The following is a 72,089-nucleotide window of genomic DNA, read 5'->3' on the forward strand; positions in this document are numbered from 1 at the left end:
ATCATTCCAGTGTCTCACTTACCATCGCTGTTGCTTTGATAACAGTCTCTTTCTTATAGCCACAAATATCTTCTTGCTCTTCGAAAGTTGATATCATAACGTCCATGAAGTCTCTTTCGCATTCACCATCTCTCATTCTCTCTCTCAGATGTTCTTGCAGCCACTTCTCAAGAATAAGGTCTGTTTGTTGAGCTGTTCTTTTCATGAAACTGACGTAACCTTGGAAATCGAACCAACTAAGAGAAGGAATCGCATCAGCCACCACAAAAACACCAAACAGATATGTGGCATCTTTTATGGCTTTTCTCAGCTTCCATGCTTCATTATCTTCTTCGTTGGCGGTGTCCCCTCCAAATCTCTTCCCAGCAATCATCCTAACAATTATGTTGAAGGTCATGTGCTCTAACAGATTGCTTATAGCCACTTCATTTGAGTCCTTCACGTGCTTTTCAGAGGACACTGTCATTGATGAGTACAAGTCCTTCACAAGAGACAGTGTTTCACTGTCTCTGACATGCTTCAGCTTCTCAAGCCTGTGGCTTGACAAAATCTCGAGAACAGACATTTTTCTGATCTCACGCCAGTAATTTCCGTAAGGAGCAAGGCCAAAGATTGCATTGTTGTAACCCATGAGTCTACCACCAGAAGTGTTTGGTCTTGAGGCAAAAGCTCTGTCATTTATGGTGAGGCACTCTTTGGCAATTTCCCTGTTGTTCACCACTATGGTGGGGTGGCAACCCAGTTTGACACAGAAGACTGGACCATATTTCTGAGCCATGGCTGAGAAGGTCCTGAAATAGGGTATTCTACCATTGAGAAGGTGGAGGTGCCCTATCAAAGGTAAAGCACCGTGAGGTTCGGGAACATTGGTTCCTTTTCTTTGTTTAGGAGATCTGATGAACCTAAACACTTTGTATGCAATTAGCAACACTAAGAATCCTGCAACAGAAGCTTGGAAATTCGAAGCAGGATCCATTTTTGAGGATTGCGTAGCCACACTCTAAGGACCTTTATTTATAGGATCTGAATGCTCTTGCATTATTGAATGAATTAAGACGTGTTCTTTTGTTTTTTATGAACGTGGTCTAGTGTGTCAAAATCGACCACAGAAGATTATTATGTTCTTGTGGTCAGGAATTTCTGCATTATTTTCGAATGTTATTTTGAAGGAAGCGTAATCAAATTTAAAATATATAGACGTAAAAGCATTGGCTATAATAATTTTGAAAGGCACCATTTGTTTGAAATATATATAACTTGTCATGTAAGTAGGCCCCTCTTTATTTAAAAGTAAATATTCTTTTTGACAAATTGAACACGTATATATATAGTTGAGGAAAATTTGTCTAAAAACTACTACCGACGCTCTAGTGTTTCTATACACACATCAACATATGTTAGATTGTTCTATAAGTAAAAGTGATACTAAATAGGCTAAATAAATAGTTGAACTTAAATTAAAATACACAACATAGAAAGTAAAATTCATTTATTATTTAATTGGATATTATTAAGGTTTTTCTATTTTATTTTGTAAATCCATTTTCTACCTTATCTTCACAATAGCTAACAAATTTCTCATCAAATCATTTCAAACCTTTCTTTTATTTCTACTTATAAACCTATTTTCCTTTGTTTAATCTAAACTTATTTTTAAAATTAAAAACATTCGATAGTTAAAAATGATTTAATAAGTACTTTAAGTCATTCAAGAGCGTAAATATATGTTTGGATGAATAAACTATGGTGAGAAAATTTATTAAAGGTTTTTTCTTATACCAATAGTATAGTCACAAGACAAATAATATTAGAAAAATTGTTGATGAATTTTATCGATGCATTAGAAAATTCATTAGTAATTACTGATGAGAATTTTGTCATTAATGACAAAAGTCAATTAGTAATTATATGTAATAAATATCAATTGGTAATTACTAAAGGATTTTTTTTTTCTGTCAGTAAAATATATCTATAAATATCGCGATTTGGTCTTCTTCTTTCTCCTACTCCTTTTCTTCCTTTTCTTTTTTTTCTTCTTTCGTTTCTCTTTGTCTTCTTTTTCTTCTTCTTCCTCTTCCTCTATTGTCACCATCTGTTGTCATCGCAATCTACCGTCATTATTGTCACCACCATCATCGTTATGTCAACCACATTTGGCTTATCTTCCCTTGCCTTCAATGTCGTCATCATCGTTGTTATTGCCAATGCAAACGCTGCAACCTCGACTAGAGATAAGGCCAATTCATAGTATATAAGTGGGTTCAAACCTCACCTTACAAGCCGATTTTGAGGGGTTGAGTTAGGCTTAAAGTCCACTTCTTAACATGATATCAAAGCCTTCACTGTTTGGATTTCCTAGATGTCGTCACCTGCCAAGACTATATCATTTACATAAACAAGTAAGATGGTGATATGAGCATAATCACTTTTGATAAAAAGTGAATAATCTGATTTTGATTGTATGTAGCCCAAAGAAAGTAAAGTAGTTGTCAACTTGTAATTCCATTGCCTAAAGGCTTGCTTGAGTCCATATAAGGACTTCAACAACTTGCAAACTTGCATTGGTTTTTCTGTTTTGTAGCCAAGAGGAAGAGACATGTATACTTCTTCATCTAGATCCCCATGTAGAAAAGCATTATTTACATCTAGTTGATGTAAATACCAATGTTTGGAAGTTGCTAAAGCTAAAACCAATCTTACTGTTGTGAGTTTGACAACAGGTAAAAAAAATCTCAAAGTAATTTAAGTCTTGTTGTTGTGTGTAGTCTTTGGCTACTAACCTTGCCTCGTATCCTTCAATACTCCTATCAACATGCCTCTTTATTTTGTATACTCATTTACATCCAATAGGTTACTTTCCATAAGGTAGATCAGTCAAAACTCAAGTTTTGGTATTTTCTAAAGTTGCAATTTCTTGATCATGGCATTTCTCCAACAATCATGATTGATGGCTTGGTTATAAGTTTTAGGTTCACTAACTTGGAAAAGATTAAGGAAATATGATTTATGAAGGAATAATAATGCATAATATGAGAGATGCGATGAGATAGGATATAAGATACATGTGGATGATTGAGTGAAGGAAGAAGTAGATAACATGTTGCAATGTAGTCCTACAGATAAGATGGTTTATGTTTTGGCCTGGTTGATTTCCTTTGGGGAGTAGTAGTGACAGGTTCAACAGAAACAGACTGAGAAGAAAAAATAACAAGGTCTGGAACAATAGAAGGAGGAGATGCAAGTGGCAAAGAGGGTTGTTAAGTAACTTCTAAGAAAAGAGGTGATGGAGATGAAATGATTTTGGTGACAAAATCCAAGGAATTTTGTGTATCAATAGGTGAGTGTTTGTCACTAGTAAGAAAAGGAAATATGTTTTCATAAAATACTACATTCCTTGATAAAAAAATTTCCCTAGAGTTGAAATCTAACAAAAGGTAGCCTTTCACTTGTTTTAAATCCAAGTAAAACACATTTTTCTGCACGAGGTTGAAATTTTGTTCTATGAGCTTGAAGAGTTGAAGCATAACAAAGTGAGCTAAAAACTTGTAAGTAATGTGTAATAGTTGAGATGGAGAAAAATATGCCAAAACTTTGGAAGGTAAAATATTAATGAGTTGTACAGCATAACGAACAACAAAATACTAGAAAATTATGGGCAAATGGGATTGAAACAATAAAGATCTAGCAACATTGAGAATGCCTTGATGTTTTCTCTCAACAACTCCATTTTGTTTAGGTGTTTCAACACAAGATAATTGATTTTGTATCTCTTTTTGTCTATAAAAATTTGTCATTGCAAACTCATTACCATTATCTGATCTAACAGCTTTTACATCAATGCCAAAAATTGTGTTTTGATATAAGAAACAAAGCCAATAAGTTGTGATCTTATATCTGAGTTACTTGCCATCAATTTAATCCAAGTGTATCTAGACATATCATCCACTATAGTTAAGAAATATTTGAAACCATCAATAGAAGAAGTATTATAGGGTCCCCAAATATCAAATGAATTAAATCAAAAGGAGCTTTTGAAACAGTAATACTTAATTGAAAAGGCAATTTTCTTTGCTTATAATAGTGACAAGTATCACAATGAATTTTTTTGGATCAGGTAAAGTGGCATACATGTTGTGTAATTTGATATAATAAGAAGAAGAAGGATGTCTTAGTCTAGAGTGCCAAATATCCATAGAGTTAGGTCTTATTGTAGAACAAGCAATAGAATTCTCAAGAGTAATAGTAGCTGGTGAACCAATTCACACGAAGATTCATAAATGGTAATTTTACAAGATAGAGATTTAGTTAACTTTGTGACCGAAATAAGATTGATTGAAAAATTAGGAACAAACAAGACATTATGTAAAGTAAGGTGTGTGCTAAGAGAAATTATGCCAGAAAAATGAGCAAATGAAGAGTTCTTGTTAGGTAGTGATACTGTAATTGGTGAGATTCTGTGATAAGAAATAAAATGAGACAAAGAACTGGATATATGATTAGTAGCACCTATGTCTAGAACCCATTGGGAATAGATATTACCTTGATCCTGAGATGAAGTAGAAACATTATGAGAACTCACTAGATCAGTAAAATGTGTGATTATGCGATTAGATTGAGGAAGAAGTGTCAATAGACCATGAATTTGCTCTTGAGAAAGTCTCAGAGTTGAGGAATGTGATTGTGCCTAAGAATTATTAGAAGAAGGAATAATTGCAGAAGCCATTGAATTTCACAACCTCAAATTAGACAAAAATTTCACAACCCGAATCTCCCAAAACTCCTCCAAAATCCTCTAAAAATAATCCAGGGCTACGAGTGATTAAAGCACCCAATTATTTCTCATTGAAAACCCTAGAAAGCAAAGTCAAAACATAAAACATAACGATGTGAGAGTAACAAAAGGAGTAGCCATAGAAGAAGAAGAAATTGTAGGAAAGCCAATAATGAAAGGTAGAATATGAAGATCTTGGCAGTAACTGATTTGGTTGCGGAAGAACGTGATCAAGAATTAATTTTCTTCTGATACCATATTAGAAAGTCGATTTTGTGGGGTTAAGTTAGACTTAAAACGCACTTTCTAATATGGTATCAGAGCCTCGTTAAAGCCTATCTTAGAGATATTTGTTTTGTTGGGCATATTGTTCTACCAATTATCGGGTTGCTATCAGACCACCCATTAATGTTTAATCCCACGCTCAACTCGAGAAGCATATACCTCGGCGTTGGGAGGGGGGGTGTTGGAAGTCCCACATCGACTATAGATAAGGTCAATTCATAGTATATAAGTGGGTGCAAGCCCCACCTTACAAGCTGATTTTGTGGGGTTGAGTTAGGCTTAAAGTCCACTTCTAACACTTTTCTCTTTGTCTTCGTTTTCTTCTTCTTCCTCCTCCTCTATTGCCACCATCTGTTATCATCATTGTCACCACCATCATCGCTATGTCAACCACATTTGGATTCTCTTCCCTTGCCTTCAGTGTCATCATTATCGTCATTATTACCAATGCAAACACTGCAACCTCCTCTTCCTCTTCTTTCTATTTCTCTCATTCTTCTTTCTTCTCGTCGATCTCCATTTAATTTATAACACATATTTCATTTGGCGAAAAAATTGACACTCATTTTATCAATGAATTTAGTAATGTAATTATCAAAAAAATTTAAAAATTACATTTATAAAGAGATTTACTTGCGAATTTTCAACAATTTAATAACTGATAGATTTTTAAAAATTCAATTATCAAATACAAGTTATTATAATCCCTTGTTAGAATAATGTAAAAAAAAAATGTCATGAAGGAAGAAGGATACAAGAGAGTGGTTCTATCTTGACTGCTTAAATAGTGTCTAATAAGTCAATAAATAAAATAAATGTTGTAACATATAAGGGGAAATCATTACTCATTGTAATTGGTTTTCTACTTCAACATAGAAGCGAAAATCATGAGACATTTATGAAGATCACTACTAGGTTGTAAAGACAAATATCTATGGATTGATTCAAAAATTACTATAGTAAGCAAGTTTTAGAACCTCAAGTGTTAATGTTTGTATAATCTAATCAATCTCTGACTTTATACTATAGACTATTTTATGCCCTTTATAGATTAATATTACTGAAAAAAAAAAACACTTAAAGGTGATACACAACATGAATAACTACAAATTAAAACATTTGATGGAGACAAAAAAAGTGTTGTATAGAGTAAACAATACGGCAAGTAAGATTATAAAGAAGATGTAAAGTGGTACTTATAATTGGCTTGATCTTGTTTTTTTATCATATTTATTTTTATCTTTTTTTGGCATTTTTATTATTATTATTATTTTAAATATTTAAGGGTTTATTAAATAATTTTAGAAAAGATAAGTACTTTATTTATTTTTAGTTTTGTGAGTAGAATCAATTCCGCTCCATAGCTTTTAATTTCCTTAATCTTAAACTTATTCTAACTGCGTCTTTAAATTAATTTATATCATCCAATTTCCAACAAATTCCAATTGTTTTGAATTTTTTTTTTTATCTTTTTAGAATGTGATAGTTACAAAATCCTCATGAATAGGACCAAACTTTATTCAGTGATATTTAAACAAGATTTTTCTTTCTCATTTTTAAGCAAGTCCCCGAGAAGGTTTAATTGATCCATGATTTATGTTTTTGTTTTTCATTTCCTTTTCATTTGTTTTAAGAGATATATTCATCAATTTCGATTCTTTTTCGATCGAGATGTATGGATTTATGGGTCTACGTTTCTACATAGATCATGTTCATGGATTAACAAAAATGTTCAAAAGCTTTATTTGCCTCTGCCATTTTGTGAGTTTCTTCCTTTTTGCATATGGGATTGCCACTACCTTTGGTAGCATCTAGGGGGACTACTACGACTCCTCTCTTCTCAAAAATTCATACATCTCTTATCAATATATGAACAATTATTTACAGACCATAGATTTATGATTAACCTCAATGGAAAAAAAATGGAGCACTTAACAATGTATCTTCTCAAACCAAAAACTACGAGATGATCCTATTCATTCTAGGGTGACGATGAGATCATACCATTCGAGTCTTTTTTTCATGTTTTCCCTTAAGGTCTGGAGAAAATTTCAATCAATAGGATTTTCCTAATCCTTCCCAAAAAGAAGAACATGAAATTCTTTTTCCTTTTCATAAGGACCAAGAGATTGATCTAGCCATAAGAAGAATAAAATGCTTGGCTGTTAAATAACTCACTTCTTGGTCTTTGACCCCTTTAGTCACTACCAACGCCTCTGATAAGTGCAATGAAATGTGTCTATTTATTTATCTCTATCTTGACTTGAAAGGAGCAGGTTTTGAAAATGATCGTCTAAGGTTGTGCTAGGAAGGTCTGTTAATGCCTTCCTTTTTCTTCTCATCAGAATTATTTCACAAATGCTTGTCATGGTAAAGAAGAAGGGGGAACAAAAACACTTGGAGAAAACAATACAATTAATAGTTGTATGTTAAGTTTGGGAAATGAATCGCTCTTAAATATGTTTGAATGGTCAACTATGTTAGAACATTGTTAATCAATGACTTTTTTGTTTCATAATCGTGCATATAGTTAGGATAACTTGTGGCATACATTTATTTTGAAATAGTTTGGTGTGATTGCATTGGTTAGTCTTTATTTAGTGTGAGAGTATGACTAGATTGTTGGATACTTGAGTGTTGTGAGCTTGAGTGTACAGAGTTGTAAATGAATTAGGTATTACCATGAAATTGTTTTTTTTTTCCTGATTCTTGTTAATATAATAACATAAATGGATAAAAATGATAAAGACACTTCTTTTGTGATCTATGTATTTAAAGCTATTTGGCCAAATAGCAACCTTGATATGTGTTAATAATTTGTTGTTAGCCATTTACTGGATAAGATAACTTTGGGGTACGGTGTAAACACCCTATCACGATATGAGATTGGACAAGTTTCGGGTAGGGTATCAACACCCTACCCTAGAAAAAAAGAAGAGAAAGAAAAGACAATAGAATTCATGTGATGAAAAGGGGTTTTGTTATGATAAGTGATCAAGGTCGTACCCGAATCAAATTAATGTGCAATTACAAATGCAGTTTACTAGGGAGTGACTCTTAGGTCGTATCTCAAGGACCAAACTTTGGTTCTATCATAAGATAAAACACGTAGTGGGGGGTTGAACAGATTTGTGAATGAACATCAATTGAACAATTAACGTAGATTAAACACAGATTAAAAACAGGTTGGCATTAGTTCAATTGCAATGATTCCAATCCCATATTAACTATAATTACCCACTCTTCTCACCCCTAATTCAACACGAAATAATCCAACTAAGCAAAGGCAAAAGCTATGTTAGATTCATTTCATTGCTTGTTACAGTTGGTCGTACCTCTAGCAACCTTCAACAACGTCAACTAATGCTGAATACACTATAACCGAATTAAATAAGAGTCAAACAACTTAAAATAGTTTTTTTTAATTTTAAGAAGAATTTAAAAACATAATCAGTGTTCTAGTGTTTCGGCTCATATCACCAAAGCTAGAACATGTTCTCATTGCCTTAATTGATTTATATATGGTTACATAAGACTCTGAATTGAAACAAAACCAAAAATCAAAGCAAAAACAAATTAGAATCTAACAAAACAGTGGTTAAAAATGTAACAGACTTGCACATGACCTTTGACAAAAAAAAATTGAATTTCAAAACGAAAATGACTTAAAACAAGGAGGTTCACTGATTAAAATGCTAAAACAAACATAAGAACACACTAGAATCACAAAAAATATTAATGAAGAACACTAAATCAACTAAGGAAAACCAAAAACAGTGGCTGAAAACAGAACACAACATGGATATAGATGGAGATGCACTTAGCTCTTGAAGTGTTCTCAACCACAACTCTGACTACCACTTGATGGAAGCAACTCCAGGCATCACATGAGAAGAGCACTCCACTGACCAGAGAAGCAACAAATGGCAATATGTGCAGTGGAAGTTAGTGCATTAAAGGTGTTTCATGAAAGTGTGAATAAAATAAATGGTTGGTGTTTGGAGCCTCTAAGCTCAGAAGGTCTTCCTACTAAGGAAGGAAGGTAGAGGAGAGTGAGAGGATTCAAAATTTGAAAGTGACTCAAAAGAAAAAGAGGCTGGTGTTGACGGATTGGCAAGCGTACCAAATCGTTCAAGTAATATAAATGGTAAGACCAAGTATCGTTTTCCCAAGAGACTCGAAAGGCCTTATCGTTCGCGTGAATTAAAATAATAAGACTTGAAAGGAAAAATTAATTAATTGTGTAAGAGAATAAAATTATGAACATGGAATAGAGGTTGATTCAATTGACAAAAGAAAACAATGGATGAATGGAGTTGTTGGGGGTTTACAATTTCATCTAATCCGCTCTCTCTTATCTACTCCTCTTGAATATTAGTTTGATTAATTAATTGTCATGCAACTTTCTTAGCCTACCCTTAACCCTAGCCTCCCCTAGCAATTAATACAGCATTATAGAGCAGAAGTTAAAAGCAATTGATCGTCCTACCCCTATCCCTAGGTGGTATTGCATAATCAAGAAATTACTCACCAGTTCACGACATTACTGTACGTCCCCGTATTAATAAAGACAAACATCAGTTATCGAATGAGTTAAACGATAAANGCATTAAGCANANATGAGAACCCAACAATTAACAATCAAAACATATGGAAACCATATAAATAATCAAGAGTTTCAATAAAAGAGAGTATCAAAAGATTACATTGTTTCCCCTAACAACAATAGGGTTTAGTTCACCATAGACATGGTGAAACTAGATGAAAAATGGATGAAGAATGGAAAAGCAAACCCTAGAAAAGATGAAAAGAAGCCTAAGCATCCAAGAGATCCTCTCAAGAGAGCAAAATTAGGTCTGGCTGTCCCCTTCTGTCAAAAGAATACATCTAAACTCGCAACAGGGGTATTTATAGGTGAGGAGCTCAATAGAAAACAGGCCCAAGCCCAGCAGACCACCGCCCGGCGGAACAAGTGTGGCGCCCGACGGTTTCCCATAAACCGCAAAACCGCCCGGCAGTGTAAGTTTCCGCCGGGCGGTTTCCCTCAAATTCGCCCAGCGCCAACGGCATGCCTACTCCTCACCCTGGACCGTTCGGCGGTGTAAGTTGCCGTCGGGCGGTGCGTCGACTCTTCAAATCTTCAATTTTCTTCTCTTTTCTTGAGTCTACGACCGAAATCTTCATCTTCATTCTTCACTTTCTCAAAAATACTACAAAGCAATGCTAAACAAGCATAATATCTCTAAAAACAGCTTTTGACACTCTACAGACTCATTTATTGAGTTTTGCTTGATTCTAAGCTCATTCCAAGTAGTAAAGGGCGTAATTTAGTCTAAAATGACATAGGAAAATAACTATTTTTCAACCTTCATCAGTTGGAAAGAAATCAATAACATATTATTAAGCTTAAAAGTGTCGAAATACAATGAATAGGCTCTCTTATTTATAAGTGAAGACAATCCTCAACTCTGATCAAATTTCCCTCTAAAAATCAAATAAATCCAACTGGAGAGGCCAATTGGCGTTGCACATGGACAACCAAACCAACACATGAAAAATGTTTCTCATAGAGGCTGGGCGCATGAGGGTTTCAACTGGACGAATACTTGATTCGAAAGCCTAGTTCCTTTGCAACTCCAATATGGAAATCAGGTACTCAATCCAAAAGCTATGTAGAAAAACCCCTTTCGTTGCTCTATTGCTTCCTTTGATTATAGAATCTCTTGGCTGATTGGTTCATGTTCTTGTAGCTTTATTGAACTCTATAAAAAAATAATGAATAAACATATTAGAAGAGAAGAAGGATTATTAGTTGATTTTCCATAAAAGTAAAGTGTTTTGTAATCCTTCTTCTTCTGAAATCCTTTTGGACAGGGCCCTGGTTAGAGGTCCAATATGAGCTCTAGATGGTCCTCCATCACTATACAATTTCTACAAACCATTAGAAAATTATTTACAACTTTTTCTATATTAGATTTACATTTATTTGATTTGCCAACCATAACAATCAACAATTCATTCATAACAAAATAAACATAAAAAAACCATATATAAATATTAAGGATTTGTATTAGTGTTTTTTTCAGCTTTATCTTAAGCTCTTGGAATTCGTCCAATGCTTCAATCTACATATTTGATATAATTTTCTTCATTCGTCTTTATCAACTACGTTCTTTACACAATTTATTCCTTCATATATGCTAAAGAAAATGCTTAAACTCTATATGTTTAAAAATAAAGGTGGAATGTATTATGTGTTATATATAGATCAAATATAAATTTTATTGTGATACATCATAGTTTGATCTTAAATTGATGCACACATTTCTTTTAATCCAAAACCTAATTTTAAATAGTAGTCTTGTTTTCATGAAAAAAAAATTACAAAACTATAGTGAAAACAATTTAAACTTACTATTTTATCATTGACAAGATATCATTTAAAGATATTATAAAAATTTGGTTTAAACCCTTTTTTGGTCCCTAAGTTAAGTTATGATGTTCAGTTTAGTCCGCGCTTTTAAAAATGTCAACCTTTAGTCCCTATAATATGAAAAATGTATCAAATCAATCCTATTCGTTAACAAATCACAAGTTTTTCATTAAGTGATTTGTTGTTCATAATACCTTCCGTTAACAAATCACAAAATATTGGATACCTAGGTATGAAAACTTGTGATTTATTGTTTATTAAGGGTTGTCATGAGACTGATTTGATACATTTTTCATATCATAGGAACTAAAGTTTGACATTTATAAAAGCAGAGACTAAACTGAACATCAGAACTTAACTTAGGGACCAAAAAAGGGTTTAAACCTAAAAATTTTGCCTACTGGTTTACCTAAGATTTAAGTTTCATTATCTATTTTACTGAATGACCCCCCAGTCATAGACAGGCTAAACTAGACGATCAACCATTAGTCAGACAAAACGAATTGAGCCACCCATGTGTTAGAGTTATTATCCCAAATGCTAAACGACTTAACGTAAAGATTGATTACTTTCAATTGGGCCATAATTAGGCCACCACTAATTCAAGGCCCACATCGAAATCTATAAATATAGGTATGAGGTAAGAAGATAGGTGGTTTTGCATTTAATGCACCATTAATACTTGAGCTACCAAATCTTAGACGACTTTGGCATTGGAATACCTTTTGCAGGTAACCTCCAAGGGTAATGAATGAATAGTAGCATTAAGACAAACATTCATAGCTTTTGCAACCTATAAGACATTTGACCGTTGACCTCAATCCCACACCCGAAACATCTATACTTCATGTTATTGACACTCTTCCAATTTTACTAATAGATGTATTCATTGATATCTCATTGATATTAATATTTTTCAATGATTTATTTAAATTGAATATGATTGTTCTTATTTTGATTGTTCATCATGTTGTTGCTATAAATATAATTTAACGAATGAATAATATTTTTTTGGTAGGTCACATCTCATGAAAAAAAACTGAAATTAATAAGAAATCATTTTTTTTTATAAAAGGTTGGTGTGTCTTGATCTTTGATCTGACCCGACCAATCTCGATCTTTGATCTATTTCAGTCTTTCTTAAAGTTTTATTGTATTTATATTTATTCTATATTTACCTGATAACTTTTTGGCAAGTATACCAAATCGTTACAAGTAATACAGTGATAAGAAAAGTATCGTTCTCCTCAGGGAATTTGTGTTACGTTATTTAATTTAAAATTATATATCAAGATCAATTCGTGTTGATGAAAGTTGCTTTGATTGTTGCATAAAGAACACAGAATTTAACAACGTAAAAGTTAAGATGAAAATATAATACGAACAATCATTGGAATTGGTTTCAGACTAACATCTCAGTAACATCCTGTACAATATATGACCTGTTCATGCATTCACAAGTTGATATCTTGCTTTAATTCCTCAAAACAAGTTCTAAAATTATCCCTTAAATTATTAATTCCTTAATTAATTTAATGAATAATTTTGCATTGAGTTCAGATGTTCAAAATGACCAAAAGCATGTAAGTTATTCCTAGCGTAATCACTTTTAGCTTCTTTTCTTACGTTTCTGGTTCTAAAAATACTTCCTAGTACAAAAAGAACCTTTAAGAAAAATTATACTTCCATATAATCAAAATCAAGTCAAGAAAAGAACAAGAACAGATACATTTATTGATCAGGAAAATTACATCAATGTTTTGCCATACAGCCAATTCCAATGAAAGAAAATTTAGCCTATCCTAGACATCACAAACGTACTCATTTCAGCAATTCCTTGCATCATGTGTAGTCTTGATGTCTTCAGAGAGTCTTCTCAGCGTCTTCTATGGTCTTGAGAGCCGTTCTCTAATTTTTCTCGTGTGTCTGAAGATAACTCTCCTCTCTGTCACGTATCATTAAGAGCCAGTTAATTTTCAGTAACTTGCACCATTCGCTTAGCGCACAGAAGCAGTTTCGCTGTGCGAATTACTTTTAAATTATGCAGCTCACTGTTGTAATTCGCTAAGCGCACAGCCTCAGGTGCGCTTTGCGAATTTGCAATTTTTTTAATCTTCTCTGCTGTAATTCGCTTAGTGAACCAATACTGGTGCGCTTAGCGAATTATTGACTTTTGCTCCTCCAAATTGGATGATTCGCTCAACGAACCAATAGTGGTGCGCTTTGCGAATGTGTTCTTCTGGCTCTGCAAATTTGGCTGGCTATGCGAGAATTAGCTGTCAACTTCACATTTATGCAACTTTTCCTGAACAATAATTTACGAAACACTCTGCTACAAATTACAACTTTTCACTGAGTAACAACATGGATAATTACAAGATTAAGGTAATTTATAAGTGTAAAAACATTTGTTTTTCACACTTATCATTACCTTTTATTGATATTCTGAATTATAATTAAAATAAAACAATACATTTTTCCAATAAAAATAAAAGTAAAAAAAGTTTAATTAATTTTGTCTTGTCTTCAACAAATCTCCCAAAAAGGCTTGACTTGATTGGACCACTAATGATATATTGGTTGAAAATTTTAATTTTTATAGCAAAAAGTAAAATAAAATATAAATATATTTTTATTTCATAAAATTATTGAAATAGACAACCTTGCTTATAAAGGAAATAGAATATTTTATCAATTTCATTATAATATAATATAAAATTAGCTTCTAAACATTTGCATTTGGTTAAATTGTGATACTACTAGAGTTTGTTTGTTAACTTTCAAATTACATTTCTAATAAATAAATATATGTCTTAGTGTTAGATTAATGTCTACTGAGCATTTGTTAATAGAATCTGATTAATGTTTGACGTTGGTTCACTAAATATAGTAGAGTCCACTTAATGTTATACATTAATAAAATCTTTTAATAGAATCCACTTAATTTTGAATACAAATGAAGTCACTTAATGTTGATAATTTTTTAAGAAAGTTAAACATACTTACAACTAGAGCTGTCAAAACGGATAGTCCGACTCGACCCGGCCTGTCACGGATTGGTCACTTAGTGAGCCAACACAATCCGACTCATTTATTAGCGAGTTAGAAAAATTCGAACTCAACTCAACCCACTACAGGTTAGTAAGTAAAAGGATTGGCTCACTGGCTCACTTAATTACAATTTTTTTAATAAAAAAATTACAAACTTTTTATAATTCAAATCTAAACAAATTTTAATCCCAAATTTCACTGTAGTGTTTAATTAATTTTGAAAATAGAAAACTTAAATAATAAAAAAAAAATAATAAATATTTTTTCATAAAATTAAAATTAAATTTTAATAAAATAAAATTAGGTAGGTGAATTGGTGAGCTAACCCGGCCTACCACGGGTTCAACTCACATGAACCAGCTTTAAATGAACCAAATTAAAATATGACCAACATAAAAAAAAATACAATTTTTTCAAACCCAACTTGGTCCGAACCCGTGGTGGACCGGATTGACCCGCGGATTCTGACCCATTTTGACAACTCTAAGTACAACCATTTTTAACTTTTTTAAATAAATAAATATTTGCATTAATATGGGATTAGCGTATGTCCACAAACCCGACACGTCGCTTTCATAATAAGACCAAGAAAATGGCGTATGTCCACTTAATTTCGTTGAAACGAAATTCTCACAACAACCTATAATTTGGCTTCACTTGGATTCTATTTAGTGGTAAGTTCTATTTAGGTGTAATACGTGTATTCTATTTTTTTTTAATTTCATGTAAATAACTATTTCGATAATTGTATTTATAAACAAAATAAAAGAAATCTATTATAAATTAAAATGAATTTGTAGAAGTAGTTTAATCAACTTTTTCAAAATTTTAAATTTAACTCATTTTTTTGTTTTTAAAAATCTAATTTTATCTTTTTCTTTTTTTTAATAAATACTTACAAGGGTCTTCTAGAAGAAATTTGATGCTATTTGATTTTTGCTTTGACCGGAAATTGGTCTCTTTTTCTGATTGTTATATATGATTTTGACCACATTAATTGTGAATTTTCCTTTTAAAAGGTAAACTTTCGAAAACCTTATATATAATTTATCTTAATCAAGACTTATTTATTGGTATTTTAGGTTTAACTTAAAACTAATTTTAAGTAAAAAGTTGTATGGATTTTTCATATAAAAAATAGTTTATTTAAAAGCATAATTATTATAAAATTTAAATTATTCTGAATTACTATTTTTAATTAATAGCAGTTGTTTGATTGAGATTACAATTAATAAGATCAGAGAATGTATGTAATTAGCGGAAGTTTCATTAACCCATTCAATATGTATTTTAATCAAATAGTAGAAAATCACGTTTAATATTTAATTTAGTTATTTAAAAAAAGTTTTCGTTAATTATATATATATATATATAGATATATATATATATATATATATATATATATATATATATATANATATATATATATATATATATATATATATATATATATATATATATATATCTTTAATAGAGGTTCAAATACTAATTTGATTTTTATTTTTATTCATTTTATTCAATATAATTTTGATAATTGTTTTTATTTAAATATAAATTTTATATAATTATTAAACTGATATTTTTATTAAAATTTATAAATTTTTGTAATATAATTTTAATTTGGGATTATAATTAGTTTAAAATAACAATGAAAATTTTAAAAGGGTTAAAAAGTGGAAAGTAAATCTATTTTTTTATCTTAGCCTCTTAAAATTTTAAATCAATAATATTAGTTTTCGTTCTTAAAATTTTTGATCTAATTTTACACCTGACAATAAACCAAAAACATTTAATAAAAATATTAATATAAAAATTATGTAAGAAAATAATTTTTTTTAATTTAAAAAAATTAAGTTATTCAATTTAAAAAAAAGTTGAGACTAAATCGAAAAAAATTAACATATAAAAATATTAAATTGAATATAAAATATTAATCCTAACATATAAAAAATATTAAATTGAATATAAAATATTAATCCTAACATGTATTACTAACCTACATGATATTAGCTTCACACAAGGATAGTTTTTGTTTAAATTAAAAAAAAAAAAAAAAACACAAAATAACTGTAAATGAACAAATTAACGAACATTGAGAATAAATTAAAAAAAAAATCTTATAACTAAATTAAATAAATTCAATGAAAATAAGGTCCTGAGCCTTTTTTAAACTACCCAAATAAACCTTTTGCATATTTAGTTGCCAAAATACACTTTTCCTTATTTTGACCAACTTTTTTTTATTTGAGGTATTTTAGTTGTTAATTTTAGGGCTGTATCCTAATAATTATTTTTTTTTACCTAATTGTACAAGTTCCATTTAACATTATTTGCATATTTATGATTGTTATTTTAAAAATTAAGATAACATTAAAATAATAAAATGTGAAAGGTTAACATTGAAATACAAGTTCTAAAAAGTTGATTTATATTATTATTTAGTGAATTACAAGAATTCCCAGAAATATATCCAAATGCTAAAAGAAGCAATATTTTTTTCACCATATTCAAATATAGTTAGCCATTAATGGATTTAAATATAAATTATAGAATTTAATAATGTAATATTAATTAAAATTAAGTCTTTTTTATAATTTAAATTTAATATTTAATAAAAATTAATATTGAATGTTGTTTTAAAATTTATTTGGAATAAATTATTAGTATTACTAATTATTTATTTAAAATTTAATTTACTATGAAATAAATTAGGACAATAATAGACCATATTAATTATTCATTTAAAACATTAAAGTCAATTATATTTTATTATAAATATGTTTTTATAAATTTTATTAATTAAATTTGTTATTTTAGAAGAAGTAAATTTTGTAATTTATTCTCTATACGAGAGAAATGTATAAAAAAGGATCGATGATGTGTGTTTGATGATTATTTGTTTATTATGATAATAGCAAAAGTTTAAATATGCCATAGATCTTTTCTATGAAAAAAATAATTAAGTTGTACCTTTATGTGTTTCAAAGAACATGATTTCTTGAAGGTTCCTGTCTTAACATAATATTCAAACATGTGGGTCACATGAATCAATTTTCACGTGATTTTACGGCTGTGCTGTAATAAATTAAACTATTAATTATATTATAAACTTATTAAAGGATTTGTGTAAAGGGCTTATACTAATAGACAATACAACTTAATCATACATAATATATATAAATACAAAGATTTATATAAAGAGTATTCAATTTAAAAATTAACAAAATCTTTACTTTTTTAGTTGTTTTTTCTGTATCTGTTTTTATATTTAGTTATGGTACATAATGTAATTTATAAAAAAACGTTAAAAACATTGAAACAAATTTTCAATATAGAAAATACATGAAAGAGGGACATTTTAATTAATAAATCACAATAATTTAAATTTATTCAAAATTTTAACCTACAATAATCATATAGACCACGTAAGGATATGTACATTATTCAACAAGCGGAATATTAACTGAAATAACACGTAAGCGAAATATTAACCTACCATAATCATATAGAAAGGAACTAGTAATTAAAATAAATAAAAAATGCACAATTATTTTATATTATAATGGAGAAAATTTATTGTGTTTCTTAAAAGAAAAGTACAAACAAAATAAAAGTACTACTAAAATACACACAAACCTACACTAAGTAGACATATTAGGGCTCCACATATAGGCCTAGTAAACATCTTATTTAGGAGCTAACAGTAACTTGGAATAATTAGAACATAAATAGTTCTAGTTTTCACGGGCATCATTCAAAGTAGACCTATTTTAGCTAGCAGGTAATGTTTTGGTAAACATGAAAGTCTTGGTTTAATAAGTAGACCTTGGTTTACTAAATAGGAATGTCTTGTTTTGATAAGTAGACCTTGTTTTGATGAATAAGAAAGTTCTCTTTTAGTGAACATGTCCTGTTTTGGTAAATAGGATCAATGATCGGAGTACGAAAGATATTATATGGTAGAATTGATTGGTAGTGTTAGCATGGTTTATTTGAGTAGAAGCGTGAGTTTGAAAAGAGTAAATGTATGACTTAATTGGATTGTGGATGTATGACTTAATTGGATTGTGGGTGATGTTGTAGGTGCGTACCTTTTAATTATTATATTATGATGTATATTGTTATTTTATGTTTATTTTATTAGTTTCCTTTAGTTGTTTGTGTTTATGCGATGATTGCATGTTATATGGAAATAAACGATTTCTCATATGTTCTTGTTGATGAATAAAATGGAAAGTATATATAGTTTTGGAAAAAAAATTATGTTTACCAAATGTTTTTGCTTAATTAATATTAATGTATAGCTTTTTCGTAACAATTAGTTGTAAGGATTAAATTTTGGATTTTTGTTTAGTCTATTCTAATTATTGAAAATTTTAAGAAAATTTTTTAAATTATTTTTTAAACTGTTTTTTTAAATTTAACTATTTTTTAAAATTAAATATGTAAAAATCATCTATAGAATAAATAAAAACTATCTATAATTAAATTATAAAAATTATTTATATGTATTTTTAAAATTATAATTTTATATTTTTATTATAAAAAAATAGTACATATATGCACATATATTTTCACTAATAGTTATAAAATGTAATTTTTTCTATTAGTTTTCAATATTGTTTTATCTCCCAAATCCCTTTTTCTTAAAATTAGATATTTTTTCAACATACTAACTTAAATAGTACTCATTAACATGTTGATGTTTTATTAATTCTTTTAATTTGGAATAGGATATTACAAATATTAAAACAAAAAATAAAACTAATGACACTCGTTTTCAAAATATATTATACTTATTTAAGAAAAATTATATTTTAATACAGAATTACATTTTGATAGGCTACACATGCCATTTCTTCACTAATTCATTACTTATTTATTATTTTACTCATGTACAAGTTAACAATTGAAAATTAATTGATGATCTGACAACGGTCAGACAACAGGTGGAACCGAATGTCCACATAGATCATATTAGAATAAACTTCAACCTGTCTCTGATATCATGTTAAGAAATAGATTTAAGCCTAATTTAATCCCACAAAATCGACTTATAAGGTGAGATTTACACTCATTTATATATTATAAATTGACTTTATCTCTAGTCAATATAGAACTTCAAACATCTACTGTAAACTTATTCAAATATTGTATTGATATGTACTGTAAACTTAATGAAAAAATCAGTGTTAAAATAAAGTAAAAAAGTCTATCATTTTCAGTATTACTTATTTAATGACACCCAAGCACAATCTCATCATATAGGATTATAGTATCATAGCACAAAATACTATTTGAAGTTTATTGGACATGTTGTTCTACCGAAAGGATTGAATTAAGTTTAAAAATTTACCTCTTAACAATATATTATTAACTCCCTAATCTTTTATTTCATTCCTTCCTATAATTACAATATAGTTAAATATTTATTTGGTAAGTACTAACTTCCTTCATATATTAATGATTTTAAATACATGAAATTTGTAATATTCACTTTATGAATAATATATATTAGGAGGTTATTTGTTTAAAAAGTTTCTATTTTAATTTTTATTTGCAACGCACATTTTGTCATGTTTAAATATTGAATTTGAAAAAAGGTTAAATAAACTTCAATTTTGTTATTATAAATATTTATATATTTTTATTTATATTTAAATTAAATAGTTGAGATAGAAAGGAACTAGTAATTAAAAAATAAAAAATGCACAATAATTTTATATTATAATGAAGAAAATTTATTGTGTTTCTTAAAAGAAAAATACAAACAAAACAAAAGGACTGCTAACAATACACACATAGGCCTAGTATACATCTTATTTAGGAGCTAACAATAACTCAGAATAATTAGAACATATATAGTTATAGTTTTCACAGGCATCATTCAAAGGTTTTCATAAAGCTCCAATGGAAGACGAGGTTGGAGAATAAGTCGAAGTTGTTGTTGCTTAGGCAAAGCGACTCCTAACCCTTCAGTCATATCAACGTGAGCACCATCCTTTGTGAAAATATGAAAGCCTTGAAGCAAGCGAGCCAAGGTCAAGTGCGTGACTTGCAGGCCAAAGGACATGCCAGGGCACGACCTTCTTCCAAAGCTAAATGGAATCAACTCAAAGTCCTGACTCATAAAATCAATGTCTCTGTGAGTGGTGAGGAACCTCTCTGGCTCAAACTCATTAGGGTTAGGCCATACTTCTGGGTCCCTTTGCAAGTTCCACAGATTAATAAGCAATCGTGTTCCCTTTGGGACATCATACCCTACCAAAGAGCAATCTTCCATTGCCTCCCTGATTCCTGTTAAGGGTGCTGGCGGGTACAAACGAAGGGTCTCTTTGATAATGGCATCCAGATATTTGAGCTTTTTTATGTCAGATTCTTCCACCCATCTTTCTTTTCCTACGTGGGTGTCCAACTCTTGTAAGGCTGCCTTTAGAATCTTTGGATGGTTTACGAGCAAGGACAGTGCCCATGTTAGGGTTATCGCTGTGCTTTCAGAGCCAGTAAGGACAAGGATCTGTACGAAAAATTTATGAACATTCATGATCTCTTTTACTGTTTGAATGCCAAAGGAGGGAAACACAAAATTATTTTCTTTTCCGTTTTACTTTTGAGAAGTGCAATGAAAAATATTAAAATAAAAAGTTAGATATTTTCAATACTATACATAAATGGATAAAAAAATTCATCAAACTTTATTTTAATTTTTTCTTCTTAATTTGAGGAATCCATAAAACCCTTTAGGAATCCACAAAACCGTTATCTTAACCAAACATTTGTCATTAAATTTTCTTTTACACGCATAGGTTACAAGAATATATAGGAGTATGGAGAAATATTATGATGAATCGAAATGATTCAAAGGTTACCACTGCTGTAAAAACTTAGTATAAATTCTAGTATAATCAACTACAAAAGTTGACGTGTGACCTAGTTGTATTATTGGACTTTCAAGGTATCAAAAGTAAAAGGGAGGAATTCGGGAATTAATTGGTTGTGGGGTACAATCACGTGGGAGTCTGGTTGATTTATCATTTTCAGGAATTTGTATTCTAGCCAAAAATAGTTCATTTTTTTCAGTTTAAGAATATGGATAAATCAGGTCCTGGTTAGATAACTAATGCACCGATTATTGACCATGGAAAGAAACGTACCAGTGATGTTGCTTTGATAACTATGTCCCGTTTATAGCCACAAATATTTTCTTCTTGAAAAGATGATAACATCACATCCATGAAGTCCTTTTCACATCCACCATTCTTCTTCTCTCCTCTCATTTTCACATGTTCTTGAAGCCATCTCTCAAGGATACTGTCTAGTTTCATAGCTGTTCTTTTCATGAAACTTAAATGTCCTTGGAAATCAAACCAACTGAGTGATGGAATTGCATCAGCCACAACAAAAACACCAGACAGATATGTGGCATCTTTAATGGCCTTTCTCAGCTTCCATGCTTCATTATCTTCTTCGTTGGAAGTGTCCCCTCCAAATCTCTTCCCAGCAATCATCCTCACAATTATGTTGAAGGTCATGTGCTCTAACAGATCGCTTATAGCCACTTCAGTTGAGCCCTTCACGTTCTTTGCAGAGGACACTGTCATTGATGAGTACAAGTCCTTCACAAGAGACAGTGTTTCACTGTCTCTGACATGCTTCAGCTTCTCAAGCCTGTGGCTTGACAAAATCTCTAGAACAGCCATTTTTCTGATCTCACGCCAGTAATTTCCGTAAGGGGCAAGGGCAAAGATTGCATTGTTGTAACCCATGAGTCTGCCCGCACAAGTGTTTGGCCTTGAGGCAAAAACTCTGTCATTTGTTGTGAGGCACTCTTTGGCAATTTCCCTGTTGTTCACCACTATGGTGGGGTGGCAACCCAGTTTGACACAGAAAACTGGACCATATTTCTCAGCCATGGCTGAGAAGGTCCTGAAATAGGGTATTCTACCATTGAGAAGGTAGAGGTGCCCTATCAAAGGTAAAGCACCGTGAGGTTCGGGTACTTTGGTTCCTTTTCTTTGTTTAGGAGATCTGATGAACCTAAACACTTTGTATGCAATTAGCAAAGCTAAGATTCCTGCGAAAGTTGGAACGTAGGAAGCAGAATCCATAGGAATTGTATAGTCACAGTATCTGCACATCTACCTCTATATATATATAGGATCTGAAATCTTGCACTGTTGAATAGGAAAATTGGAAGCATTAAAGTTAGGTTAACATTAATTAAATTTTTAAAAATATAATATAGATCCAAATGATTGAATTTGAATATATTTTCAACTAAATCTTTTATATGTTCTGATAACTAGTTTATTTGATAAGTATCAATTACTATACTTTCAAACCTGAAAAATTTTCGATTGTTTTACTTTTAAAAAATATCTAAAAATAAGTTGAATAAAAAAAAGACTACTTGATACGATATAATATGATAGGTTATAATGGGTAATAGGTGCATGATAGAGAAAACAATACCACTAAAAAAATTGTTTTTTAATGCGTTTCATATGTTTCGATTTTGTAAAAACTGAAGCATATAAAAATGCGGTGGTATTTTCGTAGTTATGTTTCGATTGTATGAGGAGAGAGACAATAGGATCGTTTGATTCGATTTTGTTATAAACTGACACAGTATGTCCTACTAATATGTCTCAGTTGTTTAGGGATAGAGACAATAGGACACTTCATTTTCGGTTCGACTATGAACCAAGGCACCAGATAGGTGACCTTTTCTGGAACCGATCGTTCCAAGTACATTTTGTCCATTTATATGCTTTGGTTGTTTGCGAACAGAGACAATAGGATCGTCCGACTTCGATTCTTCTATGAACCGAGGAAGTATGTCCCACTAATATACCTCAGTTGTTTGGGGACAGAGGCAATAGGACCATTCGGTATCGGTTCACCTATGAACCGAGACACCAAACATGTGACCTTTTCTATCATAAAATAATATTTTACCTAACAAACACAAAATTATAACTGTCCGTCCTATTTTATTTCAATCAAAATTAAATCAAATATTACTAGACTCAAAACTAACAAAATAATAAATCTCTAAATTTAAATTTATCCCAACATGACGTTGGTTATCAGGTACCAAGTATTGAATAGGCTGCAACCAATGCAACAACATTTAGATGCTTCTTGAAGGATCAGCAAGACGGATACCGGATACAGGGTATAACTAATTGGCCATGGCCTCAAGACCAATAAGTTCATAACTGTGAATGGAATCTATGGTTAACGAGATACGTTTATAAATATTATTTTAATGATAGGTTGATTTCACTTTTGCATTTAATTCACATTTTAATTAGAATTTCTTACCTAGACTTGAATGATGATAAATCTTTTATAGACATCTCCCATTCAATCATTGAAAAAGGAGACTGAGGGATACCAAGTAAAGAAGTTGTGAAGAGAAAATAACTTTTGTAGGGTTTGTTTATCCGTAAGAACATAACCATATACTGGAAGAATTTGTTGCAACAACCAAGAATTTGGCTTCACTCGGTTTATGGCCTGAAACCAAAATCCTTGGTTTCTTACTTTCATAACATCGCGTCAAAGTCTATTTCTTTATGTTCACATTTTGAAATATAAAACGGTTTCAGTTTCCTGATTTAATTTTTGGACAAATTTTTAGAATAGACCTTTTGTCTTAATGGTAACAGTTAATACAAAAAAGAAATGACAAACGATATTTATTTTTTTACAAATTAAATAGGTTTAGAAGTATAGGGTATCTATTTTATTAGTTAAATCGTTTTAATTAAATAAAAATTTAGAAGCATAAACTTAACTAAAAGTATAATAAAACTCTTACTCTTTTTTTTTTTTCAATTAAAATATAACTTGGTAAATAAATCATTAAATTTGTCTCTTCTAACTTCTTTTTATCTTCTTTCCATTTTCTAGGGACAGAGTATAATGAATGAAATTCTATACCTAACTTCTTGAACACCAAACTACTTACCATAATTTCCAAATATATATAAATATGTCACTATTTGATTTTGGTGGCTTAATATCTCTCTGTTGACTCGTCTAAAATGAATAACACAACTAACCTTTTGTCCTGAAGCATATTAGTTTTTTTATAATTTTTTTATTATATATATAAATGATTAATCATATAAATATTTTTAAATTTTTAATTTACTTATCAATATTTGTGATAGAATAAATTAAGAAAATATTACGTTTTACACGGTGTATTTTTTTTTATTGTAATAGTAAATGAAATTTAATTTATAAATATTACTTATTTAATTTATAATATTATTGTATATTTACATTCTTTAACTAATGTTATCTTTCTGAATTATTTTTTATACTAGATAATGAATCTAAGGGGCAACTCATTTTATCTTATTTTTTACCGAACAAATTAATGAAGATGACAGACTAGATCAGGTTAACAGATGGAAAATATCAAATATTCTTATAAAATTAGTAATAAAATTGTGCATTTTGTTACCCCTATCATTAATTAATTAATTAACTAATTAGATAATAAATTATAATGCAACATATATAAATGTGTTGAATCTGTAACAATTACATTACCGCTAATAAAATATTACTCCAAAAACTGAATTAGACCCAAAATAAAAACTTTCTTTTAATTTCCTAATAGTCCTTAACTTTTCATGTTGAATATTTTATTTTCTAACAATGAATTTAAAGTAAAATTTTGTATCCGTTTACGTTCAAAATGAAAAAGCAAAAAAATTAATTACCCTGAATTTTTATATGTATAAAATTCATGATTTTGAATAATTCATTTATAATATTTCAAAAGTTAATTATCTAACAAATTTCAAAAATATTACTGCGTCTTTTTATGTTTTGATTTTTTAAAACCGAAACATAATAAATGCGTTAGTATGTCTTTTTTATTAGTGAATCTTCAAATTTTTCAAGAGTATTTGAATTCATCAAATATCTAAACTATAGATTCAACAAAAATCCCAAATTGATGAAGACAATGATCTAATATAGTCCAAGCACAAGTGTATGGATATGTCTTTATTTGAGATAAATCCTTGCATAAAATATGCACTAGAAATATAAACATTTATACAATATTCACTTCATCAAATTGGGCAAATAGATGAAATTGATATAATGCAAGCAAAGGCTAATTGATGGAAGTAGATATTCTTAATTTTCTTATCAAAGTGAAGCTTGGTGATTTGGTCTCGACTCCCCTCAATTAAAATGTTTGAAACATTGTAATAAGAACACTATGTCAAAAAAGGCTTGTTATATCAGTCAAAAGAATTATTTTATACTAATTTTTGAAGTGATATAGAAATAGTGGACATAAAAAGTATTGAGACGTTTTATACCGATTTCAGAATTGATATTAAAGTTTCAATTTTTATACCAATTATTGAAAAAATAAGTATAAAAATCTAACTTTTAAACTTGTTATTACCAGAACAAGTATAAAAAGTTTAACCTTTTATATCTTTTATTACTAGAACAAGTATAAAAGGTCTCACTTTTATACCGGTTATGGCCTTAAAAGGTATAAAAATTCTCCTTATTGAGTTTTTTGTTATCACAAGATCATCTAGGAACCCTTTATTTTGAAGTTTAACAAAATCTAATAAAATAGTGTCTATAAAATTGACCATTTAGGATAACACATTAAACGCATTATATGTCTAAACAATATCCTAGATGCAAATGATGTAGAGAATAAATTATTATAAATGATATGATAAAGAGAGTATACTAAACACTATAATACACTGGAGTATGCTAAATGCTAAACATCAAACATTTTATATCCAAACGTATGAATAGAACTTTTTGTTTGTTGTGTAGTTTCTCTTTATCTATGTAGATCCTTCAAAGACAAATGTTTTATTCAAAAGTTCTGTAGTTATTCAAAAGAATGTTAAGAAATACGAAGATATTATGGGAATGTTTCTTCAATGCTTTATGTTTGTCCAATTTGTACAAGTAGCACAATATCCTTTACAAAAGAAAAATAACATCATACCACATACAAAAGGCTAAAACAACATTTTCAAAGTCAATTATCTAAGGTAATGAACCTTTGTTGAAGTTGCCTATATATAGAAGGTCGTGTGAAGAAGAGAAGACATACATTCTTTGATAATTGCGTTGTCTAACCTTTAAGAAAACTTCTTCTAATAATTATTTTCATATATAGTGTTTTATCTGCATTTGTTTGAAAAACACCTTGTCCTTTTTAGATAATCAAAAGTGATTTAAAACACTTAATTTTTTTTTAACTCAGATGGAGTTAAATGGTTTTAGCCCCTTCGGCTATTATAAAAACATAAGTTAGCTATTATTAAAATTTCCAATCCAACTTCACTTATATGTTTTACAAATATTCATTATGTTGCATTTTTTTTTTGTCATTTCATACATTCAATTTAATGCTCTATCCGACATGTCATTATTATCTTTCTTGATTAAGGCAAATATCACTCATTAACTATTCTTATTATCTTTCTTGATTTAGAAAATGTGACCCATTAAATATTTCTACTATCTTTCATATTCAATGTATAATTTATTTTTTTTAAAAAAACACTCAACCCATGCGTACCTATCACATACATCTCTTATCTCTCCTTGAATGGAAGAGTCGCATGAAAAATATATAATTTCAAAATCTTGAAAACTAAGAACAATTTGTGATTTATAACCGTCCTTGTAAGTTATTGTCTATGGATTTAAGTATTGGATAGTAATATAACGACACGCCTACGTGTTACTTATGTTCATTTGATACCATAAAATGTCAATAACTTTTTAAACTGTATAATTTGGTTGGTTGAAAAAGTTATAGTAAAAAACATGTGAAAGTATAATTATTCTTAAGTATTTTAAGAATCCATCCTTTTATAAATATGACTATAAAATTTTAAAACTTTAGAAATATAAAAAAGTAATAATAATTAAAAATTATAGTCTTAATATATTGATTAATAAGTTTATAGATTATTTTAAAAATATTTCCAATTATCACACAGAATAAAATAAAGAGGTCGGTACAGGCGGGTCTCCTACTAGTTTTTTAGAAAATAATTTGCTCTGAATCCAATGATAAAAAGGGATACAGTGTTTAAAAGACAGATTTTAGTATCAGAGAAGTAATATTTAACTAACATTTAAAGTAAATAATTGATATATTTTATATTTTTCATTAAACTTATCTGTTTAAATTAATATATAAAATAAACAATTTGTTTTCCGTTTTGATGGGGACTAATCATCAATCCAGTTCACCCCTTACTGGGATATCAATATTTATAGTTCATTAGGTTTAAACTTCTTTTTGGTTCTTAAGTTACGAGCGAATTTTTAGTTTAATCTTCGTTTAAAAATATAAACCTTTGATTTCTAAGTTATAAAAAATGTATCAAATGAGTTTTTTTTTATGTTCATGATCACAGTACAAAGAGCAATCTAAAGTGCTATTATCATTATTAAGAAACAAATCAGAGCAATCTAAAGATGCAACAGTTGTTAAGAAACAACCAAAAACAGTATGAACATCAAAAAAGGACTCATTTGATATATTTTTTATAACTTAGGGACCAAAGATTTACATTTTAAACTTATAACTTAGGAATTAAAAAGATGTTTAAACTTTCATTTTAAAAGGTGTTTTCTTCCTGCAGCTTATTATTGCTAACTGCACCCTCATACAAAACATCCTTACTACACCAACGCCACTGTTGCGGCACCATTAAAAACAAAACAAACTCGTTCCATAAAATTCATTTTGAAATGCTTTTTATGCGTTCTTGAAATCCTGTTTTGGAAGATTTTAAATTTTATTCTAGAAAGCTCAAGTGTTCAGAAAAACTTGTTTCAGAAATTTCGTTTCTATTTCAAAAATTGTTTTGAAAAATCTGTTCTGAAAATCATGTTTCAAAAAATCTAGAAAGTTAATTTCAGAAAATCTCCGGAACACATAAACCAGAATAATATATTATTTAAAAAATTATGGGTGGAAGTAAAAATTATAGGGGTGCGGGAATAAAAAGCATTTCAAATAGCAGTCGATGTCTATCATTATTGACGGACCAATCATAAATCTGAGATGAGGATTACTTCTTACACCACCCCTCCATTGTTTTCTGCATCATCACATATCAAAAATATTTTCTTTTAACGAATTTCAAAATTCGCTAAAATTTTTTAAAATTCTTTAAACAGATTTCGAAATCTGTGTTCGAAAAATTTCTTAATAGATTTCCACATTCGTTAAAAGAAAATTTCTTCAACGAATTTTAACATCTGTTGGAGAACTTTTTGAAAATTTAAATGAATTTCAAAATCTGTTGATGACTTGAAAAATCTTTCAACATATCTGTTGAAGGTGTAAGCTTTTTTAAAATATAAAAAATAACTTTGAAATTTTAAAAAATGTGGTAGTGTAAAAAACAATATGTGGTGATTTAGAAAATAACCCTCATCCCAGATACCCTACTATATTAATGGCAATATACCATTTTAGTTTCCTCATAAAAAACTAACAAAAATAAAAGTAAAAATTTGACATCTCATCAATTCGGCCTACAAATTTCAAGTTCTAAAACATAATTCAGCATTTCTAGTTTTAGAGAATGTTGAAATGATTTATACAAACACACAATCACTTGTATAATTAATGAAATTTAGAAAGTGACACCATCTTACAAAGCAAGAACTGAACTACAAATATAACAAATATAAGAGCACTGCATAGCCAAAATTCCTTCTCTACATCAACTCCACAACCACTTGACCACCACCAAACAGTATTGTTAGCAAACATTTCTCTCCATATTTACTTCTTTCCCTTCTTGCTCTGCTTCTTTTTCTCTACATGACATGCATAAAAAAAAAAAAAATCTTAGAAACTATTTCCATTACTGAATTTATTAATAATTGCTAAGCATGATGATAGGGCCTTGGGCATTAAGTCTTATTTTAGTAATATGAAATGTTCGGAGTATTTAAGTGTTTAGTTCCCCCAACCTCTTAATAACTACCTTTCGAGATAGGATCCCCTAGTACTTGGGTGCCTTATCAATTCAGTCTCTTAGAGAAAGTTACCTATGGAAGATTTTGACCAGTAGTAGGTTCCGACCAACAAAAATATTCAGTGAAGTGTCATCAAACAAAGTGTTGTGGGGTTGAAATATTCAAGATGTCAACTCTTAAGAAGGTTACCATGATAGAAACTTGGATACTATGGATGCCTAAATCCTATGATGTGTGGTACACCCCTTCTTTATATATTGGCTCTATGATGTGTGGTCATATCCCAACATCAAGGTTCTGATAAGTTATCTTGTTCTAATCGTCTTATCGGGCTTAATCTTTCGAGTTTGAGTTATGCTGCTTAAGAATATCCCACCAGAATATAAAGAATTATGCTGCTTAAAATACAAACCACAACATTTTTTTATACTTTCATAATCTTTATGGACACCCATAATTGATTATAGAAGTTTGTAAATATACCTTTGGCTTTTCTAATCATAGTAACAATAAATAAATGAATTAAACAATACTAATAATTAATCAAACAATCTCAAAATATTAATCTTCACATTATTTACCTTCTGTCTTTTCCATCAAACAACCTTTATTTTCATTATATTTTTCACCTATATCTCTTCCATCCTTTTCTTCTTCACTTACTTTCTTTTCCTCTCTCTCACCCAACGATACCATTAAATAGCAAGTTCGGTTGAGAAAAGAACAGACACTTAGACACATTAGCCGACATAAACTACATTTCAAATGCATATACATTTAGGAGAAAAAGCTAAGGATAGATTAGCTACCCAATTTTCTCCTAGCTTCAGATTTTGCAAAGAATTCCCTCCATTCATCAGTTAGAACAAAAACTGGATCATCATCCTCTTCCTCACCATCATGATCTATATGCTCCAGCTCTTGTGGAATCCTGGATACAATCAAGAGTATCAATTCGATTACCCGACCTTGATAAAAAAAAGGATAAATAGAATACTTGAAGTAGTCATACTCAAAACCTAGGATTCAATTTGTTTCATTGTTTCCTATCTATAACAAGAAAACAGATGCAACGACAAATCAAACAGTGCAGAAACAAAAATGTACAGTTATATTTCTCAGGTTAATCATGACTGCATAACAACTAGAATCTAATAATAATTAACAAGAGACAGTGTCAGTTATTGTTATTGTGCTCTTTCAGGGCAAGAAAGAATAATGGAATATGCAAACTAATCATGGTAGTTATATATCAAGAATAAACTCGTACTTTTAACAGAATGGTGATATATAGTTCATTTGAGATCTCGAGGGAAAATTCTCATTGGAGAGACATAGCTCAATTAAGGAGTTGATTTGCATAACCGCTCACAGCTTTGTCAGTAATTCAACGCAGAGGAGTTTCTTCCATAATAATTCAAACTATTGTTGTTCCTTTATTTTATTCTGGAAATCTATTAGAATCTAGATGCAAGGTATGAGACTTGATTCTCACGTTGGAAATAGGTGTCAGTTTTATAAGACCCATAGACTCTCCAACTACAAAAACTACCTTTTGTGGCATGGTTCTTCCGAAGATTTTATCAAATTGTAGGTAGCATAATTTTCATCTCGCCTCAGTACAAACAAATAGATTGGGCACCACGGCTAGTCAAAAGACTTATGCACAATCAGTCATTGTCCATTCCATAGTATTACTAATTAATCCTGTAAATTTTCTGCATTTCTAGAACTTCAACCCTCTACTTTCTGATCAATGAGCTCTACTGAAACAATATTTTTTTCACTCAAAACATAATTGTCTGCGGACTGCACATCTTAATTCGGCATGTTATCTGATTTGTGCTGTCCACAAAACACAAACCATGATGAAGCACTCCTTCAACCTCGCTTTCCATCTTAAAAACTTTGTTCACCAATTATAGCTTCATCATCTCAAGGCTTTCATAACCATGATTTTCAAAAACAATCCACAACCACAACAATGTGTTTCCATGCTCTCTGCAACCACATTAAGGCCGCAATTGCAGTCCCTATATACCCCAAATTTCAGTAATTTCCATGCAACTAGAACCACATCACAACCCTTCCTGTGCCCTCATAAAAATTGCACAAGTCATTGATCTAATCTAAAATATTAAAAGAAAATTACATTCTTCAATTTCAAAACTCATCAAGCTCCTCCAATTTTCACAATCTCCAAAGGATGTTCCGCGGCGGTTTTATTTTCTGTTTTCACCTTTTGATTATAAAGATGCCAGTACTTTCACTCCATTTCTTGTTTTCAGAGATTTACGCAGGAAACACTGAACATAACTATTTTGTTGTTTTTTTCATTATTTACAAATATTTCAAACAAATACATTTTCTAATTTAAAGAAAGATTAAAACAAGAAATAAATGCACGCAAAGGCTCCAAATTTCTTCTCCAATTTACTTAAGAACCACCCCTTCCGCTCCCCCGAACTTCCATCAAAGAGTAGCCGAGTATACGGAGAAAGCTAAGAATAGAAGAACTTACGGAGAATCAGAAGAAATGGGTTGTTGTTGTTGTTGTTGATGATGATGATTTTGCAGAGGCTCAAAATTGGGATGCGTTTTCTGAAAGGGAGCGAAACATGGTTGAAATTGAGGTTTGAGTAAGTTGAAAGCGTGAAAGTGGGGATTGTGGAGAGGGCAGTGGTGGCAGTGACGGCGGAGGGGGCAGTGGAGGCAGTGCTGCTGCGGCTGAAGATGGGAAGTGTGCTGAGGGCATCGCTTGCATCCTTGTGAAGCCATCGCAACTGCGATAGCACTGCAATGTTAGGGGTGGGCAAAATGCAGAGTTCTTAGGAAAACATGAGGATTAAGAAGAAAATAGTGTTGCAAATTTATACTTTTTAACATTTAGTTGTATTTTATTTTAGTTTTCAAGATATGTTGGTGTGATTTTGGATTCTATTAAAAAATAAATAGTTTTGTTTTTTTTTTCTATTTTACTTTAATTCGTATAAAATGTTTTTTGTTTATTTGTTTTGTATCATGCAAAACATTTGTTTTTTTTTTTTTAAATTCTTTGAAATATTTTTCAAGGTTGTAATTCAAAATGAAAGTAAAAAAAAATACACATTAAAAACATTCTAAGAAAATAATACATGAATTAAAAAAATTATAGTGATCTAAGAAAAATAACTTACCAACAGAAAATTAACTATATTTTAAGAATAATAATATATTTAAGCTTTATAACTTTTAAACTAATATATAGAGTTCAATAATTAATTTTGAAATATACAATTTTGTTATAATTTATCATATTATAATATATTATATTATACAAAATAAGTTTTCGTTTATCTTGACTATTCTTTATCTTCCAGTTTTTCTTTTGGATTTATCATTAACATTTGTAGGATTAGATGAAAAAAAAGTTATTCTCTCAAATTGGTTAAGCTTATAGAAACATTTTTTTACGTTTAAATATATCGCTCTATGTCTAATTTTTATTTTTATTAATTTTCTTGAATTGAAAACTAGCTAGTTTGAAATAATGAATTAAAGGTAAGAGAAGTTATTTTTTTATACAATAGAATAAATTATTTAAGTCAATAAATTACCATTATCATTCCCATTTACATAATCATGAAAAAACATAATCTTTATTATTTTTCTTTGTAATAATCCATATCCATGGCAATATATGCCACACCACACCACATATACACCCACCACAAAGCCACGTTTCTGAAAACAAACAGCAATCCTCTTCCATTTTTCATCACCTTGGTTGGTTGGTGGGTCCTCTTTTGCTTTCTAATAAGATTACACTGCCTTACTCCCAACCCAGGATCCACACATTCTAACATGCAACATTAACCCCACGAACAAATCATCATTTTCTTTTGCTTTTCTTTCTTTATGTTCTTCATCGCTTTTTTTCTGAGAGCGAGATCTTAATACCCTTTTGAATCCAGTTTTTGATTGGCGTGTTTTCTCTTGGGGTGGTTATTTTCTTCGACCCTTTGAGTTTATAATTGGGTTGGTATTGAAAAGTTGGGAACTTCTGCATTTCTTGTTGAATCCTAGTTTTGCAAGTTGTGTTTTTTTTTTTTTTTTCTTGATACCTTGTATCATTTGTTGGGTTTTGGCCTATTGGGGTGGTGATCATTTGTTGTGGGATTTGGGATTTCTCAATGGGCTGTTTGGATGAAGGAAATGGGGAGATTGAAAATGGAGTGAGTATAGGGTGTGGTGAAGTTGGTTTTGAGGAAGAAGCAAAGCCAGATATTGCTGCCATTGAGGAGGCTGTGAAGGTGCTGTTGCTAGGTCTTGGGGAAGATATCAACAGGGAAGGGCTTAGGAAGACACCACTTCGGGTTGCCAAAGCCCTTCGTGAGGGAACCAGAGGTGACCATGCTCTATGAATCTTTTGGACTACTGATTTTCATTCTAGACATGTTTAGACAAACTGAAGAACTTACTAAAAAAGAAAATAAGGAAGGGAAAAATGGATAGAACTTCTTCTTAGAATTCATTGTACAGTCTGGAAAATCTAGATGATAAAATTTTAGCTTATCAGATAAATTCAATTAATCTTGCGTTTTTTGTTTTCTTTTCCTTTAAGTGTTTGGTGGAGTCTTACTTTAGCCTGATGAAGGATGATGATTTGATTAATGTCACTCATGGTTGTTTCGTTGGTGTTCCTTTTATTGTTTCACGAGTCATGTTCTTGAAAGATATTTTTGTCCCTTCTTTAGATTAAGATTGAATCTGGTGTTGAGAGTTATAATTTTTTTTTTTCATCTATGATGTTTGGTCTTTGTTGAGGAATAAAATGCTGTCGGGCTCAGTATTACTTTTCTGTTTTTTAGCGGTTTTGGAGAAGTTGGGTATTTTACTTTAGAGGAAATTTAATTGGTTACACCCATGGTAATTGATCTGTTTTCTATTGGATAAAATCTATGTATATGATTGTTGCTAAGTAGCTTCTTTATACAGTCCAAAAATTAGGTGAACTGCGCGTCATGGAGTAGAAGTTATGGAGCTAAATGTAATTCATAGAGAAAATCTTGACACACAAGCAAAAAAAAGAGAGACAGAGGACTTCTATTATGATGAAAATAGCCATCTGTTTTTCTGTTTTGAGCAAAATAGGTCAAAATGGCAGTTCAATCATGTAAAGGCAATTGTCTTAGAATTTCGGCTCGGAGTCTAATTTATTTCTACAAAACTGATTTGTGATGTGAGAAATGTTAACCTTTGAGATAACATATATGCTATGGTTAAAATAAGTATAGATATAGCAATTACTTTGTTCTTCTCTTTGTACCTGCTTAATTTCTTCAGCATTACATTAAACACTGTTTGTCTTCCTCCGTTTTTGGTTTCTTTTCTTGCCTTAAGTGTTTCATTTCTGTATTTAGGATTGTCATATTTTGTTGCACAAGAACATGATTACTTATATTGAGGGAATTGATATATTCCCAGGGTACAGACAAAAAGTGAAGGACATTGTTGAAGGTGCTTTATTCCCCGAAGCGGGTCTAGAAAACAATAGAATTGGTCATGCAGGGGGTGCAGGTGGACTAGTGATTGTCCGAGATCTTGACCTTTATTCCTATTGTGAGTCTTGCTTGCTGCCATTCCAAATCAAGTGTCATGTGGGATATGTCCCTTCTGGCCAAAGAGTTGTGGGTTTAAGCAAGCTCTCTCGTGTGGCTGATGTATTTGCCAAACGACTGCAGGAGCCTCAGCGTCTAGCAGATGAGGTTTGTTCCGCATTGTATCAGGGAATAAAGCCAGCAGGTGTTGCTCTTGTACTTCAGTGTACACATATCCACTTTCCAGACATAGAATCAGTCTTTCTTGAATCGAGTCAGCAAGCATGGTTGAAGACCCTTGTTTTGTCAGGTTCTGGAATTTTTGATGACAGAAATGCAGATGTATGGTCTGATTTCTTTTGCCTTCTTAAATTTAAAGGTATTGAAATAGAAAAAGTACATCTGAGAGGATCATCTGACCAATGGTGGTGTCCATCTCTGTCTGCTCTTTCTGCTAAAGTTTCATCCAAAACTGTACCAGTCAATCCTGCCATGGTCACTTCAGTATCTTCAATCCTTAAATCTTTGGGAGAAGATTCATCGAGGAAGGAACTCACAGGGACACCTGGTCGATTTGTGAAATGGCTACTGAACTTCCAAAGCATTGACATGGATGTGAAGCTAAATGGTTCCCTTTCTGGTGGTATCGATTCTTTTGACCCTGATAGGGAGGTAAACTTCAAGGACCGACAAATACACTGCGAGTTGAACTTGCCATTTTGGTCGCAATGTGAGCATCATATACTTCCATTTCATGGTGTAGTTCACATAGGATACTTCATTTCAGAAGGTTTTGATCCCATTGCAAAATCCCTTGTACAGTCTATAGTACATTTTTATGGTTTCAAACTCCAGGTTCAGGAAAGGCTTACAAGACAAATAGCAGAAACCATTGCACCACTTTTATTAGGTGGGCATGTAATAGTAGTTGTGGAGGCAAGCCACACATGTATGATTTCTAGGGGAATTGAGAAGTTTGGAAGTAGTACAGCTACCGTTGCTGTATTAGGTCACTTTTCAACTGACCTTGCTGCAAAGGCCATGTTCTTTCAGAGTGTTGCTAGTGCTACAACTTCTCGGGGGCAATAAATAGTTCCTGTTGGTGCTCACTTGAAAATTCATTCCATTCATTCTCTTCCCTTTTCAAGGTTTTGCTACCAGCATTTCATAAATGCAGAAGACCTCCTTTCATGAATAGTTTCACTACATTTCAAAATCACACAAATTTTGTTCCGGTGGCAAAGGCTTACTACCATCATAAGAATATAGATAGTAGATCTTCACATTTTGTCTTCGCCCCTTTTATGTGATTACATTATATACATGTATGTATGTATATGTATATATATATATACCTTAATAATAATTCAAGGGATGAATCTTTTTCCAGATTTACCTGCTGGCAGATTTACGGTGAATATCACTCATTTTCATGATTTTATGGGAAGGTTCAACAAGGTAAGATTCAATCTTTCTGAAAGTGTTTTTTGCTTTATGTTTTGGTGCATTGTCGAATGTACTGCAATTTTAGTACAAGAAAATCAATGAATTTCTGTATTTTTCATATTTCTACACTTGATCTTTATTATGAATTAGATAGCTCTGGAGTTAATCTGAGTCATGATTAATTTTTTTTAATTTATTCTGTATAACTGTACCTTCAACTTTTCTCTTTACTGCTTGCTCAGACTACGGGAATACTGATTTCTGGACAATTTGCATTCGGGGAACTTCTTGTGCATGGATTGTTGTTGGTGTTTTGAATGCTGTGTCACAATGGGTTGTGGGGCCTTACTTCCTGCACCCTCATAATTTTTTCTCATTTTGCTCTTTACGGGCTTTACAATCGGAAAGTTAAATGCCTTCTAAATTGTAAAATTTGGAAGTTAAAAATAACTTCTCAATTATGCAAAAGTCAACTGACTTTCGCATTATATAATTTGAAAATTATTTTTGGAAGAAAATTATTTTTGAATGGTATAATTTGGAAAATAGTACAATTTCAAAGTTATTTATTTTAAAATTGTGTACTCCAAAAATCATTTTAAAGAAAAAAAATAATTTTTAGATTTTTACGATCTAGAAATAATTTTTGACTATCAGATAGTACAATTTGGGACGCTTTCAGATTACGGATTTAAAAGCAAAATATTGACTTTTAGATTCAATTCAAAAATGATAATTTGAAATCCATTCATTGTTTCAATTTTATTTTTTTTGAATAAATTGTACATTTTTAAGTTACTTTTCATTTTAAAATCGTGTAACCCGAATTTTTTTTTTTAAGGAAAAAGATAACTTCTATATATTTAAATTTAAAAGTTATTTTTTACTATGAGATGTATAATGGCTTGAACAGTAAAAAATAGAAAAAAAAAGAAAAAAAAACATATCTTCACAAATGAAAGACATATATTTTTAAAAGTAAATTCGAAAAGAGAAATATTGAATCTCAAAATTTGATTCTTCAATAGGATTTGGAGATTTAATATTTTTTTTTTCAAATTTTCTGAAATTGTGTTGTTGATAGTTTTTTCTAATTATATAATTTATAAATTTTTATTAGATTGTTTTAAAATATTTTATTATATTATTTCTAAATTTTTAATTAGATAATCTGTATGATTTAATTTAATTTACGAAAAGATAAATATATATAAAATTGATAATTTATTTAAAAATGATATGAAAATTTTAAATTTTTTTTAGGTAATGTTAAGTATTATTAATTCATTAAAATATTTTTAAAAAATATAAAAATATTTACAAACAAAATTATTTAATTCATAATTAATTTATATATTAATATATTTATAAAATCCTAATATTTTATTAAAAAATAATTATATGTCTTAAAATTATAAAAACAAGATATTTTAATGGAGATTGAAAATCTTTGGTCAAAAAATTTGATCAAAATATTATTATGCTTTTATTAAAAATTAATCATGACTTACAAGGCATTTTAGAAAATTTTGGAAGTGCATGATGAAACTTTTGAAGTGCAAGATGAAACACTCTTCCGAAAATTTATAAAACGAGAAAACTAATGTATAAGGGTCCACAAATCATTTGGTAGAAAAGTTGAAACAGATTAAACTTATAAATTTAAGGGAAGTAGAACATGATTTCTGTCTAAGAAGATGTAATGTAGGAAAATAAGGACTTCAACACTCTAAAATTAAGTGAAATTATTGAAAAAATATACTAAAATATATAATTCATTTCCAACAGTTTTAACAAATTTGGATTTTGGAGATGGGGTAGTTATAACTACATCTATTATATGAGGTATTTGTAGAGTTAGTTAAAGACATGGTTTTGGTTTAGTTCAATATAATATCTGATGAGTTAAGTGAAAATTGTATTGATAAATGAGTGAAAATTTTGTTGTTTTGTCCAGCTTTATATTAAGCTAATGAACCATTTTAACCGAATCAAAAGAAAATAAAAAAAAAATTAAATTTTAGATTATTAAATAAAATACACACACTATATAACTTATGTAATCAATTATCTGGCACAAACAAGATTGAAATAGTACAATTCTTATGTTATTTGTTATGTAAGAAATTATGAAACCATTTTCTTATTTAAAACTCTCCTATCAACAAAAAAATATCTATGAATTTTAAAAAAGGTTTTGTATCGGATTTAAAATGGTTAGGGAGTCTTAAAAATTATGTAACACAGCGGAATTCACAAAATATAAAGTAAAATTTTTAAAAATGATATAACACACTGGAATTCACAATATAAAGTAAAATTTTGTGTGACAACTCTTAAAAAGAACTATATTAAACAGGAATTGTCAAACAACACTAAACATATACATATTAAACATAATTAAATAAAAGTAAAAAATATAAAGGTAAGACAGGAAAAAATTGAATAAAAACATGTATATTTGTAACCTAGCTTATATTAAATATTAAGTAAACCATTTTTTACAAAAAATAATTAAATTAGAAAAAATATTATCAAGGATATAAATATTTGTTACGAATGTCAACTATCATAGAAAGAATCTAGTTATACAAATATAAAATCAAAGTAAAAAAATAACAATTGAATAAATGTAAAATAAATATAGAAAATAGTAGAAGTAATCAAATGTTTGCTTTAAAAGTAAGTTATGAAAAGAAAAAAAAAAATAAAGAAACTTGACCCGCCCAAATTTTTTGTTTTTAAGAAAAGCTCTATGAAGATGCCTTCTATTCAAATAAACACTGCATTAATATCCTTGAAATTTACGTTATATTTTATAATTAATGTATTAATGATACAACTTATTACTTTAATATATGCCAACCCACATCTTTCATTTATAAATAAAGAGCATAGCACAAAACAAAGATTTGCAAGAGAGAAACTGTGTTTCAATTGGAGACATTTGGAACATGATTTATATGGTTATCATAAATAAGTTGTCACATCTACTACTAATTTATTAAAAATTAATTTTGTATTTATTAGAAGACGATTTTAAATTTAAATTTACTTTTCATTTTATTAACTACTATTTTAACAATACTATAATTTAATAATAATAATTTGATCGCGTGAACGACATTCTATCAATAACTAAGATCTTAAACCTACAAAAGCAAAAAAATAAAGGATAAAATGTTTTGTTTAATTACCTTAATCATTAAAGAAATTAAAAATATAACAAATTAAAGTTTTTTTCTTTTTTTTTTTTATAAAAAAGGCAATTCTTTCTCGTACTAAAACGATATATATTAGTATTTCTTTGTTAAAATTTCTTTGTTAAAAACATACATTTATGCCAGAAACTAACTAAAAATAAATAAAAATCTAAGTATGACTTTTAAAAAACTTTATATTTGATTTAAAATGGTTAGGAAGTCCTTGTAACACACAATATAAAGTAAAATTTTGTGTGACAACTTTTAAAATATATTTAAAACATAATTAAAAATAAAAGTAATTTGTATGTAATGTTATCTATAATCAATTTACCTATAATTTTTTTTATGTAATTAACAGGTAATATTGTTTTATCAATAAATTTTAAATCTTACATACGGATTTTAGTCTTTTAAGTAACAATTATTTTTCTTATAGTATAACATATCTAAAATTGGTGTTAAAGGTCACAAGTTTAAAACTTTAGTCTTATAAGATATTCACATAAGTATCATAAATTAGATAAGAATTTTTTTATGAAAGTTATAGAAGTGAAATTTATGGCACTTGTAAAAGTTGATAGGAAATCTTAATGGTGATGTACAAACAAAATGTAAAGGTTAAAACCCTCTTTTGGTCCTCATATTTGTATGAGAATCTCAATTTGATCATCATATTTTGTTTGTCTCAATTGGGTCCTATAACTTGTAAAAATGAGGCAATTAAGCCATCTCTGTTAACTAATGACTAACTCCGTCTGTTAGTGATGACGTGGTGCACAGAGAATTAGCTGACTTATAATAATTTAATTACGTGGATTTTAGAGTAAAAAATAAAGGTTGTGACGTGGAATATGGTTTTATAATTGGGTTTTTTTTTTATTGAATAAGAAAAGAATAAGTGGGGTATTAGGGATTTAAGTAATTGGGAATTTGGGAAATCAAAAAACAATCAGAATTAGGGCTCACAACGAAGACCATTTGTTCGTGGAAGTTCTAAGTGCAAGACAAAGACCATCACGTGCTCGTGGACGTAACGAATTGACCTTGGACGTCAGTGAAGGTAAGTTTCCTCTTTCTAATGTTTACGAATATGTACTGTGTTTCTTGTGGTCCCGATTTTGATATGTTGTTGTCGTGTTTATGTTAGAATATGTTTCGTATGTTGTTGCTTTGTTGTTTTGTGATGGGTATCGTTTATGGTGTGTTGATGCTTTGGATTTCTGTGATTTGTTTAAAAGAAGTGGTCCCAATAATTGTAGTAGGTGTGTTGATGTGTACAGTGTCGTAATAATAGCATCAGTGAAAGAGTTAGGTCATACAGACATTAAAGAACTATGGTACAGTTTAGGAGGACAGTCAGTGGTGCCAGAGAGGTTGGAATTATTGACTGATGATAGGGGTGCTTTGCATATGGTTAATATTGCAATGTTAAATGATGAAGTTCATTTGGACGTTGTTCATAATAGGAATGAACCAGAAATAATTGAAATGATTGAATGGGTTGATGGTGCTGTTAATGATGAAGTTGATGTTGCAACACAAGTGGAGGGTGAAGGTGAGGTTCAAGTTCAAGTGGAGGGTCTGGTTGAGGGTCTTGCTGAGGGACAGGTTAAGAGAGAGACTGAGTGTGAGGCTGAAGTTGTAACACAATTGGAGGAGGGTCCTGCTGAGCGAGAACTTTCTAAAGAGGTTGAGAGAGAGGTTGAGGGTGAAGGTTTAACACAATTGGAAGAGGGTCCTGCTGAGGGAGAAGTTGAGAAAGAGGTTGAGAGAGAGGTTGAGAGAGAGGTTGAGAGAAAGGTTGAGTGTAAGGTTGAGGGTGAGGCTAAAGGTTTAAATAATTGGAGGAGGTTGAGGTGCATGATGTAGATGATTTCGAGCTAGAAGATGTAGAAGAAGATGAGGATGAGGATGAAAATATAGAAGATGATGAGGATGAAAATTTAGATGAGTGTAGTAGTGAAGAAAGTCTAGTTGATGTGACCATTCAGTGTGATAACATTGGTAGTTTTAAAAGAAATGTGAGTGAAGAACAACCCTGCAGTTCATGGACAAGTGGTAATGATGACATGAATGATGTACGTGGTATATCTGACAATGAGTGGGTGTCAGAGGAGTTGGATAATGGTCCAGATAGTGAGGATGAAAGCTCCATTCCTAGAACTATGTTCCCCACATTTAGCATGCCTAAAAGTTTGGGAGAATATAAGTGGGAAGTTGGAACTTATTTTACTGAGAAAAAGGAATTCACAGAGGCCATTAGGACATATGCACTAAGTAATGGTCAAAATTTAAAATTCTTAAAGAATGACAAGAAGAGGGTTAGTGTTAAATGTGTTGGGGGGTAATAGTAAATGCAAATGGTATGCTTACTATGCCTTTAATTCTGGTTTCAAGTCATGGCAGCTAAGAAAAGTGATTAATGAACACACTTGTAGCAGAGATTTTAATGTGAAGTTGATCACTTCTAAGTGGTTGAGTAAAAGGATGGAAAAATTTGTTAGAGAGAACCCTAACATGAAAGTCATGGACATTAGGGATAAAGTTAGTAGGAAATGGAATGTTGGAATCTCTAGAAATATGGCTTTTAGGGCAAGAGCCATGACAAAAGATAATGTTGATGGTTCATTCAAGGAACAATATAGAAGAATCCATGATTATGGGCATGAGCTTCTTAGGGCAAATCCAGGCTCAACAGTCAAAATAAAGGTTGAAAATAGTAATGGGGAGTGTATCTTCAATAGAATTTATGTATGCTTGAAAGCATACAAAGATAGTTTCATTAGTTGTAGACCCATCATTGGGTTGGATGGGTGGTTTCTCAAAGGCAAGTATGGAGGGGAATTACTAACAGCTGTGGGAAGAGATGCAAATGAACAAATTTTGCCCATTGCATATGCTGTTGTTGAGGTAGAAAACAAAGACTCATGGACTTGGTTCTTGGACCTACTCATTGGGGATCTTGGTGGGGAAGTTGTATGTGGAGCATGTACATTTATTTCAGACCAACAAAAGGTCAATCAACCCTAACAAAGCTTTATTACTAGCTATTTCAAATAAACCTTATCTGACTTCATTATTTGAACTTGTAGGGTCTGTTAACAGCCATTGATGCACTTCTACCTGGGGTAGAACAACGATTTTGTGTTAGACATATGTACTCAAACTTTAGAAAGCAATTTCCTGGAAAAGACCTTAAATGTTTGATGTGGACAGTAACAACAACCACATATCCACAACTATGGGAGGCTGAAATGATGAAAATCAAAGACATCAATTTAGAAGTGTTTAAGTATTTGATTGTAATTGCACCAAGGTATGTATTCAATTTACTCTACGCTATTATTCTTGTACTTAGACATTTATATTTAGTTTGACATATATTGTTTCTCCTAGATATTGGTCAAGATCTAGATTCACTTCTAGATCACAATGTGACACTCTTGTCAACAACATGTGCGAGGGATTCAACAGTGTGCTAGTTCACACTAGGACTAAACCAATTATCACCATGTTGGAAGAGATTAGGGTTTATATCATGAAGAGATGGGCTAAGAACAGGACGAAGATGACACTATATCAAGGTAGTGTGTGTCCTAAGGTTCTCAACAGATTTCAAAAGCAATCATGGTTAACCAGATATTGGTTACCAAGGTAAGTTTAATACTACAATTAACTTTATACATGGTCATCTTTGTTTACTTTGGTTCTAACTTTGTTTCTAACTTTGTTTCTAACTTTGTTTGTAACTTTCTACCCATGACAGATGGTCATCAGATCAGTTATTTGAAATCATCCACATTTCACAATTTGGGGAGCAATTTATTGTCAACCTTGACAAGAATGAATGCAGTTGTAGAAAATGATGACCAAATTAAGATTCTCATACAAATATGAAGATCAAAAGAGGATTTTAACCAAATGTAAATTATTTAATTATTATCGAATTGATGCATTAAGTGTTTTCATTAATACATGTGTATATGTAATGTAATTAATACGAGTACAAAAGTTAATTTTATATTATGTCTAATGAACATAATAAATAATGTAAATATTTATCTCTAGATAAGGTGATATTAGACATTTTTTTTTATGAATTTTAATATTTTAATTAGGTTGATTATTCAAAGTCTATCAATAATTTGTCATTATATAAAATTTTATTTAAAAAATAAAATAAAAATACAAAGTAAGAGAAATCATACAAAATTTATGATAAAAATTACACTTTATGAAATATAAACAAATTATGTCCATTATAAAGAAAGAACAAAATAAATACGCGAAGATAAAATATTAAGTAAATAGTTATTTCAGTATAATAAATATTTCTTTATTTTACTTTTAGAATAATAAGTAAAAATTTATAGTCTTAATATAAAAATTTTAATTCTGTAAATTTTGTATAAACTCCAATAATAATTAATATAAATGAATAAATATTTAGTTTTTATTTATTATAATATTTATTTGTTAACAAGAAACAAATATTAATATATGATTATCATTGGAGTAACTAAGATCTTAAACTAAGGAAAACAAAAGAATAAATTGTAAAATGTTTTGTTTAATATTACCTTAATCATGAAAGAAATTAAAAATATAACAAAATTAAAGTTTTTGTATAAAAAATGCAATTCTTTCACGTACTAAAACGAAATATATTAGTACTTTTTGTTTTTAATATTATTTATCCTAAATGGCTTAAAGCATTGCCTTTGTTGGTATGGTATAAATTTACGACCATGAATTATAAGAATAAAAAGTATTTCTTTGTTAAAAACATACATTTATGCCAGAAACTAAATAAAAAAAATATCTAAGTATGACTTTTAAAAAACTTTTGTATTTGATTTGAAATGGTTAGGAAGTCCTAAAAATGATGTAAGACACTGGAATTCATAAAATATAAAGTAAAATTTTGTGTAACAACTCTTAAAAAGAACTGGTCTTAAAAACAATTTCCTCATAATAAAAAAACACAAATTGTCAAGCAACACCAAACAAATACACATATAAAATATATTTAAAACATAATTAAATGAAAGTAAATAATATTAAGGTAAGAGAGAAAACAATTCTATAAAAGCATGTATATTTGTAACATATGCTTATATTAAATATTAATGAAACTATATTTCTTACAAAAATAAATTAAATTAGAGCAAATATTGTCAAGTATAGGATGTACATATTTTTTTACCAATGTCATATATATCATAGAAAGAATCTATAGTTATACAAATATAAAATAAAAGTAAAAAATAACAATTGAATAAATGTAAAATAATTATAGAAAATAGTAGAAGTAATGAAATGTTTGCTTTAAAAGTAAGTTATGAAAAAAAAAAAAAAAACAAGAACAACTTGCGCCCAAAATTTTTTATTTTAAGAAAAGCTCTATAAAGATGCCTTCTATTTAACTAAACACTGCATTAATATCCTTGAAATTTACGTTATATTTAACAAATAATGTATTAATAATACAATTAATTACTTTAATATATGTCAACCCACATCTTTCCTTTATAAATAAGCAATATACCTAATAAACCGGGAGATAGAAATTGAAACTAAACCTAAATATCTATATAAATTATTTTTAGAATAATAAGAAAAAATTTATAGTTTTAATATAAAAATCTTAATTATGTAAATTTTGTATAAACTCAAATAATAATTAATATAATTGAATAAATGTTTAGTTTTTATTAATTATAACTGTTATCATAAAATAGAAGAAGTTTTATATCTCAAATATATTTATATATAAGTTGTGGTTTATTTTTTATTTTATTTAGGTTGTGTTAAAATTTATTTTGAATAAAAAAATCTCGTTTCACATTGTAAAATAATTGATTATCAAATTATAATAATTGATTATAAAAATCAATCAATTATGATTTGTCATAATTAATTTTCATGAATAATTATAAAAACTTTTAAATAAATTTTATGTCATTGTACATTCATTAAATATATAATTAATTATCATAAATAATTTATTATTACACGTTAATTAATTAACAATTGAATAAAAAATAAATGTAAAATAAGAGTAAAAAATAACAATTGAGTAAATGTAAAATAATTATAGAAAATTGTAAAAGTAATCAAATTTTTGCTTTAAAAGTAAGTTATAAAAATAATGACCACAAAATATTTTATAAATATGTTACATTGTAAGAACTTAAAAAAAATAAACATTGCATTAATATCCTTGAAATTTACGTTATATTTGATAATTAATATACTAATGATACAATTAATTACTTTAATATATGTCAACTCACATTTTCATTTATAAGAGCATATATGCCTTTTGCTTCTTAATGAAGTGAAAATAATGATTTTTATATTATAACAAGTTAACATGGTGTTAAATTTAAAGTAACGTATCAATCATCATATTATGAGTCTAAAGTTTTTATTTTTAGTTGAGAATTTGCATTGATTAAAGTTTAAAATTTTCATGTGATTGAATAAGTTTTTGCAATAATTGAGAATGTACTTTGACTAGTAGTAAAAACTTTAATAAGAATTAATCAAGAATGTATTTTATTTAATTAACTTTTTACTTGATATCAGAGGTAAAAAAAATAGACATAATTAGACTAATAATCTAACTTGATATCAGAGGTAATATAGAATGCCAACAAATGAATTGATAATCTAAATTGATTAATTTGAAAATCCAAGACAATAATTAATTAAACAATAATCTTTTAGATAATGAATATGATGAATCATGTTTTGAAAAAGCAATGAAATCAAAGTATTTTTTTTATCATTGTTTTTATCTTTTAAAATCTTTTTATAAATTTATTTCTTTCTATCTATTGTTATTTTGTTCTTTAATTTTTTTATTGATCTTTATCTTCTTTATTGTTTTATTTTTACTAACCTTTTTGTATAGCTTTTATAAGAACTAATTTGTTAAGAATCAATTCTATATTAATTGGTAAATGATTTAAGGCTGAATTTACCCTTTCTATTTTGTTGGCTACAATTTTAACAATACTGAAGTTCTTATAGTTTAAAAATATTAATTTGATCGCGTCAACAACAACGTTACGCATCACTAAGATCTTATTAAACAAACAAAAACAAAAGAATTAAGGGTAAAATGTTTTGTTCAATTACCTTAATCATTAAAGAAATTAAAAATATAACAAAATTAAAGTTTTTGTATAAAAAATGCAATTCTTTCACGTACTAATATTAGTACTTTTTGTTTTGAATATTATTTACCCTAAATAATTGGCTTAAAGCATTGCCTTTGTTGGTTTATTGTGTAAGAATATTTTCATTTGGGAGGATCATAAGTAAGTTTAATATCTTGAATTTTGTAAAAACTTTCCATTAAAACATGTTAAAAACATACATTTATGCCAGAAACTAAATAAAAAATATCTAACTATGAATTTAAAAAAAAACTTTTGCATTGGATTTAAAATGGTTAGGAAGTTTTAAAAATGATGTAACACATTGGAATTCACAAAATATAAAGTAAAATTTTGTGTGACAAACTCTTAAAAAGAACTGGTCTTAGAAACAATTCCTTCATATTAAAAAAAAAACACAAATTATCAAGCAACACCAAACAAATACATATGTAAAATATATTTAAAACATAATTAAATAAAAGTTAAAAAAATAAAGGTAAGAGAGGAAAAAATTGAACAAAAACATGTATATTTATAACCTATGCTTATATTAAAAATTAAGTAAACCATTTCTTTTTACAAAAATTAATTAAATTAGAACAAATATTGTCAAGTATAAGGTATAAATATTTTTTTACCAATGTCAACTATCATAGAAAGAATTTAGCCATACAAATATAAAATAAGAGTAATAAATAGCAATTGAATAAATGTAAAATAATTATAGAAAATAGTAGAAGTAATCACATGTTTGCTTTAAAAGTAAGTTATGAAAATAATGACCACAAAATTTTTTATAAATATGTTACATTGTAAGAACTTAAAAAACGTTATAGCACAAAACAATTTATTGGTTATTGGTGATACAATTAAATAGTTTATTGGTGATACAATTAAATAATTTATTGATGATACAATTAAATAATTTATTGATGATACAATTAAAATCCTTGAAATTTACGTTATATTTGATAATTAATGTATTAATGATATAATTAATTACTTTAATATATGCCAGCCCACATCTTTCATTTATAAATAGGGAGCATAGCACAAAACAAAGATGTGCAAGAGAAAGTGTGTTTCAATGGGGCATTCGGGTGAAGATGGTTTAATTTGTGATCTTGGAAATGGAATGAGGATGAGTGGTGATGAAGAGTATTTGGAGAAAAGGGCCAATACATCTTCCATTCAAGATGCTGTCAAAGTTCTCTTGACTGCTTTAGGGGAAGATATCAACAGGGAAGGCATCATAAAGACGCCACTTCGTGTTGCCAAGGCCCTTTCCGAAGGAACTAGAGGTCATTATATTTCTTTCTTATTACTTCACCTTGTTTACTCAGATATCATAAAGAATAATTTTCAAGAATTGCTTTATGAAATAAAAATTGTAGTATGTTACCAGAATTAATGATAAGAAGGGTGTTATGATCTAACAGGTTATGATAAAAGTGTTAAGGAAATTGTGGAAGGTGCATTATTCCCTGAAGGCGGAGTAGAAAAGAACAAAGTTGGAGATGCAGGTGGAGTAGGTGGACTTGTGATTGTGAGAGACCTTGATTTTTACTCTTACTGTGAGTCTTGCATGCTACCATTCTATTTCAAGTGTCATGTGGGCTATGTNCCTTCTGCTCAAAGAGTTCTGGGTTTAAGCAAACTCTCTCGTGTCACCAATGTCTTTGCAAAACGTCTCCAAGAGCCTCAGCGTCTTGCAAATCAGATCTGTTCCGCTTTGCATGAAGGAATACAACCCACAGGCGTTGCTGTTGTGCTTCAATGCAAACACATTCCCTTTCCAGACATGGAATCAAATTCTCTTCACTCAAACCACAAAGGGGTCCTGGGAATACTGGTTTCTTCAGGCTCTGGTGTTTTTCAAAACAAAGATTCAAACTTNTGGGCTGACTTTTTTGGCCTCCTTAACTTTAGGGGCATTGACAAGGACAAAATTATTGATAAAGGCTCATTGGGCAATTGTTGGTGTCCTTCTTTGTCTTCTAAAGTTTCACCAAAGAATGAAGAAATGAACCCTGCTATGGTCACTGCAGTAGCTTCAATTCTCAAGNCTTTAGGTGAGGATCCAACTAGGAAGGAATTACAAGGGACTCCTGCTAGATATACCAAGTGGCTGATGAACTTCCAGTGTAATACCATTGAGAAGGCGCTGAAGGGTTCGCTTGGAAGTTGGACAAATGGTGCTTTGAACACTAATGGGGTGCTAGGTTTTGATGAAAAGATACACTCAGAGCTGAACTTGCCTTTCTTGTCTCAGTGTGAGCATCATTTGCTTCCATTTCATGGTGTTGTTCACATAGGATACTACATTTCCAAAGGGTTTCATCCCATTGAGAAAAGGCTCTTGCAGTCAATAGTGCACTTTTATGGTATTAAGCTGCAGGTTCAAGAAAGGGTGACCAAGCAGATCGCAGAAACGATTTCTGCACTGATAGGTGAAAATGTGATAGTAGTGGTGGAAGCAAGTCACACCTGTATGATTTCTCGGGGAATTGAGAAGTTCGGTAGTAATACTGCTACCATTGCTGCATTGGGACGCTTTTCAACTGACCTTGCTGCAAGGGCTGTGTTCCTCAACAGTATTCCGAAGGCCATATATCTTTCAGAACATTGATGATTTTCAAAGGGTTATGTTCCAAGAATGGGAATTTCAACAGTTCAGTGTCAAATTCCTGTCAAAAATAAAATGTCTTCTCTTAATAAGCATTGTTGTTTTAATGATCCAATACAACCTAGCCAGTGCAGCGAGGATTCAATGACAAAAATAAATTTCTTGCCTTCTCAAACTTCACTTTAAAGTTATTTTTAAATTAATTAAGTTGTACGGCAAGTTAATTCTATTTATTTAATAAGGAGTTCATATCCCATATTTTAGCCCTTCCGCATCACTCTTCCGAAAATAAGATCCATTAGTCATGAATTAAAATTTTTAAATCTAAAAATAATAAAGACAATGATAAATTTTGGTGTTGGCCGAACTTATATCAAAGCATGCAATGGTGATAGTGTATGGTGGTGACAGTGTGGGGGTGGTGACAATGCGCGATTGCATTGTTTATGTGAAAGAGAAAGAATAGGGATGACCTTGTAGAACGAAGGTGGAGGCGGCCTGACCAAACAAAACGGTGACCTTGCTGAACGAAGATGGAGACGGTCTTGATTTGTAGTTTTAATGGAGTGGAAAAGAAGAAAAAGATGGAGTGAAAGATGGAGAAGTAGGAGAAGAAGAAACTCCCTCACACGAATGAGGAAGAAATGTGTGAGAGAGATATATCATGAAGCTACTAGAAGAACTTTTTTTAGTCTAAATTCATACTAATCTAGATTAGGACATTTGAATTCCTCATATGTTATGAAATTGCAACGACTATGATTAACAAAGAAAACTCTCCATGTTATAGAACGTGAAGCTGGATTTTTAGGCTTAATCCAAACTAATATAGCTAATTTAAAATAAACCATGTCTAAAGATGGTAAAAATTATTTTGTAACGTTTATAGATGATTGTTCTAGATACACAACTTAAACATATATAATGATGAAAATCTTCATGTGTTTCTAACTTACAAAAGCAAAAGTAGAAAATAAATTGAATAAGAAAATTAAGAGGATTCTCTCGAGGTGATGAATATGTATTATTTAATAACTATTATGTTATAGAAGGTATTATCCATAAAGTGACTTGACCATATTCACTTGAGTCTAATAGAGTAATAGAGAGAAAAATATATAACTCTTAAAGAAATGATCAAAGTCATGCTTATTAGTTCTAGTACACCTGATAACCTTTGGGAAAAAGCTCTTCTTACCATATGCTTTTTACAAAATAGGATACATCATAAGAAAACTGGTAAAAGTCCCTACACTAGTGCAAAAAGCTCATTTAACTTCTCACAATAGACCTGGGATTTAAGAGAAATAAAACCTATCAAAAGACAATTGCATTTTTGGAATTACTGAGAACATATAGGTCTTATTTGCACACAAAGCCATTGTGAGGGTGAACATAAAGTTGAGGATTTGAAAGATTCAAAATCTTATGAGACTTTGATGTGACTACCAAATGGATGGAGGTTTAATGTTGTATGTTCTATAGGTTACGAAATTAGTAATTGTGTATTTTATACAAAGTCTTTGGATGATAAAAGAATAACACAAAATAGTGGAGCTAATCTTGAAGTTGAGTCACTATAATTTTCCACATCCAAAGATTAAAATCATGTATTTGGATCAATGATGTACTGTGATATAATAGAAGAAATCTAGGAGGTTGATTATACTATGCTTACTACTCCAGCATTCAAATGTAAGTGTGTTGATAATAAGAGTGATGTCAAAATGGATAAATCAAGTATGACTCTAGATGATTTTTGAAAGGTATGTTATCAAGATGAGTCATTTATCATGGCACAACAAGCATCTCAGGTTTTTTTATGTAAAAGATGTTGCATCTAAACATTGGTATGTCGTTCTTCAAGGTAAGAAAAAACAAATTGATGTTAATATAAAGAATTTGAGTAATCTTCATATTGTTGACATTCATCTATTTAAAACAATGGTAAATTTTGATGAAGACGCTCTAGTTGATGATGAACATGCAACTCAAGAAGATCACTGTGAGGGAATATAGATTTGACTAGTCCATAACCTATGTATAAATTTCATATGATTGTATAAATTTATTTTTTTGTTAAATAATGTTATATTTTATTTTCAATGTTTGTTATAGTTTTTTTTTGTTTTCTTTTTCAACATATATATGACAAATCATCAAAATTCATCAGGGGACGAAAGGAGACCCACCAGGGGAGCCACTAGATCGAGAAAACTCTTAAGAAGATGAGCTAGTTGTAAGAAGATACTTGTCATTGTCAACGTGATCACTGGTGTGGCTTTAGGTCCTTAGGCGGATGTCTTCAATAACTACTTAGGAGTACGACACATTACAAGATATCCATCCTTACTCCATTTTTTTGATCATATGTCTCAAGTTGATTGGAACATGATTTGGAAAGATTTATTAGTAACTTATTCATTATTGTTGAATTTATTGTTTGATTATATTGACATTTTCCTAAATATTGTTGATGATAATTTTCTTTATTACAAATGGCATTTGATATTCCAAATGTGGTAACACTTAAAACTAAATGTCTTTCTTCGGTAGCCTAGAAATTTTGTGAGTTTAAGATAAAACTGACGTCTCAATATATATATTTGAAGCTAAAAAGCATGAAAATCCATGTGCCAGATACAAAACAATTGATGAAGAAACCTAACATCAATTTGTTGAGATTCGTACATATGAGAGATGGAAGGTTAGTTTACTTGTGTACAAGTTGAACTAATTCATAAAATAGATTTTTTATGTTATAGGTTGTAAGGAAAAAGTCCAAAGGATAAGTGCTCAAAATAAAAAGTCACACTTATTGTTTCGTGGTAGGTGTAGAGAACTTAAAGAGAAGATAATGTAGGAAAAGGAAAAATCTAGACGCCCACCTTCTGAGGATGATATTCCATAGTCTCCTTCACCACCATCTCCTCATGAAAAGTGAAAAATATACCATCTACCATCATCGGGCTCCTACATTTCTAACACTGCATGACATATCTCAGAAACAATTGTAAGATATAACTTTTCTTTAAATAATAATATGATTTTATACATATTAGATGTTTTTTTGTTATGTTGCACGACTCCTTGGTTGAACAGAACTTCCAACATACTTTCATTCTAGAAGGTGATGAAAAATCTCCAGGCCATGGTCAAACACTTCCAAGAGAGTGGGATCCATGAAGATGGTATCAACTCTACCTTTGGGACCACCTTTGGAACTATCGTAGAGCATGAATTGAAGAGTAATGTAGGATATCTAGGCCATTGTATTCGACCATGTAGTGTATGTTTGTTTAAGGCTTGTGTTAAGGCCTAAGTAGCATATGATTTTCCTTAAGTTAGACATCTAAACCAAGTGGAAAGTGTGTGCCATGTGTCATGCTTCCATTGGAGAATTGGCATCAATCATAGCAATCTCCTATGAAATATGGGCCCCTATGTCTATCTACATAACAATGATTGTCTCATAGATGAGATGATATCTCTCCAAATGATTTAAGAGGTATGAGTGTTGGGACTCAAGTTGTTACTCCACATTAGTGCAAAAGTGCTTAGGTTCATTTGCAGAATACATACTGGTTGGCCATTAACCCCTAGTTCATATGATGCATGTGGGACACATGGATAACAACAATCTCATCATGAATTTTATGGCCATTAAAAATATATTGTATGTTTTTGTTGTACTTACTAGGGCAGGTAGGTCCAAATAATTATTGATGACACGTTTGTCAAACTACACCATCTAGCCTTGCACCACAACTTGTCGAGGTAGCTACCTCTATGGTGTAGGGTCATAAACATTGGCGTAGAATTTTGGGACCAGCACCGTATCAATTATATATAGCAAATCACCCAAAACATGGTCCCATCTGCATCTTTCCAATTCTAGTCTGAAAAGGTCATATTCATCGTGCTAAAGCCTCATATTCCTTTTAGCAACAAATAATTTTGTTGAATCTTTTAGCAGTTGTGATGAGTCATTATTTCTTGAACTATATTTAGTTTATTGCACTTAAATAAACCAGGGAATTGTGTTTAATTGTCTGTTATTTCTCCGTTTTTCGAATTCTACTTAATTTGGTCGGAAATTCGTAATTGTGCTAATTTGGATTTTCTGAGCTGATTAAGTGCTTTTCTGGTTGCAGGGAAGTTGTGGAAACATCATCTGGAGCATTAGGATATGGCGTGACACATTCAAAGGCTCAACATTTAGTCATTTAGATTCTAATTAAAGTTGTAATTTTGTTTTCTAGAAGTCCTTAATTAGAATTAGGTGTTATGGACCCTTTTAGGGGCAATTTTGTAAAAAACCCATGTGTAGGACATGTGGCTTTTAGCTAGGGTTTCATTAGAAGGTGGTCCCCACCAATTTTAGAGTCTTGGATGGTCTTTAGAGGGGAGAATGTCGAGACACACTCTTGGGCTCCCATAGCCACACTTCATACTTCATGTTTTCAAACTTTTCTCTCCTAGGGTTTCATGGATGAACATGCCTTAAAGGAGCTTGCTTAGTATTTCGGTTTTGGGCCATTTGAATGAAGAAAGTTGCAAATTTTCTTTGTCTCTTAACTTACTCTTGATTGTCTTAGCTCATTGATGGTGAAAAAACATTCATTTCTACTTCCATTTGTTTGTTCTTGATGCTTGGAGTTTGAGCTTTGGAGCTTGTTCTTGCATTTCCATGGTGGATGTTGGTTTTGAGTAACTTTGTATTTCGTTTTCCTCTTCATTTGCTGCTGTTCTTCTCATTTTTCCTTGCATTTCATTTGGTTAGATGATAAAAATAGAGTTCTATGTGAGTTTTGGGTTGAAGAGAGCTTAAGTTGATGTGTGGTGTTGTGGTTTGGATTCTTTCTTCTTGGTTTTCGTTTTTGATGTTTGAAACAAGGAATGGACCAGATTTTTGTGTTGTTATGGTGGCTGGACAGAGCTGGAATTGATAGCTTGGTTATCATTTTCGTTTTTGGAAAGAAACTTGAAGAAATGATAGTGTTGAAGATGGGTTGATGAGTAGAAGTTTGGGTTTATGGTTCTTGTGTTCATTTGCAACTTTAGCTTTGGTTTCTTGAAGTCATTCTCTGTATTGAAGAGTGGAAGAAAGGTTTTGGATGCATAATTCTTGAAGAAAAACCGTTTGGTGTTTGTAGGAGAGAGGAAATTGCTTCATTTAATTTTTACCACTTTTGGACCAACATAAAAGATGTTTGTTTTGACTCAAAGAATGTTTCCACTTTGAGTTTTTGTCTCTTGCATAGAATTCTGCCGTGAATAACCTTGAGATGGGAATGTTTTGTGTTTGATTTTCATTTTACTTGCCTACATGGCACATTGGTTGAAGCATCCAAAGTATCTTTCCATTAGTGTTGGTTTTTGAAGCACTTTTTGCTATTAGCTTGGTAGTTCACGTGAATTTTTGTGCCTTGGTGTTGGGAGTTCGTTTTTGCTGCATGGAAAGGGATAAAGGCATGGTTTGATAGTGATTTCTAAGACACATTTTAATTTTCTTGAAAAATGGTGCACATGGGAGAAGAAGTCAACACATTTTGTGGCTTATAGAAGGTGAAATTGAAGTTTGACTTGGGTGCATGGTGACTTAGGGCCATGTGTTTTTCTTTGGCCAATTGGACTTTTAAATTCCTTTGTTAATTGTCATTTAGTCAAGTTAATTGTTAGGATTAAGTTAGGCTTGTTGGTTTCTTTGGTTTTTAATTAATTGAGTTAATAGGTTGAGTTTAATGTGTTTGAGTTAGTGTTGAATTTAATTATTTTTAACTGTGTTTGTTAATTTGTTTGTAGCAGTGTTTGATGTTTGAATGTTGTCTAAGGTCTTTAATAGTGTTAATTTAATTTCCATGGTAGCTTAAATTAGTTTGGTTGGTCATTGACGATATTCCACTGTTTCCTTGAGATTCTTGAATTGTGATTGTCTGTGCACTCTGACTTGGTTAATGTGAATTCTATTTTTGCACTTGCAATTGGCTATACGCTTAGTTGCCTAGTTGGTGTTACATCTTCGCTTAGTCGATGTAACTGCATGGTGTAAATTAGATTTGACATTAACCGGGTTAACCTTCGCTTAGTCGGTTAACTCTGTTGGATTAGAGGTCTGAGTAGCAACTTTATTTAGATACTCTGTGATGGGAAACATTGTAATTAAGTTAATGACCAACCGTTTTCATTATGTGTTGAAACCGTTTTCTTTATATCTATGTTTACATCTTTGTTTGTATTTGTGTCTTTATTGAGTTCTTTAATTTTTGCAAAACCTTACCAACCCCCCTTTTCGTGTTAGACTCGATTCTTGAACCGCAAAATTGGTCTTTGGGAGACGACCTAGGGGTCATTCCCTAGCTATACTGCATTTCTCATATGCAATCAAATTTGTATGGACCGCGACACCCATCAAGTTGTCTAAGAGGAAAATTTTGTTGGAATGTTTTAAAAGAACATAGTTTAAATGGATTTCCATTGGCATGATGATCATTACCTTAAGATTTATCCACAATGCTAGTGCAAACCCCTAAGATACAACAGGAATATCTTGAAAACATTTGAGGATATCAAAACTAGAAAGATCTCTTTTAAAGAGTTAAAAGAAACCCATAATACAAAAGAATAAGAAAAGAGAAAACAAAGATATGTGTGTGTGAGAGAGAGAGAGCTTGAAAAGGTTTGATCTTTGAAAGGGAGAACTTGTAAAAGGTTTTTCTGTCCTATGGCGGGAGAGTAAAGAACCCCTATTTATAGATGTGGACAAATTCCGAAATGGCTAAAGACCATGATGTGTGAAAGATATCTTGCACCTTACCGAACAAGCCAAGCAACACCACCCGTTTCTTGTGGAGCACTTTTCGAGGTCTTTTGGGACAAGGCTTGAGCAACAAGATTGATGCAACAACTAACAAATACAACCAAGCACACACAAGCTCAACCACAAGAGTTTAGCCACATGGGCTCAACAACATGAGCTCGACCAACATGAAGAGAGGCAACGAGACTTTTCCAATATAGATAAAAACAAATGTTTTTACAACAAAATGTTGATCAAATATCACAAAAATATTTGATTGTATGCAATACTAAGGGCTCTAAAAGAACAACCTTGAGTGGTTCTCCTTCTCCTTGAGGATTCACAACATTCTTTGGGGGTTCCATTAGATGGTACAAAATGCACATAATGAAAGCAAAAAAGATGAATGAGTACTTGAAAATCTAGAACACAAATAAAGAAAGGAAAGTTGAGTGAACAAAATGCACTCCTCAATTTACTAGAAAACGGCTATTGCAAGATGGTGAACAAGAAATTGATTATTGCAAGAAAAACTACAGTAGTGACGAAGTCTGTATATAGTCAAAATTTTGTGATTTTTAGCTCAATTTGACCATAAGTCAAAGTTTATTTTCTTTAATTTTATAAAGTAGAAGTCTTGTTGTACACTTTTATTAAATTTTAAATTTTATTGCTAGTAAAAATAAAAATTTGTAAGATTTTAATAATCATTTTTACACTGCTGAAAATAGAAAATAAATATGCATGAAATTAAGTTTTCTTTTATCAACAATGATATCAAATCTAACATGTTTTCCTATTTCATGAACCTTTCTTTTTGTTCCTCGGCTAAGTCAATAGAGACCACCATTGAAAATTTATTTTCATTGTTCACATAAACAAGTTTGATGTGTGGAGCGTATGGCTTCAACTCAATTTCAGCATCACCATGGGCATTAGGATGGTTAATAGGATCATCAATAATGTTGAGAGTCCAAGTATGAGTCCAAGTCTCACTCTGGGTATAAATGAGAAAGTGGAGTAACATATAAAGGTGAATACCCATTAACCCATTACCTTAAGGTTTTAGGTAGAGAGTGATGTAAATTCCTTATGTGGTTGGACTCAAGTGTCATTGATGTTGTATCTCATCAGGTTAGGCTCCTCCTCCATAAACCTAACAAGTGGTATCAAAGCCATGTTAGGCTCAGATGAGTACAATGGTCCCTGTATTGAAAGTTTTCTTAGCAAAGGGTTTCCGATAAGCGTGTTCCCTTAAGATGAACGAGGGTATGAAAAGGGGTACTCAAATGCTTCCGCTGGAAGGGGGTGTACCAATGTGGAAGGGTCTCACTCTTGAGGAGGAGAATTTTTTAGAATCTAAATGTGAGTCCAAGTCCCACATTGGGTAGAAATGAGAAAGTGGAGTTGCATATAAAGTTGAAGACCCATTAACCCATTGCCTTATGGTTTTGGGTAGAGAATGGTATTAATCCCTTATTTGCTTAGGCTCAGATATCATTGATGTTGTATCTCCCCAGGTTAGGCTTGTCCTCCATAAACCTAACATAGTAATCCTCTTAATCTCATTTTGTGAGAAAAATTCTACTCTTGAAGTAGTTAACTATGTTGCTTCATCATTAATAAGTTCAACAGCACCTTTAGTAAAATTTATATGTCTATTAATAGACATATCAACGTGATGTGATTTTATAGTTGGTTGTTGATTAGATATTTGAATCTTGATGTCATTCACATAAGCTATTAGATTCTGCAACCTTTGATCCATGTACTCAATCTTTTTTATCATTTCAATATTATGCTCAACCACATCTTCAAAAAAATTTGTAAACTAACATGCCTAAAATTTTCATTCATTAGTTGACTTACATCATCAAAAATTTGTTCTACTCTAATAGCTAACCTTAAAAGCATATCTTGTATGTCATGATGAAGCATTCTAAATTCTACAATATTAGGAAATGTCAGATGGAATTGGAGGGTGGAATTAACAATTAGAAGTAATTCTACAAAGTTGTTATTATTTGCATCCTTCATCATGTTGTATAATATTTTATCATTTTCATACCATCCTTGTTTAATATTTTTCTATCGTTGATAAACTCAACCTTTCATCCATGATTTCTAGCATCTTCGCATTCCATCCATTAATAACATAACTCCCGTATAGGATAGGATGATGCATTGATGGTTGTAACTCTTTGGATAACTTCAATAACTTATCTTTTTTTAACCAAATCGTTCATTAACTAGTTTCACAAATTTTTCAACAAAATTTCTCAAACAAAAATTATGATAAAAAACCAACTAACAAATTTACTAATTAAAATAACTAAATAAAATAAATAAAATTAAATGATTTAGAATAAAAAAATAGAAAAAGATGTTAGTGATAAAATAAAATTAAAATAAAAACGAAAATAATAAAATATATAATCGTGCTCCTCAAAACGGAACCAAATTTGATAACACTATTATTGACGCGATCAAATTAATACTACTAAACTATAACAACTTAAGTATTTTTAAGATAGTAGCCAACAAAATATAAAGGGTAAAGACAACTGTAAGTCGTCTCCCAATGAACACAAAATTGATTTTTAACAAATTAATTCTTATATAAACTATACAAAATGGTTATTAAAATAAAAATAATAAAGAAGATAAAGATAAAATAAAATATTAAAAGATAAAAACAAGGATAAAGGAAAGATGTTGATTTTACTGCCTTTTCAAAATAAGATTCATCATTGGTTATTTAAATATTATTGTTAAATTAGTTATTGTCTTTGCTTTTCAAATTAAGTAATGTAAATTCTTAATTAATTTCTTGGTGTTCTCACTATTAATGAATGTACATTCTCAATTAAAAGCTAGAACTTTATAGATTAATTATAGTAAATTTAACTAATTAAATATTACTATGCCTAATTATGTTTATTCTTTTATCTCTTATATCAAAGAAAAAACTAAAGTTTTCACCTTTAATCAAAGTATATTCTCAGTTAAATATTACTATGTGTAATCATGTCTAGTTTTTTTACCTCTTATATTAAATAAAAAATTAATTAACCAAAGTACATTCTTGATTAATTCTTGTTAAAGTTTTCATCTTTAATCAAAATATATTCTCAATTATTGGTAAAAACTCACTCATTCACATGAAAGTTTTTAATTTTAATCAAAGTAAATTCTCAATTAAAATTAAAAGCCCTTGGATTCATATGATTAACATGTTATATAGATTTAACACCATGCTAACTTGGTACAATGTAAAAATCATTACTTTTACTTGATTAAGAAGCAAAAGACATAAATAAAAATAAATCACAACAAGAATCAAAAGAGAAAATAAATGTATTCATCTTACCTTAGAATTTAGTTAAGAAATTATGGCAAAATCAACCCAAAGGGTTCCTAAACTCCCATAATGTGTTTTTCTAAGTCTCTTTATATAAAAATTGGACTGATATTTGTTTTGGGCTTTTCTATTGTTGTAATCTTCTTTATAATAATGTAATCTCCTCCAATTATCTTCTAAATAATCTCATATTTTGAAAATATATTTGATTGTTGTAGCAATATAAAAATATTTTAGAATATCTTTGTTAGACTCAAAAGGATTTGTCAAATATTATTTTTTTATATTTACTGATATAGTTAAATAAAATAATTATTAAAAAATATCAAATAAAATATCCAAAGATATATTTTTTCTAAATTATATTTTATTATAAACATTTATAAATTATCAAAGTCCTTTTTGTAGAAAAAATAGAGAGACCCCATGGTCAAATTTTTGTTGTTCGTTCCTTTTTCTTGGCTTAGCTAAATTTTTGCATTTAATATTATGTTTTTCTTGCCTTCTTCATGCAATATTTGAGTGGTTTTGATTAAGTTTTATTCTTAGATTTATCTTCAAGGTGTCGTGAAACTTTAACCAAATTATTTTCATACGTCCATGTGCTCAACTTAGCTACAATTGCACTATCACACATCAAAATATCCAAAGAACATTTATGTAACTAAAAAATTATTTTTAACATATTTTTGTATGAATGCTCAATAAACTGAATTATAACAAATCCTAGTTCAATCATTCTTTTAAAGTAGAAAAACTAATTAAGAATCCAATATCAAAGACTCATTGAGGATATGGATATGCATTCATCAGTCACAAAATATGAAAAATGTTTGTTGGATGTAACTCTTTCTACTTAAGAGTGTACAAGACCAAGTGTCATGATCAGATTATGACATTGTCCATCCAATCTACGCCATAGCACAATTGATGTTATTGCTAAGAAATAGATATTAATTCTAACTCAACTTCACAAAATGACTTATAAAATGAGGTTTGCATTCACATATATAATATAAATTTATCTTATTTTTAGTCGATGTGATATTAGGTGTAGATTAAAAACATATAAGTTATTTTTTAAGAATATTTTTATGGATAAATGATATAGTATAAAAAAGTTATAAATAAAATGAATATTAATTTATAAATTGTTGGTAATAACATATCCATTCTATTATTTTACGGATATAAAATATGATCTTTTTATTTATAATGTTTGATTTTATTGTTTTGATTCTACTGCTACAACCTTATGGTTAGGTGATGATGTGATATAAAATGTCACGTGGGATTTCATGTCTTAATAACGTAATATTCTATATATGGCAATGTCACGTGGGATTTCATGTCTTAATAACGTAATATTCTATATATGGCATATCATCATTCATAGAAAGACTCGCAATAGCAACTAAAATTGTAAGATTTTATATTTTGCAAGAATAATAAAAATTAAAAATTAAAATAAGAAAACCAGTATATTAGAGAGACCCTCGTCAGATTTGAGTCCCAACTACAATAAGTAATAGAAACAATACACTTTAATACTTATAAGACTACTATTAATGACATTAATCAAATACAACATTATTAACATACATTTTATCTTTTAAATATTACATATAATAATACTGTTAAAGTTTACGATAATTTCTATCTAATAAATACAATAAATAATAATATTTAATTTTATTTTAAAATTTTCATTATTTAAAATAAATATATATAAATATAGCAAACATTGTAATTAAATTTCTACCTCACATTATATTTAATAAATACAATAAATATTTTTATTTACAATATATCTAATGGTAGTTTCTTAGTAAGATTATTAACTTGAACCAAACTTTAGAAAAGTGTACTCTTTTAGGGTGTTTTTCATTGTTTCGTACTCGAAGTCATAAATTTAATATTTGAGTCTTTTAAGCAAACTATTCTTATTCAAATGTACAATATCAAATTCAAGATCCTAATAAAATCGATACAAGAGTCTTAAAAAATGATATGATACAATAGAAGCACAAAAAATAAGTTTATTTAATAATCTTATATAAATGTCATTGATTTACATTAAACACATATATACAACATAGCGTAAATATTAAAACTATTATCCCTACAAAAGTTAGTTTCATATTATATGTAAAAAATAAATAATTCTATTTAGAGCTTTTCCAATGGTGATTTCTTAATAAGTTTCTTTAATTAAAGAAACAAAATCTTTAAAAACAATCTATCATCGATGTGGCACAGCCAGTTTCTTCAATTTAAGAAAATAATCATTGTGTAAGAATGTTTTCATCACAAAGGTCCTGTTCGGGATAACGAGTAGTTTAGGACTTTAATCTTATAAAAAAATTTCATTGGACTATGTTAAAGTTATATAAAATTTAAGACTTTGAATCTTAAAAGTTTTTCACCCGTACGGATATATATATATATATATATATATATATATATATATATATATATATATATATATATATATTTATTTATTTATCTTGAATACATGTATATCTACCAAACAACCGAATAAAATTGATTAAAGTGTGAATTTTATATAACTTTGCATTGAAGTATAAAATTGATTAAAGTGTGAATTTTAGATAACTTTGCATTGAAGTATTATAAAATTGATAAAACGGGTTAAATATGATGTACGCAAAAAAAGTAATTTTATTTAATTCTTGTCTAAATGCCACCAAATATATGTATGTAATGCCTTGTAATTCATTAATAAGAGTACGAAAAGTTAATGTTATATTTTATCTAATTAATGCAATAATAAAAATTCAATTTCCACTGTAACTCACGATTTCCAAACCTTGAAGGCATCTATCATGTCATATTTAAGATTATAAGACGACCATATAGTTAAACACACAGCGGATAATTACAATTTTGAGAATAACGGCTGCGACATACAGACGACTGAACAGTCATCTTATAAAACAATTTTATTTAATATTATCAATTGGAATAATATTAGGTCGTCATTAATTCAAAATTAATTGTGAAATCTATAAATACAAATTTGAGGTTAAGAGATAAGAAATGACATTTAATATGTATTAACGGTTAGAACTATCAAATATTTACTAATTTTCATATTAGAGTATCTTGTATAAGCAACCTCCTAGTTTGACCGAACGAACATCTAGGAAGAATGATGAAGTAAGGACAAACATTTGGACCACCAGGATACTCGAACATAGTGACACGTTGACTTCTACCGCATAAGTGAAGCATTTTGACGCTCATTGTGAGGTCCGATGATTCAAAAGAAAACCTAATGATAACTTTAAAGAGCATGAGCACAATAACACTCGGAGAGTCAGGCATTCAGAAAGATCCCTGTAGCATATACTTTTCTTTACCTTTAAAGAACATACCAAGATTAATTGTTCCAACAAGATAGCGAAAGATTTGTATGACAACAGTTATATCGTTTTTCTAGGGTCTTTTTGAAATCTCGCACATAAGCATATATTACATGATATTAGGTCTAGACATTGTAAGGTATAAAAGTGAATCTATTTGTCTATATATTGCATTGTCAACTTTGGTTGAGCTTTCATCTAGCTCGAGACTAGTAGATGGGTGCACTAGACTCTTCATCTCCTTAGTATTTTTCAACTTGAACTTTTTAAGCAACTATTTGACATATTTTGTCTGATACACATAGCGTTTGCCTCTTGTACTACAGTAAAAATTCATATTAGTGACGAATATTTACTAACGGCCTCAAATTTGTCAGTAAATGTAAATTACCGAGGATTTTTCAACGAACCCTACTATTGCATTCATCGACGAATATGTCTGTTATTAATGTGTTGATGAATTTAACTACTGCCAGATCTGATGCCTTTGGTAAAGTGTTCGACGGAATAAGCTCAAAAATTGGAATTTGCCTCCCCAAATTAGTTCTTTGAAGTAGAACCCTATTTTCTCCTTCCTCACTCCTAACTCTGCAATTGGTCTTTGCATTATTCTTAGGCAAAACTTTGGACTCGTGATTCTTCCCAAGCAATGTCCATTTCGTTCTTTCGTTGGTTGTGGTGAGGTGAGGATAGATACACCCCTAATGAAGGTTGTAGTAGAAGACCCTAATGAGATCATGATAGATACACCCCTTTTGCTCAACTAAATTTGTGAGACCTTGGCCTTCAAATAAATTGGGAAATTGAAACCCATTGTATTGATAATAGCCTAAACGAACATACTTTACTCCCATTATGCGACACTCCTGCCATGAATAAGCAAACTCTACTTGTTTCTTTGGATTGGATGTCCACCCTTCAAGAGTGGTAGGACAGGGAGTGCGAGGGCGAGAGGAAGATGCACCTCTGGTGCTTCTTCTTGTATGCATTTTGCACCTTGCATCAACCATGAAGATTAAATAGAATGTAGAAAGGAAAGTGTGAGCAAAGAAGAGTGAAAACTTTGTGAAACTTGATTTTGGCAGAATGTGGGTGCTATTGGTGGTCTTTAATCGATTGTTAAGGAGTATTTATAGAGGAAATGGAGAAACTAGCCATTTATGGCCGCTTATGGCAGTTTTTAAACGTTGTAACGACTCTATTTTTGAACCTACGTCGAGTGGTAATCGATTATCACTAACCATAATCGATTATTTCATTAACAGTGTACTCCTGACACTCGCTAATAATAAATTATTATATGCAATAATCTATTATTTGCGAATCAAATGCTATTTTTTGAAGGCCAAGGGTAATCGATTATTCACTCCTGATAATTGATTATTCACGCTGATTTACGAAAAACTTAAATTTTTCATGTATTTTAATCCTAAGAGCTTCTTTTATGTTCTTTGGTTCTATTTGAGACACAATAGCAACAGTTAGACATAAATTATCTAGGTTGTGTCTAGTAGTTACCCATTTTGAGACGTCTCTAATGATATTGTTCAAGGAGAGGTCTCGAGGTTGTTGAAAGCTTCTTTGTTCAATTTTTTGAACAAAGAAGAATTTAAAATCTGTATGTAATGTTAGCGCGTTTAGGCGAGAACTTTACCTAAGGATATAATCTGTATGTAAGCATTTAAAATTTGTATGTAATCCAAAAATGCATTACCTATCAATATTACATATGGATTTTTAAAATAAAATTATTAAAAATTAATAAAAAAATAAGTAAAATTCTAGGTTTTCGTTTTATGCCTCCACGATTCTTTCTTCCCTCATTTTCGCGAGCACGCTACTACCCTCACTTTTGTCCTCGCTCCTCTATTATCATCGTTAATGTGTCGTTGTCAGTCTCGGTTATTGTGAATCGTTAACATCTTCTTGTTGTGACTTCCTCTCCCTATATCACTCTCTTTGGCTTTCACTCCCTGTCATCATCCTTCTCGCCATCCGTCCATCTCGACGTCACTCCCTCTAGCCTTAACGTTGTTGGTCACAAAGTTTCTTCATGTGATAGGTAATACTCTCTCATTGTTGATTCATAAAGTCCTAAAATTAAAAATCTGAAAAATCCTAATTTAATCCAAAAATCCAGAAAAGCCGCCACCTCTTCCTCTCATAAGAGTCTTTTAGAGTTGCATTCGATTCCAAGATCCCAAGATCAAGTTCGGTCTCCAACATGAGTTCGGAAACTGCTATTTCTATTATGCCAACAAATTATCTAATTGCCTCAAGATTTGGAGGTTTTGTGGATATGGATTTATCCCATAATAAAAAAACTCTTAGAAGTTTGGTAAGTGCTCATCTCATTCCCCTATTTGGTGTCGTATAAAATGAGTAAATTTATTTATCAATTAATTTCGAAATCTAATTATGATTTTACTATATCTGTAAATGTAAAATAACCACACAACCATGATTTACTGATATTAGTACTCAGAAATTTTTTTATTCAGGATCAAAATAATATATATTATAAAATAGATATCAATATTTGTTAGGTTATTGATAAAGTAACCATCATATTTATTTATTTTATATTTTATACTTGTTAAAATATAGGTAAATATAATAATAATAATATAATAAACTTAATCATATAATTTATAGCTATTTTTTATTTAATTTTTCTGTTCATTGCTTCTTATAAAAAAGGAGTGTTGGTGGCCTCTTCTCCAAAACTTGGAAACCAAAGAAGACACGAGCAATAACAGGCCCAATTATTGTTGGAGGTTAATGTCTTCTCCATATAGTCATAATTGATGATTTAAAAACCTGTTTTTCTCCATTATTGATGACTAGCAAAAGTGTTATTGTTTTTTTCCATTATGGATGATTAACAAAACTATTTACAATTGTTGAGTAATTTAATTCAAGGTTTTTCTCTTTAGTTTTTAGTAATTGCTTAATTATATGATATAATGTAAAGTAACATTAAAATGTGGTTTAATTTTGATTGTGATACAATGATATAATACTAAGTCACTTTAATTCTTTATATAAATAGACAATTTTGGTTGGGTTTCCAATTTGTAGATATTAGTTAGAATCTATAAACTTGCTTGGATTATGTTATATTTGAATGTAGTGTTTATATTTGATTTTCTTAAATATATACGTATGTAATTTAAAGAAAAATCTACTTTAACTTTGATATCAAATTTAATTTAATTTTTTGAAAATTTTGACACTTATATTGAATGAAAATCATTTATTTATCCATGATAATTGGATAATAATAAATATAACTTCCTAAAGTAGATAAGTGTGAATTAGTTGGGTGATATCTTTTCATTAATTTCCTGTAAAGAAAGCAAAATAGTGTTCTATTTTATTTAGAAGTATGCTTATGATCTCTTTACATTATTTTGGTGTAAAGAAAAACTAATGAAACTGCTGTTGTTTGAATATTCTTTTGGTTGCATTATTTTTGCTTCGTTACAGCAAAATAATGAATTTTCTAGTGTTAATTAATTTTTGTTACTTCTTATTTATAAGTTTCAACATCATCAGACTTGGGTTTAGCATGGTAAGTTTCTTAATCTGCTAATAAGTGCAGGCATTGATAAGGAAAAATTTTTTTTAACAACATTTTTTTAACAATTTTTTGACAACGCATAAGTGGCAGCTTGTGATTGGTCTGTTTTAAATATTTTTTAAACATAAATTCAAATAAACCAATAAAATGATGACATGTGTTCCGTTGTCAAAAAAATTGTCAAAAAGTATTGTCAAAATATCACTGTCCCATTATTGATAAAGTCAACTAGCAAACTTAGAGCCGCATTACTTCCAAAAGATGAACCAAAGTTGGCAATCCCACTGTTACTACTTCTTGCTCAACATCGATCTTTGTCAGTTTGTAAAGTTAAAAAACTGTCATAATTGTCTATCAAGATTATTTTCTCAAAATCTAACGTTTTTGCAGAGTTGTCGTAAATGCGTATGCATCCTACATTAAGATGGTTAGCTAGCAGTTTGATAGAAGTCATGGAACTCTTCTTCAATATGTGGCATTTGTGGGCAGTGCAGTCACCCCCATTATCAAATTATGGCATTCTTATTCCCTCCCTCGATGACCTGGTCCACCTTTACCACCTGGAGCCAGCCTAAGGTTTTGTTTCTTCTCTTCCTCTCTTTTATTATGAACTTCCTACATGTTATAATGATAGTTCCTACATTTTTTTATTTGTTATTCTATCATGATTTCTCTTTATCTGCATAGCTCATGCTACATCATTCTTCTCTTAAAGAGATCCTAATATGCAATAAGATGTGCAAAGTTTATTTCCTATATGTTGTGGATTAATATTTACTATTTTATTATTGTATACAGTTGGTCGTATCTTCTCGATACTGCTAAAATCATGTCACCTCCAAAATGGGAACATTGTCACTCACCAACCTTCATACAACAATGATAAAAGATATGCCAAATATTCTATTAACGGATATTAAACAATTAAATATTGTATTAGTTATAATTTAGATATTATTTTAATTTGTGCATATTTGCGCACTTGTCATTCCTTTAATAGCTGAAAAATTATAGGATCCTTGTATGTATATATATAGTACTCTACTCTTTGAAATAATACATCAAAATTATTCTTTAAACCTTTTAATATAGTATCAAGAGCCAAACACTATATCCTCTACAGTATAGGAATCAGTGCTTTTTTTTCATTGAATAATTATGATGGCTTCTTCTGATAAAAATCAATCGGAGAAACATGATTCTGGAACTTCCGCGGCTTTCAAGAGTTATATTTCTACTGTTGCCGGATTTGTAACCAAGTCAGGTATATCTAACTCTGCCATTAACATTTCTGTTGTTACTAAGGGTAGTAATTGGATAATTGATTCAGGTGCAATTGATCATATGACTTGTAATCCTCATATATTTACTAATTTTTCCTCTAATTGTTCTAAAACTGTTATTAGTAATGCCAATGGGGTCTCATCTCCTATTGAAGGTATAGGTACTGTATCCCTCTCACTCTCCTTATTGATTCTTAATGTTTTATTTGTTCCTACACTAAACTGTAATCTTTTCTCCATCAGCAAGTTAACCAAATCACATTCTTGTGTTGCCTTGTTTTGCCCAACCCATTATCTTTTCAAGAACATTCATTCTAAGGAGAAGATTGTCAATGGTAGAGAGAGTGAAGGATTATATTATCTTGAAAATGTCTCACAACAAACCTATAAAAGAGGAATTGCTTGTCTTGCGAATGATCACACGCAAGATAAAAACAAAAAGGAAATTAGGTTATGGCATAGACGATTGGGACATCCCTCTTTTGGTTATTTAAAAAAATTATTTCCACCACTATTTCATAAATGCAATATTTCTGATTTTTTTTTGTAAAACTTGTGTTATGGCAAAAAATCATTGTGTTGTGTTTCCTTTAAGCAATAACAAAACTGATTTTCCTTTTTCATTAATTCACACAGATATTTGGGACCCTACCGCACAATCTACACAATGGAAAAAAATGGTTTATCAGTTTTGTTGTTGTTTGTACTCGAGTAACCTGGGTATATTTGCTTAAACATAAAAGTGATTTGTGTGATGTGGTTCGTTCCTTCTATCATCTGATGGTTACATAATTTAACACATCTATTAAGGTTATTGGATCAGACAATAAAGGGGAATATTTTAAGATTGAATTAATAGAGTTCATGAACTCTAAAGCCATCTTGCATCAAACCACATATGCTTATTCACCACAACAAAATGGAGTGGCTGAGAGGAAAAATAGACATATATTAGAGGTGACAAGATCAATTTTGATAGATGGTAATGTCCCATCTCATTTATGGGTAGGACTGTGGACTCTGCCATTTATTTATTAATCAGATCACTTCTAGTGTGCTTAACTTTTGAAGGCCTTTTGATGTGTTGTCTGATCATTGTATCCTTCTTCCCATAGTTTATTTACCACCTCATATTTTTGGATGTGTTATATATGTTCACTTACACCCACATCAACGTGCAAAGCTTGAAGAATGAGCGATCAAATGTGTTTTTGTTGGGTATGGATCAACTTAAAAAGATTATTGTGCTTACCATCCACCATCAAAGAAATTTTATATTTCTATGGATGTGACATTTCACCAGTGCAGTCAGAGGCAATGACACCAGTTATTTTAGCCTATAGGCACCGATTCTTGACCTGAAGCATATAAAGATGAGGTAAAAAGTTTGCACTTTTATGCCTCGACTTTGAACCGAGGAAAAACGATGTAGGATTAGAACTCGGTTCAAAGGGAACCGAGGCAATATGGTCTTCCTTGTTTCCCCATCAGGACACCGCCGACCACCATGAGATCGCCATATTTGCACCTTCGTTCAGTTTGAATTATCTTCCAGTCCACACACTGCCAACACGACCATGCGCCACCATGATCTACCATTGCAGGTTCATCTTTCTCGCATCGGACCACCCAAAACACCATCGTAGACCACCTTCATACTTTGTGAGAATCGCCCTGCCACCCAATTTGCGAACCACCATCTTCTTTGTCCATCATTAGAACTTTCCAGACTTGCAAAAACACCTAGCCAAGAACCCAGTTCATTATCATCCTCACACAATGTCTCCATCAATCATCCAACCAACTGCACTAAAAGCCAAAAACCACTCACACCAACAATCTCATCCTAGAAACCACCATGAACCCTAATCATAGAGCTTTCCCTACCATTGTTAACACTACAAAAAATAACATCTTCTCCAACGCACCACCCCAAACCTCCATCCAAAGAAACCTACAAACCACAATCACAAAATCAATTCGAAAATTCCCAATTCGCATAGCCAAATCGTGATGCTTCATCATCACCACCGTGAGCCAAATCGTGAGTTCCTTCATCTCCAACAACCTCCTCATACTTTGTCCATGAAACTTGCAGAGAAATCCTCAAATTATACCATGGAAACCCTAATCGCAAATTCGCACCTACATAGAAAACCCCAATTCATGTTGTCGCAAGGAAGACCATACCCAATGCAATATCATTTTTTATTTTTGGAAGGACTTCGCCGGAGACAATGGAGGCGTCGGTGGTGGAAGAACTGTGGCGACGCGACCTTTGACGCAACGAGAGAAACGCGACAGAAGGAGCGACAAAGGAGGGGTGAGCACACGATGGAGGAGCAAAGAGAAGCGGCGGGGGAGGCGACACCGTGGACTCCTTAGATGAAGCACCAAAGGCAGTAGGGAGGCACCAGCGGAGAAGAAGAAAGTGCGAGAGAGAAAGGAAGAGCAATGTAGAGTAGGGTAACTTCATTGACTGGTGGTAAATATGAATCCTCTACTACCTCAGTTATGTTGATAAACGAGGTCATAGAGGCATACGAACTCGGTTCTACAAGCCAACCGGTGCCTATTCTCAAGCTTTATGTCTCGGTCTTGTGTGAAAACGGGGTCTAAAATGCTTATTGCCTCGAGTTCGCCAATGACCAAAGCATAAGAGTAGTCCCCTCCACTGTTAGAAAGGTTCAACAATCTTAACAGTCTGACTGACAACACCTATTGTCTTGCATCTGCAGGAACCCGATTTTATAGAGCAATTTAAAAAAAGTTGTCAATTGATTTGACTATTTCTGGAGGGAAATGGCCAAAGATTATGCCTCAGGTTGGCATCTAACCGAGGTAGTATACGGTTTATGCTTCGGTTCTTGAGCAACCGATGCGTATAAGTTAGCCAAAATTGCAACAATGCCACCGCCTATGTATATACTTCAGTTTTATGGGAACTGAGATGTATGACCCGCTTTCTTTTCCACATTTTCCATTAGTGTTTTAATGAGCATGAATTTTTTTTATGTTTATTCTCCACTTCAAGGAGGCGATGAAAGTGAAGTGCATAATCATGATTGTTAGTATGTTTGATTGTGAAGATAAATTATCGTGTGAGGATCATTCTACAGGAAGTGAGCTAATCCTAAATATGGACACTTCTTCTCTGGATAATACAATGTCTTCTGATCATAGCCAATTGGCTCAATCTTCTCCACAGGTTCAACTTCAATCTTCAGAGGTACCTTCTGATCCTATCTCTGAAAATATTAATTTAGATAAAATTGATCATGGAATTGATTCTTGTCTGCGTGAAACCATTAACACACCAAACATTGAGTCTACTACTTTTCAATATATTCTTCCACTGCGTTCTAACCGTGGTCAACCTCTAGCTAAATATGAACCAGATATCCAAGCTAAAGTTAAATATCCCATTAGTAAATATGTGTCATCTCACAGGTTATCCAGACACATGCAACATTTGTATCTCAATTATCTTCAATTTCTATTCCTAGTAATATAGAGGAAGCTTTGGCAAATCCTAGATGAATCGAAGCAATGGTTGAGGAGATGACAACTTTAGAAAAAAACAACACTTGGGATCTTGGTTCCTTACCAAGAGGGAAGAAAACTGTAGGATACAAATTGGTCTTTACAATTAAGCATAAAACTGATGGAACTATTGAGAGGTATAAAGCACGACTTGTGGCTAAAGGTTACACTCAGTCTTACGGTGTAGATTACCAAGAGATATTTGCACCGGTAACCAAGCTCAATACCGTGAGAATAATTTTGTCGCTAGGTGCAAACCAAAATTGGCCTCTTCTACAATTTGATGTGAAAAATGCTTTCCTACACAGAGAAATATCAGAAGAAATTTATATGGATTCTCCACCAGGTATGACAGATTCAATTGGAATGAAGGTTTGCAAATTAAAGAAGTCTCTATATGGATTAAAACAATCCCCAAGAGCATGGTTTGGAAGATTTACCAAGTCTATGAAGGCTTTTGGTTATAGAGTAAGTAACTCGGATCATACCTTATTTTTGAAGAGAGGAAAAGGAAAAATGACATCTTTGATTATATTTGTAGATG

General features: G+C 30.5%; 6 protein-coding genes across 9 annotated transcripts in view; 3 read left to right on the plus strand and 3 right to left on the minus strand.

Moving 5' to 3' along the window:
* LOC106772971 (cytochrome P450 CYP82D47) overlaps positions 1–1,049 on the minus strand; it is a 1,920-nt gene extending 871 nt beyond the window's left edge. Inside the window, exon 1 of the mRNA XM_014659627.2 lies at positions 23–1,049. Within this exon, the coding sequence (XP_014515113.1) occupies positions 23–976 (954 nt within the window). The 5' untranslated portion in view covers positions 977–1,049. The remainder of the gene's footprint in view (positions 1–22) is intronic.
* Positions 1,050–20,264: 19,215 nt separating this feature from the next.
* On the minus strand, positions 20,265–22,687 carry LOC106773394 (cytochrome P450 CYP82D47-like). The gene is made up of 2 exons (XM_014660092.2): positions 21,695–22,687; positions 20,265–21,057 (listed from the first exon to the last, which is right to left on the minus strand). Exons 1-2 carry the CDS (start codon positions 22,676–22,678, stop codon positions 20,428–20,430), a joined length of 1,614 nt encoding a protein of 537 aa, XP_014515578.1. The 5' UTR covers positions 22,679–22,687; the 3' UTR covers positions 20,265–20,427.
* A 6,393-nt stretch (positions 22,688–29,080) lies between these two features.
* LOC106773861 lies at positions 29,081–32,419 on the minus strand. Its single transcript, XM_014660619.2, has 3 exons — positions 32,086–32,419; positions 30,374–30,495; positions 29,081–29,402 (listed from the first exon to the last, which is right to left on the minus strand). Exons 1-3 carry the CDS (start codon positions 32,340–32,342, stop codon positions 29,368–29,370), a joined length of 414 nt encoding a protein of 137 aa, XP_014516105.1. The 5' UTR covers positions 32,343–32,419; the 3' UTR covers positions 29,081–29,367.
* Positions 32,420–33,252: 833 nt separating this feature from the next.
* Positions 33,253–36,999, plus strand: LOC106772999 (GTP cyclohydrolase 1). Of its 4 annotated transcripts, XM_014659659.2 has the most exons (4): positions 33,253–33,950; positions 35,031–35,873; positions 36,534–36,601; positions 36,832–36,999. In XM_014659659.2, the coding sequence occupies exons 1-4, from the start codon at positions 33,737–33,739 to the stop codon at positions 36,904–36,906; spliced, it is 1,200 nt and encodes a 399-aa protein (XP_014515145.1). In that variant the 5' UTR covers positions 33,253–33,736; the 3' UTR covers positions 36,907–36,999. The 4 variants fall into 4 exon arrangements, with proteins under 4 accessions (XP_014515145.1, XP_022641976.1, XP_014515144.1 ...); XM_022786255.1 differs by having other exon boundaries at positions 36,534–36,888; XM_014659658.2 differs by lacking the exons at positions 36,534–36,601; positions 36,832–36,999 and having other exon boundaries at positions 33,254–33,950; positions 35,031–36,252.
* A 3,507-nt stretch (positions 37,000–40,506) lies between these two features.
* LOC106773395 lies at positions 40,507–43,661 on the plus strand. Its single transcript, XM_014660093.1, has 8 exons — positions 40,507–40,511; positions 40,749–40,855; positions 40,943–41,614; positions 41,665–42,116; positions 42,202–42,771; positions 42,888–43,111; positions 43,192–43,449; positions 43,562–43,661. The coding sequence occupies exons 1-8, from the start codon at positions 40,507–40,509 to the stop codon at positions 43,659–43,661; spliced, it is 2,388 nt and encodes a 795-aa protein (XP_014515579.1).
* Positions 43,662–48,042: 4,381 nt separating this feature from the next.
* Positions 48,043–49,823, plus strand: LOC106773819 (GTP cyclohydrolase 1). Its single transcript, XM_014660575.2, has 2 exons — positions 48,043–48,265; positions 48,404–49,823. The coding sequence occupies exons 1-2, from the start codon at positions 48,052–48,054 to the stop codon at positions 49,591–49,593; spliced, it is 1,404 nt and encodes a 467-aa protein (XP_014516061.1). The 5' UTR covers positions 48,043–48,051; the 3' UTR covers positions 49,594–49,823.
* The last annotated feature ends 22,266 nt before the right edge of the window (positions 49,824–72,089 follow it).

This window comes from Vigna radiata, chromosome 9 (genome assembly GCF_000741045.1).
Source record: "Vigna radiata var. radiata cultivar VC1973A chromosome 9, Vradiata_ver6, whole genome shotgun sequence".
Classification (NCBI taxonomy): Eukaryota; Viridiplantae; Streptophyta; class Magnoliopsida; order Fabales; family Fabaceae; genus Vigna; species Vigna radiata.

Coding starts and splice junctions, on each gene's coding strand:
- LOC106773394 (XM_014660092.2), bottom strand. CDS start 22,678: ATGTGCAGATACTGTGACTATACAATTCCTATGGATTCTGCTTCCTAC. Junction 21,058..21,694: donor TTATCAAAGCAACATCACTG/GTACGTTTCTTT, acceptor TTTTTCGTACAG/ATCCTTGTCCTTACTGGCTC.
- LOC106773861 (XM_014660619.2), bottom strand. CDS start 32,342: ATGGCTTCACAAGGATGCAAGCGATGCCCTCAGCACACTTCCCATCTT. Junction 30,496..32,085: donor CCCATTTCTTCTGATTCTCC/GTAAGTTCTTCT, acceptor GATTGTATCCAG/GATTCCACAAGAGCTGGAGC. Junction 29,403..30,373: donor TGAAGCTAGGAGAAAATTGG/GTAGCTAATCTA, acceptor CATGTCATGTAG/AGAAAAAGAAGCAGAGCAAG.
- LOC106772999 (XM_014659658.2), top strand. CDS start 33,737: ATGGGCTGTTTGGATGAAGGAAATGGGGAGATTGAAAATGGAGTGAGT. Junction 33,951..35,030: donor CCTTCGTGAGGGAACCAGAG/GTGACCATGCTC, acceptor ATATATTCCCAG/GGTACAGACAAAAAGTGAAG.
- LOC106773395 (XM_014660093.1), top strand. Junction 42,117..42,201: donor TAAAGAATGACAAGAAGAGG/GTTAGTGTTAAA, acceptor AAGTCATGGCAG/CTAAGAAAAGTGATTAATGA. Junction 43,112..43,191: donor TTGATTGTAATTGCACCAAG/GTATGTATTCAA, acceptor TGTTTCTCCTAG/ATATTGGTCAAGATCTAGAT.